Here is a 72,089-nt window from a genome sequence, read left to right as displayed (position 1 = left end):
CCGCTAAGTCAATGGGTGGCGGTAAGGTCTCAGGCCCAAAATGGCCGAGCACCAACTTTCATTTTGCCGCACGTCCATTTTAGGCAATAATGGCCTTTTATTGTGCTGAAAAATGGACCTGCTCGCCTACAATATATGCGTCTACAACATTGCAGGCAATTTTTTGGCACACTTTAGTAAAGGAATCCCTATGTTTCTATGTGTATCATGACATTACTGGTGCTGGGACATTTCCCAAATGGCTTCTGGAATTATAAGCCCAGTTTCGGTGCTGCTGAAACTTCCTGCTGGCCAGGCTTATTGTGCCAAGAATGAGGAAGTTTTTCATTCAGCCTGGCCACAGGAGAAAGTTTCTAAAAATGAGAAGAGCATGGGAGGACTCAGATAGCATATTAATTGGGAGGCATAGATCTCCAGAGATGTAACTGGTATCACAAGTCTACAGCTGGAAGGAAAGGTTACATAGAAAACAGTAGGGATAGTGCAGTGTGAATGTAAAATGGAAAGGTAGTGTTCTTGCAATTCATAAGAATGTATTGAATGTAATGATACATTGTATAAGGTTTTACTGCTGAAGTTATCCTATATTAATATTTGTATTATTTAATATCCTCCTAGCATATTAATCACATATTTGTCTCAATTAATGCACATATTTGTTTCTAATCAAAACTGTGGGTTGAATGCTATTATTTTAGGTGATTTTAATTTACATTTCAATCTTTGGATCTATTTTTTTAACCCAATAAGTTGAATGTCCTGTCACCATCACTTGTGCTTCAGTGTCCTAGACTGATTTTTTTCTAGTTTCCGTTTCTTTACAGGTCTCTAAGTTTTTGAATATTATAAATTCTACATCTATCAATATAACAGCACTTATGAGTTTAAAATGAATGAGCTGTGGTGCATTTGTCGTGCTGGGAATCGCTTGCATGGTTTAGTAAAAGAGGCCCTAAGGATTTAAAAGATAGCTTGATTTTTCAGTTTCTACATTTGGTCAAGTCAGATGTCAATGTCATATTTCATAATAATCTGGATGAGGTTGTTCCAGTTCAACAAGTTAGGATTTACTGACAACATCAAGCACCTCAACTTTAATTACAAAAAAAGACAATTATGTCAGACGGAAATAACTTGGTGTTCTGTGCTTCATTCATTTACACAAGCAGTATATTTAGGTGTTTTTAATTCATACCAGACATTAATTGTCAAAAAAAATTATAAAAAAACAAATCCGTAGTTCTATAGGTCAACCTACTAATCTTTGTTAATTTGGTAAAAACACTTAAAAGTGAGCTGTCTCCTAAATTTAAACCAAGTGACTGTTAACTGATTTGATAAAATACACTATATTAATTCTTGTTTTTTAAGCTGTTGATATAAAAGCCATGTCAAGTTTAAATGAATTGTTATGGGAAAGGCTTATTCTGGTATCATGTAACCCCATTTCTTACTCATTACCAATAGCTTCCAGCGTTTTTCTGCATCAGATATAAAATTATGCTGCTTCCTACACAGAGTTCCTATAGATAATCTCAGAGAACCTATTAGTGATAATACCTTGCCTCACCCTTTCCTGTGCACACTTAGGATTAGATACAGTAAATGGTGCCCAAATTAAGGCTTTGAAAAGATCCACACTAAACTTGTATTCTATAAAGTGCCATTTGTAGAAAAGCACGTACCTGGAGATTCTGTATAGTCCACCTAGAGATGATTTCCAAAATCCAAACAGTTTCTATAATAATGTGCGTAACTTAACAAGTTTAGGGGCCCTTTTTTAAAGGTGCGCTGAAAAATGGGCTGTACTAGTGTAGGCATGTGTTTTGAGGGTGCGCATATCGATTTTTCTGCGCACCTGTAAAAAAAGGCCTTTTTAAAATTTTTGTCGAAAATAGACCTTACCACCAGCCATTGACGTAGTGGTAAGGTCTCATGTGGTAACCGTGTGGTAATCATCTACATATGTAGAATGACAATTACCACCCATTTTTTGCCGCGCATCGGAACATAAAAATTATTTTCCGGTGCGCGTAGCGGATACACGTAAAAAATGAAATTACCGCAAGGGCAATGCGGTAACCGGGCAGTAACTCCAAACTAACGTGTGTTGGGTGTGTCTAGGTGCCTACACATGGCTTAGTAAAAGGGCCCCTTAACAACCTAATAAGCACTGATAATAGCACTTAACAATAATGAACACTAATTGGCACTCATTAGAATTTAAGTGTATTCTGTAATGAAGTATGCCTAACTTCTAACTCACGCAGGTAAAAAGGGGCGTGATTATGTGTGGGGAAATGGGCGCTTCACGAACATTCTGAAATTTACACATGGATTTACGCCACATTTTCATTGGTGTAAATTGATGCATGTTATTTTAGGCGCTGAAATATAAACTAAGTGTATTCTATAATTAGCACCTAAATCTTGGCACCAATTATAAAATACACTTAGTCTTTTTTAGGTGCCATATATAGAATCTCCCCCTTAGTGCAAGTCCTGTGCCCAATTTTGGATGTGAGGACTTCCAACAGCTGAAACCTGGTGTAAATTCTGGTACACAAGTTGGGCACACTACCCACCAATTCTACGTCCATGACTTGCCCATGCCCCTCTTATGGCCCTGCCCCCTTTAGGGTTGCATGCGAGACACTTTTGATGTGCAGTGTTATAGAATAGTGCATAGGCAGATGTGCATGTAAATTCAAATTAGTGCCAATTGAGGGGAGAAGTTGCTGTGTGGGGCTCATTTGGAGACTGAACAAGCTGTGTAACACCCATGGCTGAGAAGTGATGTGGATCTCCTGATGCCGCTTTCCATCAGGCACCAGGTTTGACACCCTGTGACATCATCCAGGGCCTGCTTCCCATGCTACTAGAAGGTGCTGCCTTGGAAGATCTTCAGGGGAGGAGCTGCTATATGGTGCCCATTTGGAGACCAGAGAAGCTGTATAACACCTGCAGCAGAGAAGTGGTGTGGATCTCTTGGTGCTGTTTTCCATCAGGCACTGGGTTGAATGCCCAGTGATGCCACCTGGGGCTTACTTCTCATGCTACTAGAAGCACTGCCTTGGAAGCTCTTCAGGTGAGTAGCTGCTGTGTGGTGTCCATTTGGAGACTGGAGAAGCCAGAAAAATGGTGTGGCTCTCCCAGTATTCATCAGGCACCAGGTTGGATACCCTGTGTGTCATCCGGGGCCTACTTCCTGAACTACTAGAAGCTGCTGCCTTACAGTGTGTGGCTGCAGGTGAGCGACTTCAGGGCATGCCTTGCCCCTTGGGATTCCCTTAGAGTACTGAGGAGCAGTGAGGGACCTAAGGTACTGTTTGCTGTTTCTTTGACTAGTATGGGGAAATGGAAAGCGAATGTGAAGGCTTTCACACCCACTGTTGTGGGGCTTCTGGATAAACATCTGGTAGCATCAAGATCCCCAGGTATGTCAGATGCCCAAGTGTTATCCCCCATAGGAATTTCTCTAAATTTTCCAGAATGAATTCCATCTCCTCCACATGTTCTTCTAAGGTCAGATGAATCCCAAATGGTTTCCATGTTGCCTCAGGGGCATTCTAGAAACTCTGCACATAGCAAACTTTCTTTAGAAACTTTACCTGGGATAATTAAACTTGCAGATTCTCCATCTACACCTAATGTCTCAGGTTCTGCCCAGGAAGTTACTGTAAAGGATCTATGGGACTTTAATTCTCACATGGAGGTGATGTTAAAGTCTGTTGTTTCTCAGTCAGCTTCCTTCTTTAAAGAAGTAGTGGACAAATTTGCTAATGTGGATGCTAATTTAAAGATATTGGATACATCCATCTCAGGTTTGAAATCTCAGGTCTCTGCTCTCAAGACCATCTCTATCTCTACAATAAATGGCTCTCATGCTATTCACTAAAAAAAATGAAATGACAGAGAATGCCAGGAGAGCCTGTAACCTGTGATTCTTAAATTTTCCCTCAATGTAATATTGTTACTATAAATTCTCTTGAGGAACTAAGTACCTTAAGGAAATTCTGAATTTATCAACATCTGAGACTATTTCATTGGTTAAATGTTACTATTTACCTGTTAAAAAGAAACTTCAGTTGGGTCAGCAAGCAGTTGACCAATTGGTAACACCTGAGATGCATCTAACTGCATTTTTGGAAGACACAAAAGAGATTATAAGTACTAGGTCTACACTGTTAGTTACATTTGCTAATGAATGAGATAAATCTATGGAACTCCTCTCACATGAGGAAAGGCTAAATAGGTTAGGGCTCTTCAGCCTGAGAAAGAGATGGATGAGGGGAGATATGATTGAGGTCTACAAAATCCTGAGTGGTGTAGAATGAGAAGGAGTAAATTGATTTTTTACTCATTTCAAACGTGCAAAGACTAGGGGACACTCAATGAAGTTACATGGAAATACTTTTAAAATAAATAGGAGGAAATATTTTTCACTCAAAGAATAGTTAAGCTCTGGAACTCTTTGCCAGAGGATGTGGCAACAGTGGTTAGTGTATCTGGATTTGAAAAAGGTTTAGATAAGTTCCAAGGGAAAAATAGTTCGCTATTGAGATAGACATGGGGAAGCAACCACTTGCCCTCAGATTTGTAGCATGGAATATTGCCATAATTTGGGTTTCTGCCAGGTGCTTGTGACCTGCCTTGGCCACTGTTGGAAACAGGATGGACCACTGGTCTGACCTAGTGTGGCTACTCTTATGTTCTTATTTTGGGGAAAAAAAGATGTAAATTTCTGTGATGAAAAGCTTAATGTTTTTCCTGATGTTTCCAGGGCTCCACAACTCAGAAGAAAGGCCTTTTTTGGCTTTGAAATATCAAGTTTTAACCCTAGGAGCTACTTTCTTAAATATCCATGTAATTGTGTTTTTGCATTTCAAGGAAAGGAATATATATTTTTGGAACTCCTTATAGCTTGAAACTTTCCTTAAAGGACATGAGAAGTGTATATGATTTGGATTTTGTGGCGTTAAATATTGATAGCACCAAATGTGGTTAATTTAGCATGTTTATGGTTAATATGTTTCTTTTTAATTTGCTTCTTCTTCTTTCTTAATGGGGGCTTTTTGGTGTTTTGTTACTGATTGACTTTTTTTGTACTTATTTTGATATGGATACCAAATCCTATATTTTCTTTTCATATAGAAAATGTGAATACATTTAAAAAATTAGTGCCAATTAATGCCAATAATGGTTAAGGGCTCATTACCTAATAAATTTGGCATGCATCTGACCACATTTTGGTGACCTATATAGAAACTGGGGTTAGATTTTACTCAAGTACAGCCTTCTTTAATCATGCACTTGTGATCTCTGTCCTGGACTGCTCATGCAATTTTATGGGCTAAGTGTAGAAATGTGCATCCAAGACTATAAAATTATGGAGTTAGTGTTGAGGAGTTACTGCTGCTGCTCCTGAATATCCTTCCCACCTGCACTTATTCAGTTAGCCGCACATGTTAAATGGATAAGGAGGGAAGTTATCAAGCTAAATTAGGGTCTTAAGTTGTGTTATTTACCTCTTAATGCAACTTAAAGGGTTCCAATACTGTTTGTCTTGCCCTATAGTGATGATATTTAAGTCACCACAGGTTACATTGTAAGCTGGGGTTATTTTTTTGTGCCTGTGACATTGGGCCTCAAAACTGTGGCCCCATGCTCCCAGAGCCAGAGATAATTTTGTGGAAACCAGGCCTTAATCAGCTTCCATTGCTATCTCATCCTCATAGCATATAATACATCTGCTTTATTTTAGTGAATGTCTCTTTGAAATGCTTTAAACCCCCCTCTATTAAGAAATTAAAATATTAGGATGTATTTTACTCAGATACTTGAATTTTCCTTTCTTACCCCTCTCCATCATTTGTATTTTTTTATTTTTTATTTTAGCATTTGGTTATGCAATATTTTTTCTCTTTATATATTTATATATTTCAAAATAATGGAACATATTTTTTGTTTCAAGTTTTATGCCTGTAATATTGTGAATGCAAATACAAAGCAATACCTTTTCACAGCTGGGATACTTGTCAATTGAATTTCAGGAAAGACAGACAGCATGACTCCAGCTCTTATCTGGATATTATAAAGCCCTCAGAGACAGAAAGATGCAGTAAAGTGTAAGCAAGCAAATTGCAGTAAATAATGTAAAATACACAATGTTAACTGTGATTGATAAAAGCATGTTGTGAATTATGTATCCTTTTTGAAATGATGCGCTGTTTTTAGATTTGTTAATAGTCTATAATTAAGCCTTGTTTAGCTAATATTTAGGCCTAGAGGGAAAGAGCACTGTAATCTTTGTGTCATGCTCAGGGCTTCTGCTGTTGACCCTTTGAGAAAGCAGTGGTGAAACAGGTGCCTGTCAGGGTTCAGTTGGTCACAGATAAGTGTCAATGTTACAGTTTTTTGTGACTGCCAGAATGTTCAATGATCACTCTTAGATAAATTCATAGAATAAAATTATATCACAGTTTAATCACCATTAGACTATTAGTGTACTTGTGTCCACCATTGTGTTGTAGTTCACATTGTTGTTGTATAGTGTGGGCACTTTTAGCCTAATTTGAGATTTAACCACCAAAAAGCCAGCATGGCCTCTTTTGCCCATTTAAATCGTTTTGAATATCAACCCCTTAAAAATTTTGTAGGATCATCATACTAGAAGCATAATTCAAACTTCAAAAATGCTTCATTAATATAATCATCAGTCCATTAGAAAAATGATTTGGTAAAACATGTATTTATTTATTATATACTGCCTGCAAGCCTGCAAGCTATCTAAGTAGTTTTCATATGCTTCTAAATTCCAAAATTGTTTCAGTGAAAAGTATTATTTTGCAAACACTCAAATTTTTTAAAGTTATATACTCAAAAATATCAAATATTTGACTGTAGATACGTTTTCTTTTGATAGAAATATGATATTTATCAAAACCAAAAATCCATTAAACAGATCCCAGATGAAATATTGCTTCAAACAACCACTCTGTATTAGGGTTTCAAACTTTATGAAACTCAAACAAATAGATTTATTCCTGGTCCCAAGACTTTCTTGCTTTACAGCTCCAAAAACGTTCTTTATATCACATTCTACTTCACATTCTCATACTGAAAAAGACTACTTCAAGAGAGCAGGGTGCCATTTTGGATAATAGAGCTGGGTGACTGACTGCTGTCACTGGGGTTCCCTTGAAATTCCAAGGAAGATCCCAAGATAGGTTCTGACAGGTTGAGGTGTGGAGGTGAGGATATATTCCTAGGGGCGTCTCTAGCATTTAGCACGTGCTAATCATTAGCACACACTAAAAACACTAACACACTTTTGTAAAAGACCCCCACACTATTCAAGGTTTCAATTGTCACCTAATGAACTCCAGTGTCATGACTTCAGGTTTTGAGACCCAGTCTGACCTGCTGATAATGCTGGTTGTTTACTAAGCTCTCCCACACAGGTCTAGATTCAGTAAATGGCACTGAAAAAGCAGTGCTGAAAAAAAATTCACATGGTGCGCTATTCTATAAATGGCACTCCGAGTTGCACACTGTTTATAGAATAGTACTTAGAGCCAGTTCCACCAAACTTTCTTAAACCTGGTGCAAATCCTGGCCCATAAGTTAGGTGCAGGTCCCCAGTATTCAGTAATACTGCACACATCTTTTGTAATCACCTCTGACCTACCCATGCCTTACCTAAGAACTAAGAGGGCTGCCGAGAGGGGGGGCAGGGGGGACAAAATTCCCTCGACCCAGGCCTGCAGGGGGGGCCCGGCGCCAGGGTCATGCTGCCAGTGCTGCACTCCCCGGTCTCTCCTGCCTGCTCTTGGCTCCGTCCTCCACTGGGCCCCCTGCATTAAGATTGGCAGCGGCTTAGCTCTGTTTGGAAGGGTAGATCGCCTCCCTTTGGGCCCTCCCTGTGTCCTGCCCTTTTGGAAAGTGGAAGTTACATCAGATGAGGGCGGGACACAGGGAGGACCCGAAGGGAGGTGATCTGCCTTTCCAAACGGAGCTGATGCGCTGCCGATCTTAATGCAGGGGGCCCGGTGGCGGCCTTGCCCCAGGCCCAGCTTAGTCTCTTGGTGGCCCTGAGAACTAATAACTGCCTCCTCGGATGAGACAGAGCAAACCCCACTTCCTTCCTCAAGGTAAAGAAAGTTCTTCTCTTGCACACAGGACTCTGGCATTCCATTGGGTGCAGTTGGTAACCCAGCTACCTCAACTCAGTCTGTGGAGAGGGGGCAGGCAATGTCATCCCTGGTGCTTTGCCCACAGGGGAGGTTCTTCTGCCCACAGCACCAGATTTCTAAGGATAGCAACACTGCTGGGCTGAATGGGAGCTTCAGCTTCCAATCGCCAATCATTCATGATGGCAAGCAGAGCAACTCTCAGTTCAGTGCCTTCAACTGTGAATTGTTCCCTAGCATCAGATGAAGGTATCAGGTAAGATTCAGAAAGAACAATCCTGACTTTCATTTTCCCCTTGACTAAAGTGTTGGGTTGCTCAAATCCTACTTGGAGCATTCATGTCTCCCTGCTTATATGTCTTTATAAAATAGCCTACTCCAAACCACCTGTACAGAGCTCTACCTCCTACAAGGCAGTAAGAACTTTAAGTGTAGATGCTAGGAGAAATAGCCATATGTGTGTATTTTATAAAATTGTGTTTTACACAATCAAGTCACTTATGCAACTAACGTCTAAGGAGCCAATTTATTGAACTGCACTAAGGTTTCTCAGTTACTTCATGGTAAATGACAAAATAAAGGCCTGGTTAATGAAAGCCTCTGTAAACTGTTGAATATATTCTCAACATCTTGTCATGCAGAGAACATTTCTTTACAATATGTTAACTGCACTGCACATATTGTAAGGACCTTTTTACAAAGGCGTGTAAGGGCCTATGCACGTCCAGCGCACGCCAAATTGGCATTACTGCCTGGCTACCGCATGCCCTGGGCACTAATTCTGAATTTGGCATGCGCCAAAAACACGCAGTAGAAAATATTTTCTATTGTCTACCACTTGGTGCTTACCCAGCGGTAAACAGCAGTGGGCGAATGTTGCACGCCTACCGCCCTGGTAGCATGTGAGACCTTACCGCTAAGTCAATGGGTGGCCGTAAGGTCTCAGGCTGAAGATGGACACACACTGGCCTTTATTTTGTTGCATGTCCATTTTCCAGTCCCTTAAAAATGGCCCCTTTTTTCCAGGATGTGGTAAAATTGGCCCAGCGCGCCCAAACGACGTGGTCGCAGTGCTGCAGACCACTTTTTGCTGCAGCCTAGTAAAAGGGCCCCATAGTTAGTTATATTTATTGAGATAGAATAAGCTATTTCATGTTGTCTATCAAGTCAACAGTTAACTTGCAGTTACTACCTCCATTTTTAGTGCAAGGCAAGTCCCTGCCCGTTCTCTGTTCTGTTCTATGTAAGAATTGCACCCATATAAACTGTTAGCACATATTAATTGCATCATTAACAGCTAACAAAACCTAGCAAATGGGGTCCCTGATGTTATTATAATTTGACAGTCAGTCAGTGGTCACTGTTAAATGAATTAGTGGTCTCAATCCTCTACTCAGTGAACAGATCCCTACATGCATAAACCAACCATCCCAGTTGGCACTAATTAGTACACTAGCTGGCAATTCCAACAAAGAAGCATGAATAGATATGGGAAATTAATTCTTCTCACAAATAAACTGGAGGTCCCTCTAGAATAGGATCAAAGCATGATGGATGGGGCAGTGCTGCCTGTGTGACAGTGTGGTAGAAAAATAAAGAAATTACAATTTAAATACATTATATCAAGCAAGTTACAGAAAAAAATGCATATTCATATTTGTAAAGTAGATCCTGGATCACAAAGCAAATGATCATTCATCTCAGTTCAATTTAAAGTGAAAGGTTGAATTAGCCAACTGGAATGGTCAGTTCTGGCAGATGAAGGTGAAATTCAAACATGCAAATTTTTAAGTCATTACTTGCATGGCTGACTGAGGGGCCCTTTTACTAAAAAGTGTTATGAAAAGGGCATTGCATTTTAATGTGGGACTTTCCTATGCGCTAATCCCATTTCTAATGCAACCCCAAAATAGGGCTTTTTCATTTTTATTTTTGCAAGTATTGAACTAATTTGACCATTAGTGCGTGAGACTTGCAAAAATATTAATGCAGGAACCTTTACTACCTCCTATTTAGCAGGCGTTAAATGCATTCACATTAAATCTGCACTATCCAATTATGGGCAAATTCTATATGTGGCACCTTAAAATCAGTACCACAAGACCACGTGCTTAGTGTGATTCTATAAACTATGCCTAAAGTTAGACATAGTTTATAGAACATGCTCACGCACTGTTCTTGTGACTAAAATTTAGGCACACCCATTTAGACCACCTAAAACCAGACTTAAATACCTACGCCTAACTTAGGCACAGATTGGATGTATTCTATAATAGTGTGCATAGTTTTTTGAAATACAAATGATCCGCCCATGGGCATGCCCCTTTTGGGCTGTGCGCATTAGAATTTACGTGCACCACACTATAGAATACGCCTAGAAAGTTGTGCGCATAAATTCTAACTAAAGCTAATTAATGCCACTAATTGGTGGTTAAGTACCAATTATCAGTACTGGTTGGCTTGTTAAACATTTAAGTTGTGTGCGCAATTTCGCCATGTGGTGCCATTTATAGAATGTGCTAGCTGAATAGCATTGTTCAGCAAGCCTTTTTTTCACATTAAGGATTAGATTCAGTAAATGGTGCCCAGATTTGAGTACTGAAAAAAAAAACTGCATGAAGCGCTATTTATTGAATGGTACTTAGAGCCAATTTCCAGGCCAAACTTCAGGTGCAAAGATTTACACCAATTGAAACCTGGTGTAAATCTTGGAGTGTAAGTTAGGTGCAAATTCCCAGTATTCAGTAATACTGTGCACATTTTTAATGAATGCCCTTTGTATGGCCAAACCCTCTTTTGAGTTGTGTGCTGTAAGATATGCAGGTGGATGTTTATCGACTGGCACTTAGCAAGATGTGCACGCAAATCTAAATTGTTGCCAATTAATGTCAATAATTGATTTTTAGCATCCAATTGTTGGTGCTAATTGGCCCTCTTAGGGGAAAGGAAATGGGACTTGATATACCGCCTTTCTGTGGGTTTTCCAACTACATTCAAAGCGGTTTACATATTATATATAGGTACTTATATTTGTACCTGGGACAATGGAGGGTTAAGTGACTTGCCCAGAGTCACAAGGAGGTGCAGTGGGAATCGAACTCTGTTCCCTAGGATCAAGGTCTGCTGCACTAACCACTAGGCTACTCCTCCACTCCATAGAAGCTACTCCTTCACTCTTAGCATCTCAAAATAACGCACCATTTTGCATGCCATTTATAGAATCTGGGGGTAGGTGCATGTTAGCGCTGAATGCACTTTTTTAAAAAGTTCCCTAAGTCTTGAAATGTAGATCTAACTCCCTTCAGGCAATTGAAAATAAATCTGTTATATAAATCGGTTATCCATCTCAGAACCCAAGATGTGCTAAGTCATGTCTTCCTGTGCTGTTTTGCCTTAAGGAAATTTCCACAGGATTTCTTACACTGCAATTCCTGAGGACCTTGTTCTAGCAAAGCTTACAGGAATTCTTTCTGTGTTGAAAACAAGTCATTTCAGCTAAAGCAGTGTGTGATGGTGGCCCCTCTCCATCCTAGGTTCACCATCATTTAAAGGTGTTTCTGTTGGATTATTTGTAGTAAATAATTAGCAGATCTTAGTACACACAGCTTCAGCTTTAGAAATGTTAATTTCTTTCTTCATCTCTCTCTCATTCACCCCTGAATAATTCACTGCTGAGTCACTTTAAAGTTGAAGTAACAAAACATCTGTTTACTCACAGTTTGTAGTTAGGTTATAATCAGACAGGCTTATATATACATATTATTATACATTTGTCTTATCAGCTCCTTCCATGTGCTTAGATGGTAATGGATGCTCACACCACCATAGATCCTCTCAGGTTAGGAGAGATCATGAGCTCCATGTGCTCCATGTGCTGCATCTTCTTCATCTGCTGCATCTAAACCCCCACAGGAAGTTGCATAGCTGTGTGACCTCTCTAAGTAATTCACATCAGAGGTCACAGAGTAATCACAGAGAAATAATAGGTGACAGGCAATGCATGCAAAATACAATTACATTCCAACAAACCCCTTCTCATGCATAACTGTCATGCAATTATTTATTCATACAAAGTCCAAGCTTTATACGCAGATTCACAAAATGTTCTCTGGGTAACGGTTTGGTCATGATGTCAGCTGTCATCTCACTGGTGTGACAATAGTGTAGACTGATGACCCCTTCTTTTGCCAACTCTCGCACGTTGTGGTATTTCGTTGAGATGTGCTTGGTGCGTGACTGAACCTTGTCATTCTGTGACAGTCGGATGCAGCTCTGATTATCTTCCATTATCTGGATTGGTCTCTGTTCAGCTATTCCAAAATCCAGCAAAAGTTTTTCAATCCACATCAGTTCTCTGCACGCTTCCGATACAGCCACATATTCAGCTTCTGTAGAAGACAAACTCACAATACTTTGTTTATGACTGGCCCATGAAATTTGTACATTTCCATACATAAACACATATCCACTTGTGGATTTATAATCAGAATGATCCCCTGCCCAATCTGAATCACAGTAACATATTAGTTTTGGATTACTATTGGCTGAAATCTTTAATTTACAATCAATGGTACCCTTTAAATACCTTACCATCCTTTTAACTGCAGTCCAATCTGATTTGGTAGGTGAGCTGACCCTTCTGCTCAAAATTCCTACTGCATTTGCTATATCAGCCCTGTATGTGGTAGTTAGATATAAAAGCTTACCTATGGCTGATCTATATTGGATGTTATCTGGTAAAGGTTCTCTTACTGTTTCATCCTTCAGAAAATCAGTGATCATGGGAGTGCTTACAACTTGGGCATCTTGCATACCTAAACTTTCAATAAGCTCATTTATTTTCTGCTTCTGGCTTAGAAGATAAGAACCATCATTTTGTTTCTCAATTTCTATACCAAGATAGTATGACACATTACCAAGTTCTTTTATCTCAACATTGTGGTTTAAACACTTTACAATGTCCTTGTACTCTTGCTCACTTTTGCTTGCAATGAGCAGATCATCAACAAAAGCTAAAATGTATGCATATTGTCCATTTGTGCACCTAGTGTACAAGCATTTATCTGCTTCACCTTGCTTAAATCCTAAATTTGTCAATATTTCATGCAATTTTTCATTCCAACATTCTGCACTTTGCTTTAATCCACAAAGACCTTTGTTTAATTTACACACTAGCTGTCTTTGTTTTGTATTTATGAAACCTGTTGGTTGTTCCATGTACAAGTCTTCAGTTATATCTCCATGAAGAAACGCTGTTTTCACATCAATGTGGTTGACTTGCATGCCTTTTGAGACTGCAATGCTCAAAAGTGTTCTAATTGTCGTGTGTTTCACTACAGGTGCAAACACTTCATCAAAATCTTCTCCATATTTTTGAAGATATCCCTTTGCCACTAATCTGGCTTTATACCTTTCCACTTTTCCTTGTGCATTCCTTTTTAACTTGAATACCCATTTGCATCCTATAGCTTTCTTGCCAGGAGGTAATTTTGTAAGAATCCAAGTATTATTTTTATCCAATGCATCAATTTCTTCTTGTGCAGCTTTATGCCATTCAGCAGCTTCTTCTGCTGGCATTTTCTCAATCTCATCCCATGTTAAGGGCTCTTGAGCTTCTGCTGACTTTGTTAGGTAAGACAGTCTTGGGGGTGGAACACCTTTGTTTTCCCTGGATGAGCGTCTGACAACAGGTTGGTCTGACCTTTCTGCATCCTCTAAATCTGAGAGTCCTTCTCCAATTGATTCCCCTTCTCCAACTGTACTGTCTTCTTCAATGATTCTTTCTGTGTCTGCTTCCTCTGCCTGTTCCTCGTTAGATACAGATGAGTTGCTTTCAGACATCTGCCTTGGTATGGCATTTATATACACTGGCATGTCTATTATGGTTCTAGTTTCATATTCTGGATGATAAGGCTCATCTGGGATAATCCAGCCTTTATCAACCCTTTTGTTTTCATCAAAATATGTAACATGTCTTATGCCAACAATGCCAGTTTTCAGATTCAAAATTCTATATCCTTTGTGTCCTGGAGTATAGCCAACTAAAATGCCCCTTTCTGTTGTGGAATCCAGCTTATGCCTTCTTTGCTTTGGTACATGAGCATATGCTGTACTTCCAAATGTTCTTATGTGTGACAGGTTTGGCTTCCTACCATGCCATGTCTCATGTGGTGTGCGCTCAGCGCCTTTAGTTGGCATTCTGTTTTGTAGGTACACTGCTGTGAGAATTGCTTCCCCCCATAGTCTTTTAGGGAGATTGCTATCTGACAGCATACATCTGGTCATTTCCACAATTGACCTAAATTTTCTCTCTGCAACAGAATTTTGCTCTGGTGTATAAGCTACTGTTGTGATATGCTGAATGCCTTCCTGTTCTAGAAATGTGCGCATGCTTTGTGAAGTGAACTCACCACCATTGTCGGTCTGAAGAACCTTTGGTTTTCTTTCAAATTTATTGCTCACCATGGCTACGTATTTCTTCAGCATGTCTGTGACTTGACTTTTTTCTTTCAGCAAATAGGCCACACAATATCTAGAGAAATCATCCAAGAATATTAGCACAAATCTGTTATTTCCCAATGATGGGATATTAAACGGTCCACATAAGTCACTGTGTATTAAGTCCAGCACTTTATTACTCCTATTTCCTGTGTATGCAGGAAATGAGGGTCTCACACCTTTTTGAGTAACACAGTCTATGCATTTCTCCATTTTACCAGCATCTGCACTTATCTGAATGCCGGTGGCTAGTTGCTTACTGTAAAGATCCTGGATCACCTTAGAATCACGATGTCCCAGGCGGCGGTGCCAGATTTCCAGACTACATTTACCATCATTCTTCCTTACTTGCGCCATATGTGAGGCTTCACCTGAAATGTTCAGCTTATAAACATCATTATGCATAAAAGCTTCAGCATACACTTCATCATTTTTAGAGATTGTGCACTTACTGTTTTCAAAATGAATCACAAATCCCTTCTTATCTAATGTAGATACACTAAGCATATTGCAAACTGCTTGGGGAATATACAAGACATCACTTACAGGAATTTCTTTAACTTCATTAGACACTTTGCATTTTAAGAATCCAATACCTTTTGCTTGGATCTTAGCAGTCCCTGCGTTTGCAGTTTTAAGAATACCTTCCTCTGGACACATTTCCTGAAAGAAATTCTTACAATTGGTTAAATGGCATGTGCTCCCCGAATCCAAAATCCAAGTACTTTCATTTGAATTATTATTTACCATAGTCAAAGATTTTTCTGCCATTAGAAAGCCCTTGTGTTTATCTTTGTCCTTCATACATTTCCTGGTTTGAGAATTCTTTAGTTCCATTGGCTTAGGTGAGCTAGAGGGAGTGTTTTGTGTTTCCTTACACCATTTAGATACATGTCCCTCCTTTCCACATGAGTAGCAAATCAGCTTGCCCTTGGGTGGAGTTTTCCCATAGCTCCGCCTTTCTCTGTTCTTTGCCAAGAAATTTGTTTCATTTCTCTCTGACTGACTTTGAGAACAGATCTCCTCAGAATCATTTATTATGCATTCCTGCCTTAGTTTTGATGTTGCCTGTTCAAAAGATTGCCCTTCAATGGCCTCATTTACAGACCTAAAAACATCAAACTTCTTTGATAGTGAGGTAAAAAGAAATGCTCTTTTCAATGCATCACACATGGGAATTCCAGAAAGTTCTAGCTTTTGAAATGAAGACATAAGATGCATAATGTGATCATTACATTTACTTTTATCCCTTAATTTGGTTTCATTCAACTCTGCCAACCAAATTGGTTGCTGCTTTGCATATGTAGTTGCATACATAGTTCTCAGTTTATATAAAATGTCCTTTGGTGTATCTTTTCCCTCCACTAATATGGCTTGTTTCTCTGAGAGAGCTTCCAAAAGCATGCACTTCACATAATAGTTTGCATTGTCCCATTCAGCCATATTTTCATCTGTTCTGTCTTGGTCTAAGCATATATTTAATCCTTTTGCTCGAAGGAGACATATGAATCTTAGTTCCCACTGCTGATAATTAAACTCATTTAATTTAGGCACCTTGAGAGAATAGAACAATGGTGAATTTCTTCCCTCAGCCATTTTCCTAGCCTTCTGTCTGCTGTGTGGGGGGAGAGAGAGACAGACTGAATCTTTCCTTTAAAACTTAAGAGAAAAATGTGGCCTTTTTTTCTGCCTGGTAATATTTCTCTTCTTTTTCAATTCCTGGCCCTGGGCCCATAACCCTTTTGTTGGATTATTTGTAGTAAATAATTAGCAGATCTTAGTACACACAGCTTCAGCTTTAGAAATGTTAATTTCTTTCTTCATCTCTCTCTCATTCACCCCTGAATAATTCACTGCTGAGTCACTTTAAAGTTGAAGTAACAAAACATCTGTTTACTCACAGTTTGTAGTTAGGTTATAATCAGACAGGCTTATATATACATATTATTATACATTTGTCTTATCAGCTCCTTCCATGTGCTTAGATGGTAATGGATGCTCACACCACCATAGATCCTCTCAGGTTAGGAGAGATCATGAGCTCCATGTGCTCCATGTGCTGCATCTTCTTCATCTGCTGCATCTAAACCCCCACAGGAAGTTGCATAGCTGTGTGACCTCTCTAAGTATTTCACATCAGAGGTCACAGAGTAATCACAGAGAAATAATAGGTGACAGGCAATGCATGCAAAATACAATTACATTCCAACAGTTTCAAGGTCCTATAAGAGCCAACCTAACCCTTCCTGTTAACACTCCATGGTGATCAATAGGTCAACTTTCCAAACTCCAACTTGTTGCTAAGTGAAAAATCACTTCTGCTTAAGCCACGTCCTTTCACATCTCAGACTCTTCCCATGCTTATCCCTAAATCCCAAATGGTTTGAAAGGTCTCTTGCATGATTAAACCAGCAGGCCCCTTGTGTTCACTCCCATCTAACTATAGGGTATGTTTACTAAGGTGCGTTAGCATTTTTAACACGCCTGTAAATTTAAGGCGCATTAAATAGTAACACACATTTACATTTCTATGGGCACATTAGCATTTAACAAGCGTACGCTATTTACGCGCGTTAAAAATGCTAACACACCCATAGTGCCACTTAGTAAACATAGCCCTATAAATAAATACATTGGACAGCAAGATAAGTTGAAAAATATAGACTAATATGATGATCTCACCACACCTCCTTCATATTTTTATGAAAGGAAAATCTAAGGAATGCTCATAAAATACTGTCATATAGGGAGCTGAAGCTTTAAAAATCTAATGAAGAGATAGATAGATAGATAGATAGATAGATAGATAGATAGATAGATAGATAGATAGATAGATAGATAGATAGATAGATAGATAGATAAAGATGAAAGGAATGGAAACCTATAATATGAAAAGAATTATGAGGTTGTTATTATTATTGCTATTTGGTAATGCCTACAGTAGTACTCAGAAGGGAACATCACATGCTAGGATGCACTCTAAGAAAAAGCAAAATGAAAATCAGGAAACTATGGGAACAGTTATATAACTTGGCACTTTGATATCAGCACCACAATGGGGCATGCTTCTTGCCAAACCTATGACGGCCAGGACACCAACCGGGCACCCTAGGGGGCACTGCAGTGGTCTTCAGAAATTGATCCTAGGTGCATAGCTCCCTTACCTTGGGTGCTGAGCCCCCAAACCCCCCAAGCCCCACTCCCCACAACTGTACACCACTACCATAGCCCTAAGGGTGAAGGGGGCACCTACATGTGGGTACAGTGGGTTTTGGGTGGGTTTTGAAGGGCTCACATTTACCACCACAAGTCTAATAGGTAGGGGGGATGGGCCTGGGTCCGCCTGCCTGAAGTGCACTGCACCCACTAAAACTGCTCCAGGGACCTGCATACTGCTGGCTATGACATTTGAGGCTGGCATAGAGGCTGGCAAAAAATATTTTTAAAGTTTTTTTTAGGGTGGGAGGGGGTTAGTGACCATTGGGGGAATAAGGGGAGGTCATCTCCTATTCTCTCTGGTGGTCATCTGATCAGTTCGGGCACCTTTTTGAGGCTTGGTCACAAGGAAAAATGGACCAAATAAAGTCAGCCAAGTGCTCATCAGGGTCGCCCTTCTTTTTTTTCCATTATCGTCCGAGGACACCCATGTGTTAAGCACGCCCCAGTCCCGCCCACAATATGCACTTTGCATGCACTAAACATTTTTCAGCAAAGTTATCCATTGAATCCATGTTATTTTCTTTTTTTTTTTTTTTTTAGGCATGAGGGAAATCTACTCTTCTCATTCATCACAATTTCTCTGAGCTGTCGGGGGTCAGATCTAAAATTTCAGCTAAAAATGATAATATAAATGTGCTATTTTGTGATGGCTTGCTAGATCTCTGAAAAACATGCATTCCAATCACAGTAAAGATATACAGAGATAATAAAGCAATACATGGATACATTTTTTTAGAGGCAAGATAAAACAACATTCATTTCTTGGGAGAATTAATAACTAATGATTGTTAGACAGTTTGAACACTGGTGAAAATATTGTTCTCTATATTAGAAAAGAATTTTATAGCACAAATCCATTGTGATTTCAAATAAGAAATTAAACCAGCAGCAGGGGAACTATAAAAAAAAAGAATGCAAACAGCAAGCTACCTTGCACTGATAGTTTTCTATATGAGCTATGGGATCTATGAAAAAGGAAATATGAGCAAACCTTTAAAATCTTTTCTAGGCTAGAAGAGGAGGCAAACTAGACACATTTTCAGGAAAATAATAGACTGAAACCAGATGAAATACTTGGAATGGGTGAGGAACACAACAGTGTGCATGGATTGGCCTTTTTTTTGTCAGAAACATGCATGTTGTTTTGCAAGGCAAGAATATCTACAAAGTAAGTGGAAAAATGAACAAGTGTTCCTCCCCCCACCCCCTTAGCAATTGGTGCAAAGTCCACAGATAGAACTGCAAACAAACTTTTCATCAGTAAAACTAGTTTAAAATGTCTCCCTGTAACAGATATTATTACTGTAAAGTCACTATTTTGAGATATTATCTTTCTCCATTTTCTCTCAGACGTTTGAGGAACGTATAGTAAAGTGTGTTAGACTGTATGCATAAATTAACTCAGCTTTTGCACACACATTTCTCCAGTATCATGAGCTGTGTGCAAAGCCTTGAGTAGACATGAGTGCACAGATCTTGCAAATCTCATGGTAATGAAGGCATTAGTTATTAAAGGCAGATGCAGAGAGGTGCACATAAGAACAGGAGGTTGAGTGCAGGATTATCTAGGGCTTTAACACAAGTTCTGAGGAGGGGTAGATTAGCCTATTCTTCTGTAGTACTGTTAGTGAGGATTTCATGTTTGTTTCTTCTTTTTATTGCAAACGTACAGGACCTGCAACTTTTTCTCTGGCTTTTTTTTAAGAGGATGGGTTTAAAAAATGACGAGAAAGGGAGGGGAGGTGTGCTAAAGTTCTGGGCTGTTTAGCATACAGCAAAAATTGTATTGGCACTCAGACCTGCATTCAAATATATATGTGCACATGCTAGAGTGTTATTTTGTGCATAAATTGTATATACTGCAAAAATTGTATGCATAGAATAGCATTTCAGCACATATGTCACTGTATGTGCATGCAGCTATAAGTACCAATATATATATATTTTTTGTGAGCAAAACACTGTTGCTGCTACCAAGTAACTGAACAGTATCACAGTGTCTTTCTTACTTCCTAATAGGAAGACCTTTTGCAAATATTCTCTGTAAAGGTTACTTTCTCTAGCAAATAATTTTAAATAGATTTAAACATTTTTCTATACCTTGCCTTCTATTTTTTGTTAATAGAGATTTATTTCCTTTATAATGGCTATGCTGTGCTCTAGACTGATTTTAAACTCTAAAACGAGGCTTCATTTTACTACTAGTTCTTCTCTAAACTGATGTTAACCTTTCATTTCACTACTAGCTGTTCTCTATACTGATATTATGGAAAATTCTAAAATAACAACTATTGTAGACAGTTTTTATATGAAACTCTAACAAAGAATATTTTAAGTTATTCTGCTAATTTAGCAAAGGCTAATCCTCTACAGAAGTTTTAAGAGTTCTAATCCACATAAAAGGTAATTCAATAATAGAGTACCCACTATAGTCACCGGTTACAAATAATAGTTCTATAGCAGGACACTCAAATTTACACACCACTTAAGTGTATAAGTGTATAGTCACCTTCACTGGTAAGTGTGTACAACAAAACACTTAAGCGCTATTCTGTATTGAAATTTTGTCAGCGCTTTGCATTTGACTTGACGCTCCTTATGTTGTTTCTTATTATTTTCAGTCGGTTCCTTCTTCCATTTTCTGAAGGATTTTCTTTTAGCTCTAATAGGTTCCTTCACCTCACTTTTTAACCATGCCGGCTTTCGTTTGGTCTTCCGTCCTCCTTTTTTAATACGCGGAATATATTTGGCCTGGGCTTCCAATATGGTATTTTTGAACAGCATCGACACCAGATGTAAATTTTTGATCCTCAAAGCCGCTCCTCTAAGGTTTTTTTTTTTTTACCGTTCTTCTCATTTTATCATAGTCTCCTTTTTTAAAGTTAAACGCTAATGTATTGGATTTCCTGTGTATACTTTCTTCCAAGCTAATATCAAATTTGATCATATTATGATTATTGTTATCAAGCGGCCCAGCACCATTACCTCCCACACCAGACCATGAGACTAGGTCTAGAATTGTTCCTTCTCATGTCGGCTCCTGTAACAGCTGTTCCATAAAGCAGTCCTTGATTTCATCAAGGAATTTTACCTCCCTAGCATGCCCCAAGGATATATTTACCCAGTCAATATCGAGGTAATTGAAATAATCCATTATTGTTGTGTTGCCCAGTTAGTTTGCTTCCCCAATTTCCTTTAACATTTCTACATCCATCTGTTCATCCTGGCCAGGCGGACAATAGTACACTCCTATCACTATCCTTTCCCCTTTACACATGGAATTTCAATCCATAGCTTAATAAAAGACCCCCTAAGGCAATGGAAGGTTTTGACTGTCTAAGGTCACAAGAAACTATAGTGAGATTTAAACTGAGGTTCACTGGTTCCCAGGCTGATGTTCTAATTAGGGATACCATACATCCTCTTTTAAGAGGACATGTCTTCCTTTTTGACTTCTCCAGGTTTTTTAATTTTTAGAAAAATATTCTCTTTTTCTTCTTTGTGCCTATGACCAACACACCTACCCACATAGTGAGAGAAATCATCTCTGTCCAATTAGTCAGTCTGGACATATGGGGGTATTAAAGAGAGAGAAAGGCCTTGCTGATCTCCTCTCTGTGTCCTTGCTGGTTGAATCTGTCAAAGGAATTTTGCTTGTGCAGCATATATAATGCAAAGGTTTTCACTTGTATCTCAGAATCCAGCCAATGTTATTGAGGGATATCAGCTGGTCTGATAAGTTCGCTTGGGTTCAAAGTCAGTCACTCTCAAATCTGGAAGTTTTTGAAAAGTAAATTATTGTCTACTGCTGTATTGTAAGTCAGTCACTGTTTGATATGTGTTCATTAGCTAAAAATCAAAATCAAAATAGAACAACAATTATCCACAGTCAAACACAAAAATAAATATAAATAGTGAATGAGAGAGTACTGCAATGCCATAACTAAACAAAGTAGAGGAAAAAGAGAGACCTCGGCCTAATATGGGGTGAAAACAACCACACGTCAAAAACAGTCATTATAGGACTCTCTAAAAAAAAAAACTCCATTCATGCCAATATACAAAAATTATACAAAAAAATTTGTGTGAAAATACAAACAATGGTTTATCACAATGCTCTCAACATCCCATATTATAAAAGCAGTTCCATAGCTGTGCCACTCACAAAAAACTTGAACTTATCCAAAATGAAGACTCTATCCATTTTCTAAACCAGCAATCTGTCTTCAGTTCCAAACAGTGACACTTGGAGACAACCAAGCATACGCCCAACAGGGGCTCCCTGTTTCACAAGTCACTGCTTCTGGGGAGAATGATCCTAACTGAGACTCAAAGACTCAAAGATGGCACTGAGTCACTGAGCAATGCCAACATTTTAAACTAATATCACTTGAAACCTCCACCCCCTAGAAGTTGCTCACCAACAGATATATGCTGATTATTCTATTTTAGCATTCAAACCCACTGGCTCCACTGTATTAACAAAGTATATCCTTTTTTTATTTTACTGAATTAACATTCTCTTGAAATTGCCCTGGCAGTCCAATCACTGGACTTATTCTAACACCACACATCTTAAATCAGAAAGAAAACATGACCGTTGGATGTGCAACGAGGTGCTAAAAGTGCCGACATCTTCCAAGTGGACAAATAAGATCTGTATTCCATCAGCCAAACAGATAACGAATGTGAAATCGGACCTATATAAAGTAACTTGGAGGGGCATCTGATGACATAAATAACACCTGCAGATTGACTCATATTCTGCTGCACAAGACTGCACTGTTTACCAGAACATGGATCTTCAAATGTAGCTATTTCCGTCATAATGGAACCAATCATATGATAGCCCCCATTGTTAATGCTAGGGGGGCAAAAAATTCTTACTGTGTCACAATTCAATTTGGCTCAATTGATGACCATGTTTCCTTATTCCGAGTAAAGGAAAACAAAATAATCTGTTGTAGCAAAATAAGGGACTTAAATATGGCCAAATGTGAATGTATAGCTCTAGCAAACTGCTCAGATAGAGAATATTTAGTTACAAAGCACAAAATATCAGATCAATTTTCTACATGCAGAAGTGGTCCTGTGCTGAAAAAATGTCTGCCAACATCAGGATGTCCCCTTCATGTATACCACATCTATATATGTTGCTGCACATGGAAGGGTGTTTTCATTCTGTATCTTTATGTCTTTAAAGAGAGAGCCAAACTTTTCTGCGAAGGCATTTCAGCTTCTTGTCCTCTTCTTCCTCAGGTACAGAAGGGAAATTATAAAGAGACACCACCAACCTGCCACCACACAATGTCACCATGAGGGCCTGGAGGTTCATTCGCAGATCCCTGGCATGGTGAGTTTTCTTCAGTGCTGCTAGGAACCTAGCATCAGCCACCAGGTCTTTTGACAGGTCTGAAAGAAAAGCCCGGACCTGTCAAACCTCTTCTGTGGGAAGACTGTGCCTGGGCATACTCTTGGGCACATGCCCAGGCAAAATCCTCCCCTTACCACTCAAAAAATAATCTCCTTGATCAACGCCATGACCATGCTTAAATTTGTATGTCATTAGCCTTGATCATTAAGGAGTTCACTCCCCGTGCTGTTCAGAACAGCGCAGAAATTGTGATCCTTGGGATCTCAGTTTGAGATTGCCTCCGTGAAGGTGGCAACAATGTGCATTCATTAGTTCAAGTGTACAGCGCTGCATAGTCTAGTAGCGCTATCGAAATGATAAGTATTAATAGTAGTAAGATAGTTAGTGATGCTTCTTATGGCTTTGGGCAGGGCCGTGCCAAGGGTCTCTGGTGCCCCCCTGCAGACTATCAGTTGGCGCCCCCCCCCCCCCCCCCATGTGGCACAAGATGCAAAGGAAATAGGAGCTGAAAGATGGAGTGCATCTTTGTGGGATTGCTGAACAAATAAAGGGTTTACAACCACTTAGCTTTTCGTGCTTTCGTGTTCTTGAAATTGGTAATTAAATCTTTGATATCTAACTGGGCACATATATCATTCTCAGTAGCAATCATGGCAAGGCTTACAAGCCTTTCTTGCAAAATACTTGATCGCAAATAATTTTTTATGATTTTTAACCGTGAAAATGATCTCTAGCACTGACTCTAAAGTTTAGCAATTTCATTAAAGCAAAATGTATTTTCACATGTCACAAACTCTTTACTCTTCCTATCCAAGGAGAATGTTTTATATAAAAACAAACACACAAAAAAAGCAATCAGATTTTCACTTACCAGCTCTTCAAACACTAAACAGTCAGCTAAACTTCTTTGAAACTACTGTTGGATCCATCAGCCAATGAAATGGCTTTTAGCTCTAGCTATCTCAGGTTACCTGATAATGATGCACACATTATTGCAGTCATCAGTGGCGTACCAAGGGGGGGGCGGTGGGGGTAATCCGCCCCGGGTGCATGCCGCTGGGGGGTGCCGCTGCACGCGCCTGCTCCTCCAAGTTCGCTAAACTTCATTCGTTCGCTGCAGTTCCCTCTGCCCTGGAACAGGTTACTTCCTGTTCCGGGGCTGAGGGAGCTGCAGCAAACGAACGAAGTTCACCAGAGGGGAGGAGGTGTCATCTAGCGGGGGGGGGGGGGGGGGCACGCTGCACCTGGGGGGGCGCATCAGCGCTCCACCCCAGGTGCCATCCAGGCCAGGAATGCCACTGGCAGTCATCATGCCCTCCTCTCGGTGTACATGCTCAGAAAAACTTGAACCACTTACAGATTTTAACAATTACACTATTTATTTTTTTATTTCTCCCCAGTCTCACTTGCACACCTCCTTCCAAACCTGTTCTCTTTAATTTGAATGTTGTTCAAGCTCACCCTGACTAAGGAGTTCTTCCCACACCAAAGACATATATAGCACTAGTTGTATTCTTTTAAACAACTTCAGCAGAGCCTGCCTGCCTCAGTGAGCACTGCTATATGAAGAGGAGAGGGGAGGGCAGGGCAGGGGAGAGAGAGGAGAATCACAACTTCAGGTAAAAGATTTTGCAACTGAGCAGACCTCAGGCGCCCTCCAGAGGTTGGCGCCCCCCTGCAGTGCTTACCTCGCTTACTGTGTTGGCACGGCCCTGGCTTTGGGTATTGAGTTCCACCATTTGGAGCCCAGGTAGCTAAATCCATCCGTGTAAATGGTTTTGTAGATTATGTTTCTGCAGTTGGGTAGGTGGAGAAGTAGGTAGCCTCTGGTTTCCAGATTTGCATTTCTCGGGGATAGTTCTATCAACTCTAGCATGTATTCAGGAGACATTCCAAATAGTATTTTGTAAATGAGGGTGCTGATTTTGAAGAATAATCTTGTCTTTGTAAACGTAAGAACAGTAACATTTAAACAATCAGGAAAATAAAGTCTGAGAAAATGAAGCAACTAATAAAGGGTTCCAATTTTTGTATTAACAGTTTATTAGACAGCTCACTTGTGACTTCTTATACTAAGTATGCCCATCGTAATAATATAGGTTTCTGATTACATGCTAACGCTGAATTCAAGTGCAGCAAATTCAGTGGCCTTAAAATGCTAACAAACTCACTTTTGTTTTATCCTATAAAATATTTTTAAAAAGTGCAAATATTATTATTATTATTATGCTCACTGAAACAGCAAAATATCTGACATGCTATTGCTTTTGAAAACATGTCACTAGTGTCTAGTGCCGGAAATTTCATTATCTGAGATATCATATGTAGACAGTAATATCACAGAAATATAGAGACATTTTCATTGCTTTTAACATGAAAAAGTGCAATTCACTATTAAGCACTTGTTAAAGTGGGTTAAATTACTTTCAAGTGATTAGCTGTTCCAGTAATGTTCTATGATGTAATGCTTTTTTAAAAATCTGTGACAGAGATTTTCAAGCAAGGGCAATGATACAGTTAAGAGACACGACAACTGAATTATGGGTTCAAACTGTATTTCCTTTTGTGCTACGGCAAGAAAATAAAATAGGCTTTGATTTATAGTCATTGTAGTCAAAATATATATTTCTTCTTTACATTTCATCTAAAATTAGGTGAGCCAGGTATATAGACTCTACATTATTTCTTGAGTCATCCACTAAATTACCCATTTCATATGAAGTAGTGCTGGCACATAGAAAATAATCAGATGCATGCAGTGCCAGTGAATAAGTTGAAAACAGCACCACAACCAATATGAAATATTTCAAGTTGTGTCCACAAACCCATTAGCAATTCAATGAATCTTTTTCTCTAAATTGTTAGGTGCCATGGTGCTTGTTTTAAATTCATGTTGGTTGGCATTACAGTTTGTTTTTAAATTGCTATTTACTGCCAATGCATAAAGTTTATAGACTTTTAGCAAGAGTATATATATACCATATTTTGTACAAAACTGAAAGGAGGTTGGCCTACTGTGATATAAATAAATCCTACACAGAAATTAAATGTCAGATTTGGGACGGGGAAATTTTAGATCATAAAAGGCACAACTCACCCAAATTAGTTTTCATCTGAAATGGATTAGTGGAAGATGTTCAAGTTTTTCCTGAAAAACAATGCTTACATAAAATATATTGTGGACCTATTTCAAATATTTAAGGATACCGGAGATGTTCTGTATAGAAAACACTGGTGAGGCTTCTTCTGATTATATTGTCTGAATTTGCATGCATCTTTTCTGCAACTGATGTAAGAATATATTTAATTCCATTTAGAGTAGGATTCTTTGTAGCTCTGATAGATGATGCTGCTTAGTTGCAGCTCCAATCATTTCTATTAGAGACTTTTGGGAGGAATGTCTTTTTCCACTATTTTCCTATTACAGTGCCCTTTCTCTAATTTCCCCTTATTCTTTTTCTTTAGTTAATGGGGGAGTATTGTCAAAACATTTTTAATAAAGATGGAAGTATTTTATTGACTTACCTGGAGCTTGTCTTTAACTTCTATATTTTCAATCTGCTAATGTCTTGTGTCATAAAAGGGTTATTATAAAAAAGGAATTTTGCACATATAGAATATATGACATATCCCCCAAATTCTATATATGGCACTAAAAACTGATCTTGGAAATTTGGGCGTGTGATCAAATTCCGCAAGCAATTTAATTGATAACAACACAATCGGTGCCAATAACATAGGCAGGCTGCATTCCCTCTCGCTCCCGCCCTCGCTTTTCCCCTAGCGTACTCACAGACCAAACATGAGACAGGTTATGGGAATAAATGGCCACAGCTTTTATTGAAAAGACATTAAACAATCTCTAGGAAGCATCCGAGCCTTGGGTTTGCCGTTGCGGATGCTTGCGCTCTCCGCCATAGCTTATGCAGCTAGAGAGCAAGCATCCCAGCCCATGCTGCGGCCAGCCTTACTTCGCCCCCAGCGTGGCCCAGCCTCCATCTGCCTGGGGCAGCCCCCCATAGACCAGAGCCCCACCTGCCATGCCTGAACCAGCGAGGTGATTGGTCTGTGAGCAGTGTGAGGCCGCTCTTTGCCTGAATCGGGCGATCTTCCTTTTGGCTGTTGTTCCAACAGATACCAGAGTTCCCAGGCTCAGGTGCCTCCGCCACAACCCGGGGAGCCTGAGAATTAGGGCCCCCCCCCCCGCGCTGCTCACTGCCAACAAGAGGCTCCCTAGCCCTCGTTGGCAGCTTTTATGCTTTCCCCTGTAGCCCTGCCCCTTCCGGCTTCCCAATCAACGGCAAGGGGGTCTCCTGACGCGTCATCTCAATCGCCGATGGGGAAGCCAGAAAGGAAGGGTCACTCTGACGCAGGAGCTGCCGGACAGCAGCCGCCATGTTATGTGTGCCTGCTCAGCATGCCCCTCGCCGGCCTACCTTAATTGGGCGATAACAATTATTAATGCCAATTGGCAACAAATGGAAATTACACGTGCAACCTTCTATGCATTATTCTAGAAAGATGTGTGCATAAAATATTTAGTGTGCAACAAAAAAGGTGGCATGGCTATGGGAGGACAATGGGGCATTCACAAAAGATATGTGCAGGGGTCCTTTTACTAAGCGGTGGTAAAAGGGGGCCTGTGCTAGCATCAGTGACTGATGGCCCCCTTTTACCACAGCAGGTAAAAGGCTGTCTTTTTTCACAAAAGAAATGGCAGTGCGGTAAGTGAACCACTTGCCACATGGCCATTTGGGGGGGGGGGGGGGGGAGCACTTACTGCCACCCATTGAGGTGGCAGTAAGGACTCCCGCACTAACCCAGCGGTAACTGGGCAGCATGCAGCACTTTCTGATTACTGCCAGGTAAGCACCAGTGCTAAAAAATAGAAAATATGTTTGTAGCATCAAAATGGCACATGCTGGGGGTGGGAACTACCGCTGGACTCCTGGTGGTAGTTTGGATTGGCGTGCAGCAAGCCTGTTCAAGATGAAGATTTGCACCAGGTTTGAGCTGGTGTAAATCCTCACACCTAAAAGTTCAGCATGGATCCTGGATTTATGAGATAATCTATAAACTCGAATTTTTGCAGCTGCTATAAACATCACTCAGGTTTGCCTACATATATCGTTTGGGACTTAGAGAGTGTGTGTTGCCATGCTATACAGTGGAATCCTGCTCCAGAACACAGTACGTCTTTGGTGCTTCACAAAGATGTTGTCTACCTAACTCTGCATTGCTCTTGTGTTCTTTCAATGAAAAGCTTGCAGTTCAGCCTACTGCTGAAGGCTAGTAGTTAACACAGCAGTATCAGAAGCTACAGAACTGGGTTTGAATTCCATTACAACAGCTGTACCAACTTCTATCAGTACATATTTTCTTTGTATGTTCAATATTTGATAAACCGCATAATTTTCAAAGAAAGAAATCTAAGTGGTTTACAATATAATAAAAATAATTTGGGAAGGAAAACCTCAGTATCTACTGTCACTGTCACATATTTGGGGGGTGAGAGGGGGGGTCAGTGACCATTGGGAGATTAAGAGAGGCCATGCTTTAATCTCTCCAGTGACCAGCTGGACTTAATCGTGACTGAAACAGTCTAAACATATTTCCTTTTTGCTTGGACTCTTTTTTTTGTTGCTGTTTTAAGCACGCCCAAGTTCTACCCAAGATAGTCCGACAACATGCCTCCTTGTGATTTAGATGAACTGCAGAGTAAAACATCTCATTTCTGAATTTTAAAAATCGTGACTTAGACGTTATTATGAGAAAAACGTCCACCAGCCACTTTTGAGACGTTTTTCTCTTTTGAAAATGAGCACAAAGTTATTCAAAGTCGTTAAATCATGGGAAGATTGTGAAAAATTACAAGAGGAACTTACGAGACTGTGAGCCTGGGCGTCAAAATGGCAGATGACGTTTAATGTGAGCAAGTGCAAAGTGATGCATGTGGGAAAGAGGAACCCGAATTATAGCTACGTTATGCAAGGTTCCACGTTAGGAGTCACCGACCAAGAAAGGGATCTAAGTGTCGTTGTCGATGATACGTTGAAACCTTCTGCTCAGTGTGCTGCAGCAGCTATGAAAGCAAATAGAATGTTAGGTACTATTAGGAAAGGAATGGAAAACAAAAATAAGGATGTTATAATGCCTTTGTATTGCTCCATGGTGCGACCGCACCTCGAATATTGTGTTCAATTCTGGACACCGCATGTCAAAAAAGATATAGTGGAATTAGAAAAAATGCAGAGAAGGGCAACGAAAATGATATCGGGGATGGGACGGCTTCCCTATGAGGGAAGGCTAAAGCGGCAGGGGCTCTTCAGCTTGGAGAAAAGATGGCTGAGGGGAGATATGATTGAGGTCTATAAAATAATGAGTGGAGTTGAACGGGTAGACGTGAAGCGTCTGTTTACTCTTTCCAAAAATACTAGGACTAGGGGGTGTTATGATTCTGTTTTACTCTGCTAGTCAGATAGGGGAATGCCTGGAACCGTTCCTGATTGGCTCATCTGGGCTGAGCTGACGTCAGTCTGATCTACTTAAGCTTACCCTTCCCTACAACCCTTGCTTTGGCGTTGCCCTTTGTTTTTTTTGCTGAAGCCTTACCTAGTGCTGTTTGAGCTTTTGCTCTGTGTGTTGTGGAGTTTGTTTTCTCCTTCCTTACTGTAGCCCTCTGTTGCTCTGTCTCAGTGTGCTTGATGCTTCCAGCATGTGTCTGATTACCCCTCTTCCCTCACCTGTGATTTCCTCTGACTGTGGTGCTTTGTGGTAAGCTCGTTTATAATTCTGTTCCAGGTTGTTTGTTTTGTTTCCCTTGGTGTTACCATTTGTGCTATGTTTGTATTCTGTTGTGCTTCTTGTCTTTGTGGCAGACTCTGGACCTTTATTTCTTTCCATGGAGGTTGTTTGTTTGTTCTTCCCTGTGTTTACATTAACCCTTGTCTGCAGTATTCCTACCTCTGGCAGCTGTGTGTTCAGAGCCTGGTTAACCCTTTGACTACAGTATTTTGCCTGCTTGTGGCAGTTGTGTGTTTGGAGCAGTTTTCCCCTTGTGACTGTTTTAATTCTTTTTGCTGTCACTACCCTCTCTATTACTGGGTACTGCTCTTTCTGAGCGGGGTGCATCTCAGGCCCAGCTCTCTATTTTTTGCTGGCTTTTCCCTCTCCTGTCTGCTGGGGGTCTCTGCTCTCTGTATCCATATTTCTCAGTCCCTCATTTCCTTTGTGTGCTGTGGAGTACAGCCTGATGTGTTTCCTATAGTTTCCTCTCTTAGTTCATTTTCCCCTTGTGTTCTTAGCAAGCACTTAGTGTGTTGGTGCTCTAGTCCCTGTGGCCCCTCGTTTTTTCTTTCTCCCTTCCCTGGGTTTGAGTCGGTTCCGGTTAGGCTGTGAGGCCCATATGATTGTATTCTGAGCAAGTGGGTTCCCGATAGGCTGTGAGGCCCGCCTGAATGCCCTATCTTTCCCTTTCTGGTAGTGAAAGCTGGTCGCGTGTGTATGTGCAGGGCTTGGTAGCTGGGGTAGCGTATAGTACCTGTTCAGTCCATCCTAGGCCATGGCCTAAAAGCTATACTAGGCCTTGGCCTAGGCTCAAGGGCTCACAACCAGCCTGTCAGGTGGCATTTGATGAAGCTACAAAGTAGTAAATTTAAAATTAATTGGAGAAATTTTTTCTTCACTCAACATGTAATTAAACTCGGGAATTCATTGCAGGCAGTTAGTTTAGCAGAGTTTTAAAAAGGTTTGGACGGCTTCCTAAAGGAAAAGTCCATAGACCATTGTTAAATTGGACTTGGGGAAAATCCGCTATTTCTGGGATAAGCAGTGTAAAATGTTTTGTACTTTTTGGGGGATCTTGCCAGGTATTTGTGACCTGGATTGGCCACTGTTGGAAACAGGATGCTGGGCTTGATGGGCCTTTGGTCTGTCCCAATATGACAATACTTATGAACTTATGCACCATGGCCATTTTCAACCGAACCTGAAAATATGGTCAAAATTAAAATAACCTTTTGGTCAAAACCAAAACTGGGCAGAAAGTGGATTTTGGGCTGGTTTGAGCGCTGAACTGAAACTGAAATTCGGTCAGCTTCATCTACAAATCAATACATTTTTGCTCTCTCAGCCTAAGCAACCTGTTTTAAAATTATCCTCAAAGTGCTTTTGAGGTCATTTCTTTGTTAATTACCTCTTTTTAAACTTTACTTTTATTGACATTTTTCAATTTTACATATTTTAACTTTCTTAGAAAGAGTCCCCTTGTTACAGATTGTTATTGCTATGTGTTATAGTATAATAACCGTTTAACTTAGTTTAGCAGTCAGTTCAGACAGTAGAACATAATAATACTGATGAAATTGATTTTTTGTTTCACAATCGAGTTGTTATAACAGATATTATATCAAAGGGTTATGTTAAAGTTTTACATAATCAGTTTAAAACAGAATCAAGTATTGTTACTAGTCTTTAGTTAGGCAGTTATAGTAACATGCCCTTATTGCTGAGGACCTATATAGTTACAGTGTTGCTGTTTTATTCTTAAACAATACATTTCTTAGTTATTGAATGTTCCATGGAGTCTTGGTCCTTGATTGGTCTTCCTTTGTTCTTTTGGGCTGCATTCGAGGGGGATCCTTGGGCTGGTTGCTGTTTTATTATGGGGAGTGGGGGGGGGGGTCTGAGAGGATGTTTAGTGGTCTTTTGTTTGAGTGGCATTTGTCTTTTCTGCTATATGTTAGGTGTTCGTGCTGTGTGTGTGTTATTTCAGTTGTGACTTTGTTCTCCGCAAGGTTTTATAAGATGCATCCCATTCCAATTCTAGGATTTGCCAGACTATTGATTTCTGTTTCTCTCTGGGTGGGGGGTGTTTTCTTTCCATGTGATAGCAGTCAACATTCTTGCAGCTAGGAGCATGAAGCTGATTATGTAATTTATTTCTAGTAAGGTAGGGGTTGTCTCGGCTTTTGCATCTAGGAGCATCAGGGTGTAGTCCATTGAGATGTAAAACAGCAGAAGCGGGACACATCCTCCATGAGATGTCAAAGGGAAACAGAGGGCTACAAAATGACTTCCAGCCTGGGTGGAGATATTTGGAAGATCTTTATTTAAAGCACCAGTAGAATTACTTGACACGGGTCTGTGTTTCAGCGGACACAGCCGCCTGCCTCAAGGGTCACACTGTGTATAAAAATTAAATAATTGTGTAAACAATAACACAACATGTATATATACATATTTAAAACATAATACATTAAGGGGTCCTTTTACAAAGCTGCGTCAAAAGGATACCTGTGCTGGCATTGGTGTGTGTTTTTAGAAACACACCGAGGCCCCCTTTTATTGCAGTGGGTAAAGGCAGGCCTTTGTTTTTTTCAAGAAATGGCCATGCATCAAGCACTTGCCACACAGCCATTTGGGGGGGGGGGGAGCACTTACTGCCACTCATTGAGGTGACAGTAATGGCTCCTGTGCTAACCTGGCAGTTACCATGCAGTGATTACCGCTGGGTACACACATTCAAATATTTTTGCAGCATTGGAAATGGCATGCTCCGGGGGAGGGAACTACCACCAGGCTGGTACGGTAGCTCAGTGGTACTTCCCTTTTAGCTAACGGTAAACCCACGTTGGGCTTACCACCACTTTGTAAAAGGACCTTAAAAGCACAAAATTGGATAAAAGTCCATACGTAGAAGAGTAAAATAGTGGACTGCAATAAACAAATATAGGACACGGTAGGATTGTAAAACAAAGAAAGTTACATGCATAGAATAAATTAAATAAAATACTAAGCAGATGACCAGTATCCCAAAACTGGACACACAGAAAAAAAGGTATTATTAATCACAGCTGTGTTCTCTATGGAATCTGAGTGTCTTAGGATTTGATTAAAAGGAGATGTGGTATGAAAGCCTTCACTTTTAAAGGGATTATAAGTAAAATATGATGTACACACTTATAAAAGGATGTACTACAAGAGGATATACTAAAAAACAGGGGGCTCTTAACTCTATGTTCATATGGTGATGTTTGAACCTGGTGCATCAGATGAATAAACACTTCAAGGTAACAAACTGCTCTCGATGTACTGTAAAGTAGGGATATGGTTCATAAAAAGACTAAAAAAAAGGTGCAAAACATTACAACCCCACAGAAAAATGCTAGTAATAAATAAATAGTTAAATAAATAAATGATAAAATAAAAACATCCAAGAGATAGGCTGTAAACTGGTTAAGATAGCCGGTTATGAAAAACCAGTTAAAATAAACTGGTGAAATAAAAGGCCAGTCTTTAAAGATAAAAGTTTTGTGTTTTAGCCGGTAGTCAAAAAAGGCACCAAAAATAATGGGCCAACACTGCTGAAAGACATAAAAGAAGGTAAAAGAAACAAAAGTGCTAGGAAGTTTACAAGTATACAAACATACCTCCCGCTTTTTACAAAGTCACGCAGTAATGCTGACACAGCCCATTCACTTTGAATGGGCTGTGTTGGCATTACCGCACTGGCAGCCGCTAGCGTGGCTTTGTAAAAAGAGGGTATAGTTATCAAAAAAACTTGAAGTAAGTGTACTAACCAATGCTCAGCCACAATGAAGGGCAAACAAGAAAGAAACGTTTGCAATTAAAATTCAATGCGAAGAAATGCAAAGTGATGCACTTAGGGAGTAGAAATCCAAGGGAGGCTTATGTGTTAGGTGGGGAGAGCCTGATAGACATGGACGGGGAGAGGGATCTTGGGGTGATAGTATCTGAGGACCTGAAGGCGATGAAACAGTGCGACAAGGTGGTGGCCGTAGCGAGAAGGTTGCTAGGCTGTATAGAGAGAGGTGTGACCAGCAGAAGAAAGGAGGTTTTAATGCCCCTGTATAAGACGTTGGTGAGGCCCCACCTGGAGTATTGTGTTCAGTTTTGGAGGCCGTACCTTGCGAAGGATGTTAAAAAAATGGAAGCAGTGCAAAGAAAAGCTACGAGGATGGTATGGGAGTTGCGTTCCAAGACGTATGAGGAGAGACTTGCTGACCTGAACATGCATACTCTGGAGGAAAGGAGGAACAGGGGTGATATGATACAGACGTTCAAATATTTGAAAGGTATTAATCCGCAAACTAATCTTTTCCAGAGATGGGAAGGCGGTAGAACGAGAGGTCATCAAATGAGATTGAAGGGGGGCAGACTCAGGAAAGATGTCAGGAAGTATTTCTTCACAGAGAGGGTGGTGAACGCTTGGAATGCCCTCCCGCGGGAGGTGGTGGAGATGAAAACGGTAACGGAATTCAAACATGCGTGGGACAGGCATAAAGGAATCCTGTGCAGAAGGAATGGATCCACAGAAGCTTAGTTGAAATTGGGTGGCGGGGGGAAGAGGGGTTGGTGGTTGAGAGGCTAGGATGGGGGAGGGCAGACTTATACGGGGTCTGTACCGGAGACAGTGATGGGAGGCGGGACTGGTGGTTGGGAGGCGGGAAATACTGCTGGACAGACTTATACGGTCTGTGCCCTGAAAAAGACAGGTACAAATCAAGGTAAGGTATACACATATGAGTTTATCGTGGGCAGACTAGATGGACCGCGCAGGTCTTTTTCTGCCGTCATCTACTATGTTACTATGTTACTATCCAGCTTATAATCGAACGAGAAAAACGCCCAAGTTCCGACCTAAATCGGGAGATGGGCGTTTATCTCACAAAAACGAATAAAGCGGTATAATCGAAAGCCGATTTTGGACGTTTTCAACTGCACTCCGTCGCGGATGCGGACAAAGTTGATGGGGGCGTGTCAGAGGTGTGGCGAAGGTGGAACTGGGGCGTGGTTATCTGCCGAACAGAGATGGGCGCATTTCACAGATAATGGGACAAAAGTATGCGTTTTTAGCTAGAATTTAGGGCACTTTTCCTGGACCCTGTTTTTTCACGAATAAGGCCCCAAAAAGTGCCCTAAATGACCAGATGACCACTGGAGGGAATCGGGGATGACCTCCCCTGACTCCCCCAGTGGTCATAAACCCCCTCCCACCTCAAAAAATGATGTTTCACAACTTTTTATTTTGACCCTCAAATGTCATACCCACCTCCCTGGCAGCAGTATGCAGGTCCCTGGAGCAGTTGTTAGGGGGTGCAGTGGACTTCAGGCAGGTGGACCCAGGCCCATCCCCCCCCTACCTGTTACAATTGTGCTGCTTAATGCTTAGTCGTCCAACCCCCCCGAACCCACTGTACCCACATGTAGGTGCCCCCCTTCACTCCTTAGGGCTATAGTAATGGTGTAGACTTGTGGGCAGTGGGTTTTGATGGGGATTTGGGGGGCTCTACACACAAGGGAAGGGTGCTATGCACCTGGGAGCTCTTTTACCTTTTGTTCTGTTTTTGTAAAAGTGCCCCCTAGGGTGCCTGGTTGGTGTCCTGGCATGTTAGGGGGACCAGTGCACTACGACTCCTGGCCCCTCCCACGAACAAATGCCTTGGATTTATTCGTTTTTGAGCTGGGCGATTTCATTGTCCATTATCGCTGAAAAGCAAAAACGCCCAGCTCACAACTTGGCGAATAAAACATGGACGTCTAATTTTTTCGAAAATACGCTTGGGTCCGCCCCTTCACGGACCCGTTCTCGGAGATAAACGCCCATGGAGATAGGCGTTTCTGTTCGATTATGCCCCTCTATGTAAACAGATGACATCATGAATATAAATAAGTCTAAAATGAATAACGCATAAAGTCCTGAATAACAATTAGATCATAAATAATAATGATATCTCAACAAAAGGGATGATAGTGCTTCTGTTGCTACTTAGAATGATCAGTTAAAAACATACTTGGTTAAATAATAAACAGTTGTAAAAAAGATGGTTATAAAAAGTCCAGTTAAGAGGAAAAATGATTTAAAAAAGGGGCCATATAAAAATATATAAAAAAGAACATATATAAAAAAGGTCTATAAAAATAAAATTGAAAATTAAAGATAAACAAATAGAACATTACTGTTCTATACACAGAAAGTAGACAAATTGGAGAAAGGGTCTATAATCAATTTCTGAATTAAAACCCTGCAGTGCTAGTGTTCTCATGAAGAAAACAAAATGGTTCTTTGTTCTTCTTGCAGGAGGCACTTGTCATTGTCACTGTCTATTTAGGATGTTTGAAGAACTTTGAACACAAACAACCTTAGACCTTGAATTATGTGATTCTATACATACCAATGTTCTAGTAACGGTTCCGTGGTGATGTGGCAGCTAATACGGCTTCTGTGTTTTATTATGCATGTTTTAATAGCTCTTTTAGTTTTTTCTACATACAGTAGATCACATGGGCACATGATGACATAAATAACTTGCGATGTCTAGCAATTACAAGAGTGTTTGAGTGTAAACTTTGCCTGATTGCAGATGAGTGAAAGTGGAGATTACAAGTGAATGTGTACAGACACTGCATCTTCCACACCATTTCTGTCCTAAGTATAAATCAGCAAGGGGATCAATCAGAGACTTGCATCTGGTAAAGCTGAAGGTACCATCTTCTTTTTTAAAATTTCTGACTCTTGAGTAGGCTACTATCAAGATTTATTTTTGAAGTGTTCATGATCTTCTAGGATATGCCAATTCTTTCTTATGATTTTCTGGACCTGTGATGCTATATTTATTTATTTTATTTATTTGGTACATTTATACCCCACATTTTCCCACTATAGCGAGCATAATGTGGCTTACAAAATTATAACAGATTACAATGCATAGAGGGTAGTGACACAAAAGTGAGAAGGTCTGGAAAGAACAAGAGGATAATACAAGGATACTTTACTAGGTGGAAGTAGTCGGTGGCTAAACAGGTATAGTAGCGCTATAGAAATGCTAAATAGTAGTAGTAGTAGTAGTAGTAGTAGTATAGTCAACATGAGGAAGGTGCAGGCTTAGCATTAAGTGGGGGATAAGCTTTCTCAAATAAAAATGCTTTTAAGGATAAGGATTGTATATGTGAGTACTGGAGTGTACAGATGACATCTGGCAGCTTCTTGTCCTGTTTGCTAAGAAAGTCACTTCTAGATTTTTCAAAGGAGTTTTCAAATCCATTTTGAATGTAGTTCTATGGATAGCCTCTCTGGGTAAACTTCTTTTCCATGATGGTTGATTGATGGTTGAGAAAAAATTATTTGAGACTGGTGCTCTGTCCTCTCCACAATAAAAAAAAATGTAATCAGTGTAAAATTTATAGAAAACAGCATTGGACTTGTAGGGATGAAAGATCTCTTCAAAGTGTTCAACATAAAGATTGGCTATGTCAGGCACCATTGCTGCCTGAGGCGCAGTGCCATGGATCTGCAAATAAAATTTGTTGAAAAAGCAAAAATAATTTTGGGTAAGAGCTATCATAGCAAGAGTCAGAATGAATGAACCACTTAGGAACCCTGCAGTAAGTAGTGTGATCTTGAAAAGCTGAATCAATAACCTGTAACTTTTCCAATTGGGGAATGTTAGTGTACAAAACATCTATGTCGAGTGTCACCAGGAGCACATCAGATAAATCAGTATCCAATTCATCTAATAAATTAATTAAATGTCCAGAGTATTTGAGGTAAGAATCAATATTGGGAACTAGGGATTGCAAAAAAGTCTCCACAAACATAGACAAGGATTTTAATATGGAGCCTTTCCCCCGAGAAAGTGGGTCTTCCTGGGGGATTGATGCTGGATTTGTGGATCGTGGGTAAAGTATATAGAGTGGGTATGACAAGATGTTCAACTACTTTCTCTTTGGCTATCAGAAAACCTCTTGAAGATGTGAAAGTGATACATTCTTTTATGTCTTTTTGTAGAGCGGCAGTGGGGTCTGAGTTCAAAACTGTATATTATTGTTTATCCCTCAGCTGTATTTCAATTTCTGCAATGTCATCACTTCTATTTTGAATTACAATCCCCCCCCCCCCCCCCCATCATTATCTGCTGGCTTGATGACTATTGAGCAGTTAGTGGCTAGGGGATGAACTGCTGCATCTTCTTCCTTGGAAAGGTTGTAGAAGCATTGTTTATTCTTCTCTATGATGTGTATAAACATTTGGTGTTATTGTTTACACAGTAATTATAGTGTCTCTTGTGACCCTTAAGGCAGGTGGCTGCATCCACCAAAACACGGACCCATGTTGGGTCATTCTATTTGTGCTTTATAAATAAAGGTCTTCTGAATATCTCCACCCAGGTTTGAATGGCTGGTATACTTTAGGGAAGTTTTCAACCACTTGAAGCCAATTAGCTTTTTACTTGAACTCTATCTAAAGGTAGCTGACTTTAAAATATTAAGCTAATTGGCTGGTCAGTGGCTTACTAAAATCTAATCCTAAATCTTCCACACAAGATTATCTGACTAAAAGTCTTATGTGGACTCTGAAAAGCAATGAATGAGGCCCTCAAACATCTTTATAAGTTTCCCTGACACAATACTTCTTATATTATCATTCATTATGGACCCTGATTAAGACGCAATACTTTTTATATCATTGTTTATTATGAACCCTGATTAAGGGTCCATAATTAAAGCATAAAAATGGCTTTGTGGATGGAGCCAGGCAGCCAAGACAAATCTTCAGATAAACAGTATTACACCCGTGGGAATTGTTTTTTTTATTGTTTATTTATTTTAATTGTCTATCATATATACATAACTTGATATTCAAAAGCACTCATCTGGGTAGCAGGATAGTGCTGCAGAAAATCATTACAGTCTACATTGGGGTGGAATGAAACAGTCCCAGAGGAGTTTTCTGGTCAGTGAAGATATTCAGTCCAAAACAACATAACCATTCTGATAAAGATAGAACAGCAAAATAAGACTGTCCTAAATTTTGGGGTTCTTTTAATAAGGTGCACTAGCGTTTTTTGTGCTACAAATGTTAGCGCACCTTATTAAAAGACTCCCTTTATCTAGTTAGCTAGCTTGATAGTGGGGAAGACACTAGGGAGTCACTGTATTCTGATGATCATGGGACTATCCTATTCAACATATAGAAAACTGGTGTTTAAGAGAGAGCCAACCATTAGCACATGTCATATTAATGGCTACCATACGCTAATGACAGCAATGCACTAAAAGATCACTCTAACTGCTTAGCGTGGGATCAGGCAGTGACTGGGTAGGGCATGGGTGAAGTGCACAGTCTTCAAATTACAGTTAGTGTATGGTAGCTAGTATGCACTATCAAATATGCAGCTACTGAGGGTATACTTCATGCTATTTCAAGAAGTGGTGTTAGGTGCATCTGCTCTAATCACGTTTGATATTTACACCAGTTGGGAACTTGTCTGTGTAGTAAGTGAAGGGGAATGCTGGGTAAACCCCCAATGGTTACCGCACAACGTTTGCACTTACAGCATGTTAGGTTTTGCTTCAAATGCGTGGTAAATACAAAACCTTTCCACACTTTAGTAAACAGGTCCCTTACTCCAATTTTGATTCCAACATTATTGATTAGAATTTTTTTTTAAGTATGTAAGTCCCCATCTGCCATATTTTTCTGTGAAAGGACATAAAATAATTTTTCTATTATTGGAATCAATGGAAGGTATTAAGACTGAAGGGATGTCAACTGGATTTATTTCTGCCTTGAGCAGTGGTACATTTATTAAAAGCAGAAGGTTATTGAGGATAATAAAAGGTGCATATGTAAGGAAATGAATCATGCAAAAAACTTATTTCACCAAAGCTGAAGCTTATATATATTATATGCACTGCCCTATCATATTTCATTAGTGTCTGTTGGCCAAATCAATGTTTTCATTTCTCAGCTTTTTATCTTTTCTGACATATGCTGTGTGCAGTGGGGGGTAGGAAGGACAAGCTGTGAGTTAAACAGGCAGTTAAGTAGGGGCAGTGGTGATCATAATGTTTTAAAAGCTTGTGTTTATACAGTTTAAATTTTATATCACAGAGTGATTTAAAAGATTGTTATGTTAGTACTAGGGCTGCATTTCTGATGTAGGCTGTGAAAACTGTAAGGCTGTTTACAGCTATTCTGCATGCTGTTTAGACTCTTTAATTTGCAATTCTGTCAATTTGTATTTTGTATTTTTTCATTACTTTGTATTCTTTAATTTATTTAGGGCTGCTTTTTAATTAAAATTTGTAATCACTCAATTAAAGATATGTGATGTATTTATTTATTTTCCTGCTGTAGCGCCTTGTGACTCTGGGCAATAGAGGGTTAAGGGGGGTCATTTGCTAAGGCACGCTCATGTTTTTAGCGCATGCCAAAAATAGGTGTGTGCTAAACATTAGAGATGCTGATGCACTCCTATGGGTGTCTCTAACGTTTAGCATGCGCCCAATTTTAGTATGTGCTAAAAACGCACACACACCTTGGTAAAATACCCCCTCAATGACTTGCCCAGACTCACAAGGAGCTGCAGTGGTTAAAAAAAAAACATACCTTTAATCGTGCAATTAACCGTGATTGAAATTTTAAGTGAAATGCAGCCCTAGTTTGTACTTTTGTACATCACTTTGACTATAACTTGAAAAAAAATGGTTTATAAAGGAGAAATCCTACAAGGAGCTGCTTAGCTATAGGTGACAGGAATGCACACAAATGGCAATATTCCAGGCATTTACAAGGGTAAGTGGCCCTTCATGTATATAACTTATCTCTAATAGATTACCAATCAGGGGAAAACTACATACAAGATTTCTTGGCATGTATTTTGCTGGTGGGTATGTACATGGGCGGAGTTTGAGTGGAGCATGGGCAGAGCACACAGATATGCAGATAAATTATAGAATTCTGTCATTTGCATGCGTATGTGCTAACATTAAGGCACAAGTATTTACACTAGCTATAGGGCTGATGTGAGTGCTTGTGACTTAATGAACATGTTTTCGGTCATTTGTGCTAGTATTCCATAAAGGAAAGTAGGTCCCTACTTGTCTTTACAGTATAGGCTTAAAATAAGTTAGGTGCTATATTCATCACTTAAACAACTATGGGTTACTGCATAAAGATAGGACTGACTTTTAGGTGGTCCTATTTATATGGTTAACCTGGCTTGTTAAGGTGGTCTTTTACAAAAGTGTAGTAGTGTTTTTAGTGTGCGCTAAATGTTAGAGACACCCATAGGAATATATGAACATCTCTAGTGTTTTGCACATGCATATTTAACACACACGCTAAAAATGCTAGCACACCTTTGTATAAGGACCCCTAAGGGCTGAATATTGGCATGTGACCAGCAAAGTGCCAACTCCAAACCCAGAACACTCTCAGAGTAGCTGGTTTTCAGTTCAGCACTAACCAGTTATTTTCAGAGGCAATAACTGATTAAGTGCCGCTGAAATTTAGCAGCTAGCCCCACACAGACAATTTAGCTGACCAGGAGCCATTTCTGGTAGGTTAAATTTTATTTATTTGTTACATTTGTACCCCACATTTTCCCACCTATTTGTAGGCTCAATGTGGCTTACATAGTACTGGAGTGACGTTTGCCGCCTCCGGTGTAAACAAATACAAAGTGATAGTGTGGTAAGATAGAGTTCATGTGGCACAGCCATATTTGGGAATCATACATCAGGAGAGTTGTGTTATGTCCATTACGTATTTTGGTTATATTGTTTTGCAGAGATCAGGCATTTATGTTGGATCGGTAGATTAAGCTTTTTTAAACATGTTAGTTTTTAGTTTTTTCCAGAAGTTTAGGTGGTCGTAAGTAGTTTTCAAGTAGTTTTCGTACGTAGTTTTTATGTATTGATTATGTGGTTAGATTATAGTGAGTGAGTTGAGTGTGCATAGAATTTTTGGGTGTTTGGGAATGGTATTCTATTGCAGGATATGTATATTTCCTCCTAAAGAAGTGCATGTGAAACTCAGACCTGAGTAGAAGAAATGGAGGACTTTGGGAGAATGATGAGTAAAAAACTTTTGGGGGACTGGACTGACAAATCATTATAAAGTTGTCAAGCTCAGCGTTTCTGCTGATTCAAAAACAGCCTGGACCCTTTATCCAAATTAATCAAGAACATTGAGATAAGTACAGTTTTCTTCATGATTTCATTCTACTTTATGTGGTATATAGGCAGCATATGCAGAATTGCAGAGGTTGTTAGTCGTTTTATGCCATTTAGATGTTATTTTAATAGCTCCATTTGAGGGCGTATGTGAGAACTTGATTAGTGTGATGATGGCTCTCCTTCAGTCAGTCTCATGTGAAGTATTGAATTATCAAGCCTGTAAAGCTCGGCAACTTCTCTCATGGGAAGGACTACAGCTTTTTTTTTTTTTTATTTCAGCCAGCACTTTTTTTTCCATACAAAATGCAATAAAACTTGAAGTACAGAACTCATGACAGCAGCAGGAGTAACAACAGCGCAAAATGCTAGCATTTAGCTACACTCCTTCACCAGGTCACAGCAAGCAGCACTTCTAAATTCACCTTTAATGCATGGGGGTAACAGGAAATTAAATGAAAAGAAGTACTGCAAGCTGCTGTCATATAGTGCAGGAGAGAATCTTAAATCCAATTAGGTGTGTTTGGGCTTTGCACCTCTGTTCCTCGTGCCACAATGTAGAGGTGAGGTACTGCACCCTTAGGATCTGGATTTTTTTTTTTTGTAACATTTGTACCCCGCACTTTCCCTACTCATGGCAGGCTCAATGTGGCTTACATGGGGCAATGGAGGGTTAAGTGACTTGCCCAGAGTCACAAGGAGCTGCCTGTGCCTGAAGTGGGAATTGAACTGAGTTCCTCAGTTCCCCAGGATCAAAGTCCACCACCCTAACCACTAGGCCACTCTTAGGGGAGGGCAAATGCTTGAAAAGTATTAATCTGCAAACAAACCTATTCTGGAGACAGGAAGGTGGTAGACAGGACATGGATTGAGGTTGAAGGGGGGGCAGACTCAGGAGTAATGTCAGGAAGTATTTTATCAGGGAAAGGTTGGTGGATGCATGAAATGCCCTCCCGCGGGAGGTGGTGGAGATATAAACAGTAATGGAATTCAAACATGCGTAGGATAACCACAAATGAATCCTGTTTAGAAGGAATGGATCCATGGAATCTTAGCGGAGATTGGGTGGCAACACCGGTAATTGGGAAGCAAAACCAGCGATGGGCAGATTTTTACAGTCTACGCCCTGATCATGACTGAATAGATATGGATGGGCTGGGGTGTAAATTTTAAGGGGCTTTGACGTTAGCTTCAGAACAGGGGTGTAGCCAGACTTCGGCGGGAGGGGGGTCCAGAGCCCGAGGTGAGGGGGCACATTTTACCCCCCCCCCCCCAAGTGCACGCTATTTTTTTGGGGAAAAAGAAAACTCCCAGAAATGGTAATCGGGCATTGCCATGTGTTGCCTGGTTACCACCAAGTTAGCGTGGGAGCCCTTATTGCAACCTCAGTGGGTGGCAGTAAGGGCTTCCCATCGCATAGCTATGCGGTAAGAGTTCTCTTATCTCATGGCCATGTGTGCCTGGGGTCTTTTTACCTACTGCGGTAAAAAGGGTTCTGGCACACAGGAAAAAATAGCCCCCGCCACCAGCACAGGGCCCTTTTTCCCACAGTTTGGTAAAAGAACCCCATAGTTAGGCAAACCCTTTTTTTGGTCCTAACTTTAGTTGCTTACTTAACTGGTTAGCACTAAGGAGCCCTTTTATGAAGGTGAGGTAGGGCTAGTGCACAGGTAGCAAGCACCAAACAGCACTGGCAGTAGTTCTGATTTTGGCATGTACCATTTCCCGTGGTAAAAAAATAATTTTCTATTTTCTACCTTTGGAGCATTCTTGGCGGTAATCGGCAATGCAGCCACAGTGGCATGTGCTGCCCAATTACTGCTGGGTTAGCGTATGAGCTCTTACCATCTCCTAATTAGGAGGTGGTAAGGGCTCATGCACTAACCCAGCAGTAATTGGCCAGATGCTAATTTTGAATTTAGTGCCTGGCCATTATTGTTGTAAATAGAAAATTAGCTTTTTTGCCGGAACACACAGGAAAACCACATGCTAGAGCTTCCACCAGCCACCTTTTAGCACCTTCGTAAAAAGGCCTCTAAATATGGCTGCTAACTGGTTTAATCTTGGATTCTCACAGGTTTTGCCCAAGCTTCACCCAAGTTAACCGGATGGTGCAGGGGCGGTCTGTGGTGTTATTCAGCAGCCCTGTCCAGTTAAGTGCCAATGAATATCAGCACTTAGGGGGACAAAGGGGTCCTTTTAATAAAAAAATGACCTGCGGTACTGTAGACGCGTGTTTTGGGCATGTGCAGAATTATTTTTCAGCACACCTACAAAAAATGCTTTTTTAAAAATTTTGACAAAAATGGACGTGCAGCAAAATGAAAATTGCCGTGCATTCATTTTGGGTCTGAGACCTTACTGCCAGCCATTGACCTAGTGGTAAAGTCTCATGCGGTACCTGGACGGTAATGACATACGCACATCTGATAACTGGACACGCATTAAAAATCTCCTGGACCAGATGGTATTCACACTAGGGTACTGATAGAACTAAAAAATGAGCTCGCAGAGCTACTGTTATTGATTTGTAATGTATCCTTAAAATCGAGCGTGGTACTGGAAGATTGGAGGGTACTGGAAGATTTGAGGGTGGCCAATTCAACGCCGATATTTAAAAAAGGTTCCAGAGGAGACCCAGGAAATTATAGACTGGTGAGTCTGACGTCGGTGCTGGGCAAAATGGTAGAGACTATAATCAAGAACAAAATTACAGAGCACATTCAAAAGCATGGACTAATGGGACAAAGTCAACATGGATTTAATGAAGGGAAGTCTTGCCTCGCCAATCTGCTGCATTTCTTTGAAGGGGTAAACAAACATGTGGACAAAGGTGAGCCAGTTGATATTGTGTATCTAGATTTTCAGAAGGCGTTTGATAAGGTCCCTCATGAAAGACTACAGAAGAAATTAGAGGGACATGGGATTGGAGGTAGTATCTTACTGTGGATTAAAAACTGGTTGAAAGATAGAAAACAGAGAGTCAATATTCGCAATGGAGAAGGGTAGTTAGCGGGGTCCCTCAGGGATAGGTGCTGGGACCTCTGCTTTTTAACATATTCATAAATGACATAGAGATGGGGGTAACTAGTGAGGTAATCAAATTTACTAGTGAGGACACAAATTTATTCAAAGTAGTCAAATCACGGGAAGATTGTGAAAACTACAAGAGGACCTTATGAGACTGGGTGTCTATTTTTTTTTTTTAATTTTTGTTACATTTATACCCTGTGCTTTCCCACTCATGGCAGGCTCAATGCGGCTTACATGGGGCAATGGAGGGTTAAGTGACTTGCCCAGAGTCACAAGGAACTACCTGTGCCTGAAGTAGGAGTTGAACTCAGTTCCTCAGGACCAAAGTCCATCACCCTAACCACTAGGCCACTCCACTCCTCTACTGTCTAAATGGCAGATGATGTTTAATGTGAACAAGTGCAAAGTGATGCATGTGGGAAAGAGAAATCCAAACAATAACTATGTCATGCAAGGTTCAGCATTGGGAGTCACGGACCAAAAAAGAGATCTAGGTGTCATCGTTGATGATACGTTGAAATCTTCTGCTCAATGTGCTGCTATGGCTGGGAAAGCAAATAGAATGTTGGGTATCATTAAGAAAGGGATTGAAAACAAAAATAAGGATATTATTCTGCCATTGTATCGCTCCATGGTGCGACCGCACCTCGAGTATTGTGATCAATTCTGGTCGCCATACCTCAAAAAAGACATAGTGGCAATGGAAAAGGTGCAGAGAAGAGCGACAAAGATGATACAGGGGATGGGATGACTTCCCTATCAGGATAGGCTGAAGAGGCTGGGGCTCTTCAGCTTGGAGAAAAGGCGGCTGAGGGGATATATGATAGCGGTCTATAGGATAATGAGTGGAATGAAATGGGTGAATACTAGGACAAGGGGGCATGCGATGAAGCTGCAGTGTGGTAAATTTAAAACGAATCAGAAGAAATTTTTCTTCACTCAATGCATAGTTAAACTCTGGAATTTGCTGCCAAAAAAGGTGGTTAAGGCAGTTAACTTAGCGGACTTCAAAAAAGGGTTGGACGGCTTCCTGGAGGAAAAAGCCATAGAATGATATTGAATGGACGAGGGAATAATACAGTATTTCTAGGATGGGCGGGACAAATTGCTTGTTCTTTTGGCCGCTGTCGGTGACAGGGTGCTGGGCTCAATGGACCCTTGGTCTGTCCCAGCATGGCGATGCTTATGTACTTATGTACTTTTATTACCACAAGAACCACGCAGTAACCGGGCAGTAACTCCATTTTGGCAAGCGTTGGTAGACGCTTACACAACTTAGTAAAAGGGCCCCAAAGAGGAGTATAATCAAACGGGGATGCCCATCTCTAAGGACGTCCCGGCGAAGGGGCGGGGAAACTCATATTATTGAAACAAGATGGGCATCCATCTTTCGTTTCAATAATACGGTCGGTGACGCCCAAATCTCAACATTTAGGTCAAACTTAGAGATGGTCGACCTAAATGTTGAGATGGTCGACCTTAGAGATGGTCATCCCCAGTTTTCGGCGATAATGGAAACCGAGGACACCCATTTCAAAAATTACCAAATGCAAGCCCTTTGGTCATCGGAGGAGCCAGAATCCATAGTGCACTGGTCCCCCTGACATACCAGGACTCCAACCGGGCACCCTAGGGGGCACTGCAGTGGACTTCAGAAATTGCTCCCAGGTACATAGCTCCCTTACCTTGTGTGCCGAGCCCCCTAAAACCCACTCCCCACAACTGTACACTACTACCATAATCCTAAGGGGTGAAGGGGGGCACCTACATGTGGGTACAGTGGGTTTCGGGTGGGTTTTGAAGGGCTCACATTTACCACCACAAGTGTAACAGGTAGGGGCAGGATGGACCTGGGTCCACCTGCCTGAAGTGCATTGCACCCAGTAAAAACTGCTCCAGGGACCTGCATACTGCTGTGATAGAGCTGGGTATGACATTTGAGGCTGGCATAGAGACTGGCAAAAAATGTTTTTAAAATTTGGGGGGGGGGGGGGCTGGGATGGGGGTTAGTGACCACTGGGGGAGTATGGGGAGGTCATCCCCGATTCCCTCCGGTGGTCATCTGGTCAGTTTGTGCACCTTTTCGAGGCTTGGTCATGAAAAAATATGGACCAAGTAAAGTCGGCCAAATGCTCGTCAGGGACGCCCTTCTTTTTTCCATTATCGGCCGAGGACGCCCATCTCTTAATCAAGCCCCAGTCCCACCTTCGTTACGGTGCTGACATGCCCCCAGGAACTTTGGTTGTCCCCGCGACGGAAAGCAGTTGAGGACGCCCAAAATTGGCTTTCCATTATGCCGATTTGGGCGACCCTGAGAGAAGGACGCCCATCTCCCGATTTGTGTTGGAAGATGGGCGCCCTTCTCGTTTGAAAATTCCCCTGAAAGTGATTTAAGCAGGCAGGAGCCTCTCCTGCCCCTTTTAAATCACTTTGAAAATCAGGCCCCACATTTATAGAATACCAACAGTGCAGTTATGTATATAACTGCAAATTAGTGTCAGTTAGCAGTGATTAACTCCATTATCACTGATTATTCATTGTTAGTGCCAGTTGGAGCCTAATTTGCCAATTAAGTTGCACACATAACTGCCAGTGTTCTATAACTTACACACACAATTTTCATGCTAATCATTGAAATGTATGTGCAATATTACAGAATTAGAGGGTATTAATGTAAATGTTTAGAATACTAGCATATACACGCATTTGTTTGCACGTACATGCTTATATGACAGCTTACTGTCAATACCCACTTAACTTGCATCGGAGGAGGGGGATATGTGGGAAGGCTCCCATTGACATGTGTAACTTACAATACTGCATGTTATGCCCTGCATTCTATATAGTGTGACTTAAGTTGCATGCGCAAATCCAGTCATATTCTGGATTTGTGTGCACAACTTAATTAGTTAACAAGCCAATCAGTGCAGGTAATTGCCACTTAAACAATTGACACTAATTGGCATTAATTAGAATTTACACACACAACTGTCTAAGCATATTCTGTAACCTAATGTGCGTAAATTCTAAGCCACATAGTTGAAACAAGAGCGTGGCCATCGGCGTGGAATGGGCAGGTCATGGGTGTTTCTAAAATCTATGTGCATTGTTATAGAATACACCCGTCCACACCTAATTTAGCGCTGGCATTTACACCAAGTTTTATTAGGCATAACTGCCTGTGAACACATTTTGTTGTGTGAATGAGCACATGGAAATTTAGATCTGTTCTATAAAAGTACACTTAAATTTAGGTGTTCTTTATAGAATACATCTAGGCATATTTTTTCGGCTCTGGTTTTTTTTAGGCATGATATATAGAATCTAGCTCAATATAAATATCTGATACACTTACGTGCTCACATTTTACATCAGCTCTATGGCTGGCATAAGTGCTCCTTCCAAAATACACATGTATACTTGGCTTTTGTTTGTCCTGTTTGTCTGTCCTAATTAGATTGTAAACTCTGTCGAGCAGGGACTGTCTCTTCATGTTCAAGTGTACAGCGCTGCGTACGTCTAGTAGCTCTTTAGAAATGATAAGTAGCAGTAGTAGTAGTAGTAGTACTTGAGGTAGTATGAGCCATCATGATCACTGCAATCAGAGCAGCAGCAATTGTTAGTGGTTCCTGCATTACAACATCTACATCTAGGAGTCACAAAGATAAGGTATTTTTCCATTTGTGGACCCATTGAGTGGAACAATTTACCATTGCAGCTTAAATGTGAGACCAGGGAGATGGTGTTTAGGAAGCTGCTCAAAGACTTTTTATGGTTCAACGATTTTCATTGTCCTTCATGATTGACGTATTTGTAATTTGTTAAATTTTTCTATTATGTTTGTTGTTTATTTTTATGGGTGCTTTTTATTATAATCTGCCCTGGATAAGGGTGGACTAGAAAAAAATAATAAATCTAATCTAATCTATGCACTTTATAGAACAGGCTCCTACTGTGCTCCCACCAGATGACTATTTCTTAGTGCTCTGTTATAAAATTGTCCCCATGACTACTCTTTCTACCTTCTGGACATTAATGTAAATTATTCTGACTTCTGAAGAAAGCCACAGTTGGTACTCCTAACCTCCTGAACCCTGTGCACGCCTCACAGGGCCTTCTTCCCAAATATGTGGAAACAAAGTATAGCTGAATCTGGCCCTACTAACAAAACATGAAAAGTAACTGAGGGGGACTAGTTTTTGAGGGAGGCACAATTTGTGGGATGGTGAATCAATTCCAGAAGCTTAGTGTTTGGGGGTGTAGCAGTTTGCAGGTTGGTGAGGAACTTGCAGGGGCTAGATTTTCAGATGGGGTGTTGTTACTGTTGGGGTGGGATAATTTGGGGACTGTAGAGGCACTTTGGGGTGGGGCAACTTCAAGAGGATAGTTTTGGGGGACAGCAGAAATGTGGGTTTTTGGAAGAGAAGGGAATTTCACCTTTTCGACTGCCTTGCCCTGTTCTCTAGCTACTATATTCAGTGGCGTTCCTAGGGGGGCTGACACCCGGGGTAGATTGCCGATGCGCCCCGCCCCCCGGGTGCAGTCCCCCCCCAGAACAGCGCGATACCCCCCGGCGAAAGAACCCCTCCCCGGGTGCACGCTGCTGGGGGGGGGGGTGCGCCGCGCGCCTGCCGGCTCTTTGTTTTCATGCTCCCTCTGCCCCGGAACAGGAAGTAACCTGTTCCGGGGCAAAGGGAGTATGACAACGAAGAGTTGACAGGCATACGGCACCCCCCAGCGGCGTGCACCGAGGGCGGACCGCCCCCACCGCCCACCCTTGGTACGCCACTGACTATATTTCATTCTATCTAAGTTTCTCTGCTACTGAAGCTGGAACTCCTTTTCCCAAGAAATATATTGGGACATTTTTGGGGGGAGAGGAAGGAACCTTCAGTTTGATTTAGCCCATTTCAAACATTTTATTTCTTTTACTTTTTTTTTTTTTTAACTCATGTCAGGTTTAATGCATTCTGTTAAATTTTCCAAGAGTCATTTTGCCTTCAGACATACAGACAGGCAGACAGACCAACAGACGGGAATTTTCAACCCATTTTGTATAATTCTTTTCAACTTCTGTTGGGTTGGAAAGAGTACAAAACCACTGCAAAAGACAATATTCAAATTGATTTACACAGCTAAAAAGCATTCAACCCTCAGTTTCACCAACAGTTTTCATATTGTATAACAGCACATGTATTGATAGCATTCCTGGTGGCACATTCTGGTTTTGGAAGGAAAAACATACATTAGACAGCATTTTGAAATCTTCATAGAAAGATGAATACAGATAAAGACCTGTCCAGTCTGCTCATTCATGCAATCTATTCTCCCTATGTACTTGTTCCAAGCTCTCTTGTATTCAGATACTATTTTCATCTCAACCACTTCCACTATGAGGCCGTTCGACTAATTCACCACTCTTTCCATAAAGATGTATTTTTTCAGGTTACTTCTGAGCCTATCCCCTTTCATTTTCATCCTATCCTCCTCATTCCAGAGCTTCCTTCATATGTTTTCAGCAAAAATCTACCATGGAGAAAGCAGGTGTAAATAACCACATGTACCTTGCACACACACACAGCCAGTTTCAAACTGAAAACATGCAATGTACATATGTTTTCACTTTGGGAATTAGTGCAAAGCTCTAAGTTACAAAGTACATTTTTCCTTTTTCTCTAATGTGAGGTTTTGAATATAGTCTCGTTAATACTTTCTTAAAGGGGACACTAAACATAAAAGACAAATTTCTCTAAAAGGCTACTCGAGAACTGCAGCACACATCAAGAGAATGACAAACATATTGAATAATAAGTGGAATAGGATTCAATTACTCTATTCTTATAAAACCAAAACACCTATTCCCAATCTCTTCAAAGAGAACAAAAGCAATCACTTCTTTCTCCTGCTTCTACATCTGTGAGAAACTGAGAAATAATATCTATTAAATTACCATTGCATGTTTCATATTTTTCTCTCCCCCAGGTTTTTAACTAGATTCCAAGGTACGTTAAAGATTTTTTTTATCTATTCTGTATATTTTTATGCTAAATTAATACAGCACAGACTATGATTACCAAGAGAGTTTAGCCTCATGTTTTCAATTTGACAGGGTAAAATACCAATATACAAACTTCAGCAAATTCAGCTTTTGGGATATGTAACAAAACTCATTTTGAATGTGATACAATGATGTAGAAAAAGTCTTGGACTCGGGGGAGCTGATTTTAAGAGGATGTGTGATAACGCTGAAGAGCACATGTTGGGATTCTGAGAGGCTAGCTGAAGGATATGGAGGAATTCTTTTTCAGCAATAAAGACAGCATTCAGAAAGCAACAAATCTCTGTGGTAATTAAAATAACAAAGGGAAAAAGAAAAAGGCCAGTATGGTTCTATAAGGAGATTACTGAAATAGTAGCACTAAAGAGGCCCACCTTCAAAATATATTTAAAAAATATATCATAGAGAGAGGCGGACAAGCTAAATTATCAAGAACAGCAAGGGAAGGCGTGTGATTAAGAACAAAGACTGAAATGGATAAGAGAATTGCATAATCAATACAAAGAGCAGACAAATCATTCTTTGGACATGAGGAAAAAGGGAAAAATGTGCAAGAGATATGTTAAAAGAAGAAAAGTGGGATTTATGAAGGATGTGAAAAAGACAAAAGTATTTCAATAAGATTGTTCGGTAGTAACTTAAGGAGTGGAAGATGGAAGCTGATGCATCTTAGGTTGATAACGCTGGAGGAAGTGTTTAACTGAAGTGAGAACACATAACTTAGATACGTTTTCTGTTTTATACAGATTTTCAGGAAAGATCTCTTGTTCAATTTTGCACACTGAAAATGCTGACATTATTTTAATGGGGCGATTTAATGGGGTGCTTAGGTTAATGGGCAGGGATGGCTTATTTTTACCTTTAAATTTAAAGGAGAAAAGAGAGAGTTAAAATGGGAAATGTACTTGGGTCTCCTGGTTTTCAGCCCACTGCATTGGCCTTTAGGCTACTGCTCAGACCTGCTGTGTTCAGTATGGCTGTAATTAAAGATGCTCTCATAGAGCCTGGTATTCCTTTTCAGTTTCACTTTCAGGGGAGAGGGAGGAGGACAGCAACCACTGGGGGTTTATGAGAGTTTATGCCTTAATCCCTCTATGGTCAGCTGTTCAATCAGAGCAACTTTTTGTATCCTGTACATGATTGAAACAGGTCAAAATAATGATGCCCTTCTTATTAGACTTGAATGATTCTTCCCATTTGATTATTACTGTTGGACATTCTAATTTTGGGCCTGCCCTAGTCCCACCCAGAACACACTCACAACATGCCCCCTTGCTGTTTGGACAAACAGAAATGTAGGACATCCAAATTCTTCTGTTCCAAAATCACAATTTGGACATTTTTTGGCAGATCGATTGGGGGGGGGGGGGGGGGAGGAGGGTTGGTCATTTTGAAACATCCATGTGCTCTGAAAATGAGTCCCATATGCATTTATTAATTATTAGTATGAATCGTGCAGAAATTGCACCTAGATTGATGGTACAGACAATATGACTGCTTGAGAGCAGATGTAAATGTATTTACATACAATATATGCAATCAAGTGTCTTTCATGAAGCGAGTGTACAAATCGTGAGTCCACTCATTGTCCACCCAAACTCCATTCCTGGGCCAGTTACTGTATGGCTTATACTGCATGTATTTTTAGATGTGACCTAATTGTATAAGAGATTATCATATATTTTTTGATTTATCTCAAGCAACACAAAAGCATAGGAAACAGTTCTTGGCCATTCGGCCGAGGGTCCTGGCTTTGGGTGCTACATTTATTTTGAAATTTCCTGTGAAATGTATTTTTATCAAGGGGAAACGTCCTGTTTTTTGAACCCAAACAACTGATTGACTTTATTGTGGCCAGGGAAGAAATTGGTGTTATTTCTAGTTCCATAGAGTGGCGTACCAAGGGGGGGGGGGGCGGTGGGGGTGGTCCGCCCCGGGTGTCAGTGGGTGGGGGGGTGATCCGCTTCGCTCCCGCTGCTCCCACTTTACCTTTAAAAAAAATTTTTTGAAGCGTCGTTGCAGGCAGCGCCTTGCGTCTGCCCTGCTTGTTGTAAAAAGTAAATCTCTTTGCTTCGTCGTCGGCCCTCACTATGTCCCGCCCTCCTCTGAGGTAATTTCCGCTAGGGCGGGACATAGTGAGGCCCGACGACGATGAAGCGAAGAGATTTACTTCTTTTACAAGCAGGGCAGACGCGAGGCGCTGCCTGCAACGACGCTTCAAAAATTTTTTTTTTAAAGTAGGGTGGGAGCAGGAGAGTCGGGTCAGGGTGGGGTCCTCAGATGGGAGAGGGGTATTGTGGGGGTTCTCACATGCTGGGAGAGGAGGGGGTTTTCATATGGGAGAAGGGGACTGAGTGGGGAGGGGGTTTTCATATGGGAGAAGGAGACTGGAGTGGGGAGGGGGCTCTCAGATGGGAGAGGGGTGTTCTGGGGGTTCTCACATGGGGGAAGGGGTTTTTATATGGGAAAAGGGGACTGGGGTGGGGAGGGGGTTCTCAGATGGGAGAGGGGTGTTCTCACATGGGGAGGGGAGGGGGTTTTTATATGGGAAAAGGGGACTGGGTGGGGAGGGGGTTCTCAGATGGGAGGGGGTGTTCTCACATGGGGAGGGGAGGGGGTTTTTATATGGGAGAAGGGGACTGGGGTGGGGAGGGGGTTCTCAGATGGGAGAGGGGTGTTGTGGGTGTTCTCACATGGGGGAAGGGGTTCTCAGATGGGAGAGGGGTGTTCTCACATGGGGAGGGGAGGGGGTTTTTATATGGGAGAAGGGGACTGGGGTAGGGAGGGGGTTCTCAGATAGGAGAGGGGTGTTGTGGGGGTTCTTAAATGGGGAGGGGGTTTTCAGATGGGAGAAGGGGACTGGAGTGGGGAGGGGTTTCCAGATGGGAGAAGGGGACTGGGGTGGGGAGGGGGGGTTCTCAGATGGGAGAGGAGAGGGGTGTTCTGGGGATTCTCAAATGGGAGAAGGACTGGGGTGGGGAGGGGGTTCTCAGATGGTAGGAGGGGGCTCTCAAATGGGAGAAGGGGGCTGGAACTGGGGTCTGAGAAGGGGTCATGACGGAAAATGGGGCATGCCTGGGTCAGGTGGGAGAATGGGTCGGGCTGAAAAGGGGGGCAAGGCATGTAGATGAAGGGGGCTGAAACTGGGGGCTGAAGGAGGGTAGGTGGGATAAGGGGGCTAGTACTGGGACTGGGGGCTGAAAGGCGGCAGGGGCTGAAATTGTGGGGACTGGGGCTGAAAAGGAGACGGAGAAGTGGCTGAGGCTGAAGCTCAGGACTGGTGACAGAAAAGGGCTGGGGTTGAAACTAAAAAGGGGACAGGGAGAAGTGGCTGGGGGCTAAAGCTCGGGACTGGTGGGAGAAAAGGACTGGGGCTGAAACTGGGGACTGGTGGGATAGTGGGGCTGGAACTGGGAGCTGAAAAAAGGGCTGGGGTTGAAACTAAAAAGGGGACAGGGAGAAGTGGCTGGGGGATAAAGCTCGGGACTGGTGGGAGAAAAGGACTGGGGCTGAAACTGGGGACTGGTGGGATAGTGGGGCTGGAACTGGGGGCTGAAAAAAGGGGAAGAAAGAGGGGACAGATCCTGGATGGAAGGGGGAGGAGAGGAAGGGCAGACCCTGGATGGATGGGAGAGGGAGGGCAAATGATGGATTGAAGGGGCAGAGAGAAAGGGCAGACAGTGGATGGAAGGGGTAGAAAGGGCAGACAGTGAATGGAAGGGGGAGAGAGAGAGGGCAGACAGGGGCAGATGGTGGATGGAAGGGGCAGAGATAGAGGGCAGATGTAGATGGAAGGGACAGGGAGAGAGGGCAGACATTGGATGGAGGCGACAGCAGAGAGGGCAGACACTGGATGGCAGAGAGAGAACAAAGACAGATGCTGGATGGAAGGAAGACAGTGAAAAGAAGATGAGGAAAGCAGAAACCAGAGACGACAAACTGTAAATAAAATATATATTTTTATTTTTTTTTGCTTTAGGATAAAGTAGTATTGTAGCTGTGTTAATGTTTATAATAGAACATGTAAACAAGGTAATCTTTTTATTGGACTAATTTTAATACATTTTGGCTAACTTTCGGAGAACAAAACCCCCTTCCTCAGGTCCGGATAGGATATTGTAACAGCACTATACTGTATTGACCTGAGGAAGGATGTTTTGGCCTCTGAAAGCTAAATGTATTAGTCCAATAAAATGGTATTATTTTATTTTCTATATTTGTATTATTTCTATTTGTTAATTTGTAAAGTGGTGATTGGTACTTGTTAGTTTTTTTCAAATTTACATCTGCTGTCTTTGTTTTGCACAGTACTAGGGGACATTTTCTGTTTCTGTGGTGTTGCATTGTATGCAGAGTCTGGCATCTTGGGGGTTCAGTTTAATTTTTGTCTAAATAGAAAGGTTATTGCTTATTCTATAGTGGATTAGGGTGTATCTGTGTTTGTGAAAAAGACATGGCTTTCGGTTGGCATTGACTGTGCAAGATGGACGATCTGTGTTATTCTGCCTGGTTTCGTTTTACAGTAGGTGAATTGATGTTCTAGTGCTCACTGTAGTGTTTAAGATGCTTTCCTTTTCCTTGTGTGACTTGTAGAAATTACTGCTTATGGTATGCTAGAATTGCTTTATAGGTCCTGAGTGTTTTGTATTCTCGGCATGCCTAGTACTAGATTTTGGAGGGGGGGGTGTTAAAAAATGACCGGCCCCGGGTGTCAACTACCCTAGGTACGCCACTGGTTCCATACTTTAGCCTGGAAAATGACATGTTCCAGTTATAGATCATTATAGCTCCTTGCTGCTCCTTTGACATTTTTCCTAATTTTGTTGTTGCTGTTTCCTTTCTCTTATCCCTGATATATTGTGGACTAAATAATGAGATTACTTCTTTAGTTTTGGTTTATATTCCTTTATTGTACTATTCCAATCTATTCAAGTGTATAGATTATTGCATACTTGATCGTACTGAAAAAAACATAAATATGTTTTAAAAAAGAACCTATTTATGCACATGAATCAACAAATTACTCTCTAAGCCCCTGATATTCAAAACTATTTAACGGGTCAGGAACAGCTCCTGGCCGGTTAAATAGGGTTTAAGTACCTTGCCATGGATATTCAGCAGGAGATAATCAGTTATCATCTGCTGAATATTCCGGTTAGTGTCTAGCCGCTAATCGGCTATATCATGTAACATAGCTGGTTAGGCGTGGATATTCAATTGACCTATGTTGAGCATTCAAAATAAATAGCAGGCCTATCTTTCACTGCTAAAATGTTCACTGGTTAGCGCTGAATATCAGCACAGCCAGTTAATTTTTAGCAGCCAAAATAAAGCCAGATATTCAATGCCAGCTCTACCCAGACTTCTCACACAGACCGCCCCAGCAGCACTAACTGGACAGTACAAGGGCAGTTGTGCTAATATTCAGAAGTACAGGAGTAACTTAGTGGTTAGAGCACCAGTCTTGACATCGTGAGGTGCCAAGTTTAAATGTCACTGCTCCGTGTGATCCTGGGCAAGTCACTTAACTATACATTGCCCCAGTTAGATTGTGGACTCTTAGGGACAGGGGAAATACCCAGTGTACCTGAATGTAATTCATCTTGAGCTACTTCTGAAAAAGGTGTGAGCAAAATCCCAATAAATAAATTTAGTGGCACTGTTAAGTGTTGCTGAATAAGGCACAAGTGATTTGATCCTGCTCAGTTGAATCTCTTGAATATCAGGCCTTCTGTTTCTTACAAGATATTAGAGAAATGTTTATTCTACAACACATTCATCATGGTTAATCTTAATAATATACAAATTAAGACAATGTGAATTTTGTATGTGTGACTAGATCTCGTAGACTACTAAAAGAGTTTCTATTATCTTTCCAAAATAATCTGTTTGATGAGCTGCTTTGATTGATTGCTGGCAAACAAATCAAACTTCTTATACATAGAAAAGAATATAGTGTCATTGTAGTGTTATGGGTAAATGCCAACTGTTCTGCAAAATACATGTCATCTACAGTTTTGCATCCAAATGATAGCAACCAACTTTAGCATGTATCTGATGCTAACCTGAGGTGGGGGATGGCTACATATTTGTAACTGTAATGTACACATATTATTACAGTTATATTGCTGTCACTGAGGAAGCTTAATTTCAGCAACACACAAATGTAATTACCAATGAAATAACAATCACCAAACAAACCAAACATCTGATATTTGTTTTTCCAGATCTTACATTGATGGCCACTGGCAAGTTGTCTGGTTATCAGGACATCCATTGTGAATATTCATAAAATATACTTTCCTTCATGTGGTGTAAGTAATAAGCTAATTTGCCATGTTTTTTATACCAAGATGCAGGCCTAGTTGTGATCATGTAAAATTCAAGTCTGAGAAGACATGAATTACTATCATAATACATCTGTAATTAGCTTTTGAAAGCCATATTCTTCTGTGAAGTCAGAGCAAAGCTAAGAATGATAGGGTCGATATTCAAAGTGATTTAAACAGTCAGCAGAGCCTCCTGCGTGTTTAAATTGCTTTTGTCCTCCCAGCTACTGATATTCAGCTGGGCAGACAAACCAGAGCCTGTTGCTGAATATTAGTACTCACCTGCTATGTCCCAAGTGGGCAGGTCAGGGGGAGGTACAACTGGAGGAGTCAGGAAGGAGCTAGTTTTGCCTAGTCCTAATTTTTCCCAGTTAGCTAGCAGGTGCCAGCACTGAAGTGGACTGGGACCTGCATAACTTCTGGGACAGGCCAGCACAGGGTGCAATGTCCTCCCCTCCCTCCACACCTGGTAAGATCCTACCTCCCTTCCATCCCTATGACAAGTAATCAACCCACTCCCAATCCCTTCTCAACAAGTTACCCCTTCCTCCCACCCCTCAAAAAGCAAGCACCCTACTCCCATCTCACCCCAGTCAGAATAGGTCTCCCTATGCCTAGCTGAATGCCATGGCAGCAGGAAGAAACTGCACTCACTTCTGCACCTAGCAGCTCCATGCTAAAAATGGCCACTGCAACCTTTAGTGGTAATCTCTAGAGGTCTTGGTGACCATTTTTAGCATGTAGCCACTAGGGGCAGGAGCGAATGGGGTTACTCCTGCACCTATCTCCTATCATCTAGGGCAGCGTTTCCCAAACTGTGCACTGTGGCAAACTCACAGGAGTGCCGCGCTGCACAGTTGCATACTGAGGGTGGGGCGATGGAGGCGAATTCCACTGTGTAAATCTTTCAGACGCCGCTCACTGCGTCTCCTCACAGCACCGTGGCTCCTCTCTCTTGCCGTCTGTAGCTCCCCTCCCTCAACACCTCTGCCCCTGCGGTACCCTGCGTCAGTGTGCATGCGCCTTCCTGCCACTGCGCCTGCGTGAGTGACGGCTCCGCTTCTTCTCTCTCTGTCCTGGCTCATGCAATGTCTTCAGGGTGCATCCGCGCTGCCATCCTGCCTGCATCTTTCACTTCCAGGCCACATCATCAACATGTCTCTGCTCCAAGGTTGATGCCAATCCCCTCCCCTTTGAGCCTTCTTGTTCAATTTCCGTTCCAGGACTAGTAGAGCCAGCTAATTGGGCCCCGTGGCACAATCTCAATATTTATTAATTTATATTGTCACTATGCTGCCTTGCTTGGTGCTTTTTTTTTTACATTTTATTCTATTTGTTTGCTGCTGCTACTAGTTTGGTAGGAACAGAATGGGGTTCATAAAATGTGAAGACTGAAGTGGGGGGCAAGAACACTGGATGGGAGAGGAGGGCACATTTGGTGGATGGAAGGGACATGCTAGCTAAGGGCCTGATGGCGCTGATGGAAGGGAGAGAAAGGGCAGACCAGACGCTGGATGGAAAGATGCAGAGCGAGAGGAGGCAGAAGCTGGATGGAAAAGGGACAGAGAGAGGGTGCTGCAGATGCTGGATAGAAAGGGGTAGAGAAAGGGGGCAGATGGAAAGGGGCAGACGCTGGATGGATGGAAAGGGCCGGGCAGAGAGAGGGTACAGACGCTGGATGAAAATGTATTTTATTTAGGAATTTAGTTAGTGCAGACTGCAGTGCTCAACAGGCGCACATCTCATTAGTAAGTAATTATGGTAATTTAATAATAAAATATAATTTTTCTTCCAATTTGTTTGGACCTAAACTGAGAGGCGGCTGGGCAGATGCTGATAGAAAGGGGATTAGATGGGATATGGTCAGGGAGGGATGTGGTGGGGGCTCACAGGTAAGTATGCAACATGTGGCAAGGTTTGTGGGGGAAGGCAAGGCAACAGAGTGTTAGTTGCGCAGCAGATAGCAGGTGTGGAAACAGGAGGGTTTGGAGATGATAGACCTAAGTGGACAGAGATGGAAATCAGACTTACAGACTCTCTCTCAGGTTCGCTCTCTCAGCTTTCCCACACTCAGCAGCCATGCAAGCAATGCTAGGGACATGCTGCAGGTGGCACTTATTCATCCTTTATAGGTGATCTAAGTCTCATCATTCATCTTGCATTGCCTGTACATCAACATGCTATCTAAAATCAGCGATAGCGGTTGAGGACCCTGCACAGCCCATGACACACCCCTGTACTACCCCTGACATGTCTTTAGCCATCCTAGCCTTTTTTTCTGGCTTAATCATTTTGCTCAAACTTTTCTAAAATGCTTCTTTAGACATATTGGGGGCTTAAATGTTGATGTCTCCCAATTCAGACTTTGTAGAAATTTGACAGAAATAAAGAATAATGAAGGAATAATTAGAAGGAGTTAAGTTTGGGGCAGGACAATGAAAAGCTAAAAAAATCCATAGGTAGCAATATTCAGCTTCTAGATGGATACTTTATGTGTTTAATTTGAGCCTACTAAAGGCCTATACTAAATGGATAGCACAGCAACCTAAATAGATAGAGGTGCAGAATATAGAAATTAAGGCAAAGCCATACCCAGCACAGACATTCAACTTAATCTATATATTGAGTACCACTATCCAAATACTATTAGATAGGACTTTGTATTTATACTTCAAGATATCAATAATCACAAACGTACTCTTACTTTCTTCAGTTGCCAGCTGCTCTCATAGGAGCTGCATCACTGTTGGCAGAGTCCGCAGCATCCTGTATTTAGTCTTAAGACCCTCTCATGTTCAGGCAGAATTGCAACCATCTGCTAGAAAGAGATGTTTTGTGAGTCAATAGGGCCTTAGAATCAGCTCACATTACAAAGTCCCTAGACTTCTATCCAAAAATCCATAGTAGTAAGCCTCTTCCGCATAGCTAATCATTTCTATATATCATATCACTGTTAGGTCATGCTTCTTATGAGCTCCCAGCTTTATAATGCCTCTGTCACACTTGAGGCAGGTGAGCCCTTAGGCCATGGTTGAGTTACCACTACCCACCTGGCCCGAAGGCTTAGGGGGCTACAACCAGTGACCCCAATGGACCCAGGAACAGGTGTATCCCTTGAAAGAGCTCAGGACTGGGGAATGGCCTGAACAATCAGGACCAGGGGAAGCAGGAACAAGACTGGTGATACTGAAATAAGATGGAGAACAATGAAACCGGACTGAAGACACTGGAACAAACTGGAGAACACTGGAACCGGACCGAATACACTAGAACAAATTGGAATCAGACTGAAGATCACAAGGACAGGACTGAAGATACTGGAACAAGCTGGGAATCATAGGAAAAGGAGTTAAGACACTGGAATGAACTGGAGACCACTGGAACAGAACTGCATTAGGCACAGCAGGAAGACCTGTTGCAAAGGCATCATAGGGAGGGCCAAGGATCCCTTAAATGGACTTGTGACAGTGACATCATCAGTGAACACCCTAATACCTCTCCTGCTGCCGGCCCTTTTACTACTGGCCCATTGTGCATGTGCGCCTAAGGGAACCGGCTGGCACCAGCATCATGCAGGAGAAACTTGCGTGGGTAGGATGCCCCAGCACAGCGGGACCGCAGCACCACATCAGACCCTGACATTCCCAGAGGCCATGAGGTATGTCTGGGCTCAGTTTCTATTTTGTCAATTACCAACCATGTGAGCAGTAGTTGTGAGGGAATGATCAAGGGCACTTTGAAAAACCACACGTGTCATAGTTGTATCTATGTGTACAATTTTTATCTCCTTTCTTGAGTGGCCTTGACTCAGGGCCATTCCTCAGAAGGCCAGAACTGAGAATAGACCAGCTGTAAAACAGTCCATTTTGTAGTACTTTTAAGATTCAAGCATGCCTGATTACGTATATCCTATAGTAATTCCTGGTTTCTCCTGACCCTGACCTTGCTTCAAACTATCCTATTTGGTGCCTCTTGTTTGTTCCTATTAGATTTCATTCCAGGTCCATTCAATTAGTAGCTGAAAAGGCTACCTTGTCTCCTCTGAAAAAAATGATTTGCTTTTTTTCAGGGATTAAGCTTTCAGTTATCGGATCACTATTTCATTTGATAAAGGGATGAACAGGGATGCTTAAAGGTCTTAAAGGTACAAAGGGGGAGTCTCCTGTTCAAGTATCCTGGCCATTTTGTTTTCTATGGGCTTTGAATTTTAGAGAGAAGTACTTAAATGTGGCCTGTAGAGCACTGGTAACCAAAGACGTTTTTGCAGGATTGATGCAATGTGATCATATTACTTGTAGCCTTGTAATAAATTTGCTGAAGCATTCTGAATTAGAAGAACCTGGAACAGATCTTTCATTGTGATGCCACTGTACAGCACATTACAGTAAGCCAGCTATAATGCTATCATGGAATGAATTACTGCAATCAGGCTCCCCCATCTCATGGTTTAGACAGAATTTGCATAGTCATCACAGAATACAGAAGCAGCTTTCACAGTTACCTGATTTTGAGTGATTTGGTTGATCTTAGAGGGAGTTCAATGATTCCAAAAGGAATTTTGAATTAGCTTCTTAAATTTCACAGAAGAATCAAGCTAAGTTGGTTGCTTCTTGCTCACTCCTAAATAGCTGTGAGATTTAAGTTACATTTGTAGCTTAGAGGTCAATCTGGTTTAAAAATGGTGTTGTCACTTAAGAATGAGCAAAAACAAAGTTGTGTTTGTATTTCATATGGAGCTGACAGGCACTATTGTTAAAAACGGTGTGGATATCAGCAGGGTTCACTGCCCACCCTCGGTCTGGAAAAGTTGATAAGAAAATTGCATCAAATGTTCCACCATTCATAAGTAATAATAGGTTAGTTAAATACTAGAAGCCATATGGGCAAGTTGTGTGTGCTGTTCATCCTGTAAAAGCAAGCTTTAAGAAGAGAGGACAGAGCCATGTTCTGTCTTTCAGAGACAAGTACAGATGATTTTAAACAACAATAACACTGGAACTTAAAGTACATTCACTGTGAAGCTTGATTATATCAATTATAGGATCATTTCCTCTACTCCAAAAATGAGATGTTTCTCTTGTGGTGATTGAAGGCATAGGAAAAATGACTTTCCATTTTCACCGAGGAAGAAACAAACTGTTGATAAGCCCCCTGTAGCAGTGACTGCACCCCGTTTGGAGAGGAAGAGGCTGATACAAAAACACCTGAGCCCATAAATTTAGGTACATACAGTAAGTTAGGTTAATATATGTTCCCCTATTTTTAGCCAGACATTGGGGCCCTTTTAACAAGCTGCTGGAGGGCTACCATGGACTTGGTGCGCGGCAGTTGGAGACTATTGCCAAGCTACTGCGGAAGCCTGGCAGTAGCGCCTACTCCCACTCTGTGGCATTTCTGGTGCCTAAAAAATTATTCATAATTTTTTTTACCACCGGGTTAGCACAGGAGCCCTTAATGCCTCCTAAATAGGAGGCAGTAAGGACTCACCTCAGAAATGGTCGTACGGCAAATGTTACACTTACTACACCGCCATTTCCATTTTTTTAAAGTCCTTTTACTGGTAAAGGTAAAAGGAAGCCCCTGCACATGGCAAACTTGCACGCTGACCCCACCACAGGAGTCCTTTTATCGCTGCCCGCTGTCTGGTAAAAGAACCCCTTAGGAACCTACGGGGTCCTTTTAAGAAGCTGTGGCAAAAGGGGACCTACACTGATGTCGGCACGTGTTTTTGATATGTGCCAAGGCCCCCTTTTACTGCAGCGGGTAAAAGGCATGGGTTTTTATTTTAAGAAATGGATGTGTGACAAGTGAAACACTTGTCGCACACCCATTTCAGGTGGATGCACTATAAATATTTCTGTAGTGCCGGAAATCGCTCGCACTGGGGGATGGAACTACCGCCTTTTAGCAAGCGGTATGCCCGTGTTGGGATTACCGCGTCTTTGTAAATGGGGCCCTAAGTATTTAGCTGAAAATTCTCCTAAATTTAGTTTAAAAGTTATATTCCAAGATTTCGGCCTAACTTTAGTTTACCTATGTTTAGGAGCCTAATCTAAAGGGATATTTACTAAGCTATGGCCAAGCTGCTAGCACAGATGGTAGTATACATTTTATTTTTGTTACATTTGTACCCCATGCTTTCCCACTCATGGTAGGCTCAATGCGACTTACATGGGGCAATGAAGGGTTAAGTGACTTGCCCAGAGTCACAAGGAGCTGCCTGTGCCTGAAGTAGGAATTGAACTCAGTTCCTCAGGACCAAAGTCCACCACCCTAACCACTAGGCCACTCCTCTAGTGGCTACCATACATGCTAAAATAAGCCAGCATGTAATCCTAAGCTAGCTGTTTAGATAGATGACCCTACTGTTAGTCCTGTGAGAATAATGCTAGGGGGTCATAGGCACCATTTTGAACCTTGTGCAGCTCAAGGGCCTGAGTGAAGGGGTACTGTAAAATGTACATTTAAAAGAGGCAGTTAACAGAGAAAAAAATTTGGAATAAGAAAATAATAATCATCATCATATAAATTGAAGTCAGGTCCTAGACATGTAAGTGTTGGTTAAAACAGTTTTTCCCAAGTGCAGCCCAGGATATCCACAAAGAATATGCATGAACTTGATTTGCATGCACTGCCTCCATTATATGCAAATCTCTTTCATGCATATTCATTGTGGATATCCTGAAAACCTGATTAGCAAGGGGTACTCCAGAACTGAACTTGGGAAACACTAGGTTAAAACATTGTGTTGATGAGTAATCCATTTCAGGATTATTCTGAAACCATTTTGGGGAGGAACCAAGACGGCTATATGAGCAGAGATGTTCCTGATGTGCTCCACAAACTCTTAGCTTGCCTTCCAGATTGGGAACGCACAAGGACTGTGTAAAAACATATATTCTGCTGACCTTAAATGGAAATGCTGCTAGTTCACTAGATTTAGCATTTGCATCAAAAGACAGGGGGCCTTAGATGGTATTGGTAGCCAGAGCTGAGGAACTGGTCAATTAAATTCTGATCCATAGTGAAAGTAAGGTTTAGCTGTGAGCAGAGAAGTGCACCTACCCACCCCCACCCCCCTTCAGGTCTGACAGCCAGCAGCTATAGCCTGTCGCAGCATGTGAGTGATAGAAATGCCTCAGTGGTAACTTGAATGTGGTTTAGAAGTTCAGAGTAGTTGCTTGGTTCAGTGTTTCCTGAAGAGTCTATATATACCCTGGGTCAGCTTGCTACCTCCTTTGAAAAGGAAGCTATGGAGAGGTGGGATTGGGAGAATCCTGTATTTGTTGACCCCAGAACTCAAACCAGGGAAATCTTATGTAAGCTGGTTACAGACCCTGTTTATACTAATTTTGTTTTCTGTTAGTTTGCAAAAGTGATTTTGGACAGTTTGGGTTGGGGATAGAGAAATCCATTATACAACTTACTGATGGTGTTTTCAGCTGCATTAGTAAAACTGGAAGACTATGTGGATGGAATTGGCCCAGAAAATGTTAAATTAGGACCAAAGTTGCTGAGATAGGGAACCAAATTGAGGATTTGGTATGATAGTGCACAGAATAAAGATCTTGGAGTTATACAGTATGAACTGGAAATATTTGAAAACTATACTAACAGAATTAATTTATGGATTTTGAACTTCCCCCATCAGGGCTGATATCTCCAATGGATATGCTTGGGAGATTTTATAGAGTGGTGCTCCAGGTTGCATTAGAATCTATTCCACCTATTACTATAAGTACATATTTACCCCAGAGTTCAATGGAGGAAAAGGGATAAGTGGAGATAAGATTATACCGATTTGGGCGACCCTGAGAGAAGGACGCCCATCTCCCGATTTGTGTCGAAAGATGGGCAACCTTCTCTTTCGAAAATAAGCCTGCAAGTGATCAGTGCAATCTATAGAATGCTATCAGTTGTGCGTGTTGCACCACAGACTTAGACACGCATATCTACTCCAGCTATTGACTTGTTGTAAGTAGGTGCACCTAACGTTTGCCATACCAATGCAGCTTTGTGCTAGTATTCAATAATGGCTTAGGTATGCTCTTAATCTGTTATGAGGCATGGTGAGTTGCAAAGCATTAAACTGGACATGTGCCCAATTTACACGCACACCTTAATTGAGTAATGAGCCAATCAGTGCTGATAATTGGCAGAGCCTTAAGGTTTTTCTAGCTAACAGGCAATGTTATTTCTTTAGAGACAAACATTGTGTTTATATAACAATGTTTATTAAGTTGCAGGTTGTGAAGTATGTTTGCTATGATCTCAAACAGCTGCATAATTTTATTCAACACAGAATTCCTTTTTGATTTGTTGATTTTTGTTGTCACTTGATTTTTTGGCATTTGGTGAATCAGGATTAAGCCTGTGCCTGCTCTAATTCTTTCAGTTTTATTTCTTATCTATGGCAGATAGCTTCATTTCTTTTTATGTCGTGCCTCCTTTCCCCTATGTGGTGTCTTATAAATGAGTCTTTTGTCTGTCATTATCATGGCACATGATTTTTCTCTGGAGTTTTTCTTGTTTATTTATTATTATGTTTCTTGCTCTGAAGCTCATTGCATTTCTTTATGCAAGAGTTTATCTTATTTATATAACTGAAAGCTTTCATTAAATATACATTTTTTAAGTAGAAACTGTTTCAACTGAGAATGATCACAAGGGATTAAAATGCATTTCAGTACATTTCAGATAAACTGTTAAAATACCAGTGAAAGAAAATCTGATAGGAAAGAACCTGTAATTGACAGTTTGCCTTTGGTCACACAAACTTCTGCTCATAAACAATCCAGTCCAGAGACTGAATATTAGAAAGTAACTAAAGAAAACAATCCTTAAAACTCAGATAAAGACCTAACAGTTATAATAAATATTACACTTGAGCCCTTCTATGTCATTTTCCCCACACAGTGTTTTGTTTTCAGGTTTATATTGGGTTCTCTGGTTTCAGGTTTATTGGGTTTTTGCTTTGTGTGAACTTAGAATATCAACACAATATGCAATAAAATATATATAGTGAAAGAAACAGGAATTTTCTTTGCCTTTCCTTACTGGAGGGAATCCGCAAACATGCCTTTTCCGGAGATGCGAAGGCGGTAGAACGAGAGGACATGAAATGAGATTGAAGGGGGGCAGACTCAAGAAAAATGTCAGGAAGTATTTTTTCACAGAGAGTAGTGGATGCTTGGAATGCCCTCCCGCGAGTCTCCCACTTTCAAATTATCCCCAGTGATTTCTAGGTTACTGGGACTACATTTCCAGTGGTCCCACAGTTCCCAGAAAGCACTCGCAGACCCAATACACAAACCACCAGGATTCTTTATCAGTCCAGATAGGCAGAACAAACAAACAAATGTGTTTGTTCTCAGAACTTGGAACAGTGGACCAAAAAAAAATATGCAAAACAGTAACAAGTAACTGAAAAAAATGGAGATCTCTCTCTCTCTCTCTCTCTCTCTCTCTCTCTCTCTCGCTCTCTCAAGCAACAGCCAATCACAGACCAGAAGAGTCAAGTTTCATGCACTTCCTATTATCTGTGTGCCAACTAAAAGAAAGAGAAGTTAGTACTCTAACAGTTTTAAGCAAAAACATGCACCAGCAGGAGAAATACACTTCAAGCATAATTAAGACAGGAAAATATTTAATACAATCTTAAAAGACAATGTTTCTTCACAATTGGCATTTGCACTGTTAATTCACAAACATTTTTTCCACTAAAAGAAATGAATCATCACACCAACTTCAATGTGACACAATATTGGCCACAGCTTTAAAAGTGTTCAGTTCAAAACAAAACAAATTAACAGTCAGCATTAATTATTCTTTAATACCCTCCCAGAATAGTTTTCCCTATCTGCCTTCCCTCAAACACTAGCTAGTCCTAGCTCTCATCAGCCCAAACATTTTCAAAGATATTATCTATACACTCACCACAAAGTCCTGCGGTGATGCCAAGCCTTGACCATGAGCTGGGAGAAAAAACAATTACCTCTACACCTTCATTGTGCCCAATACCCAACCAAAACCTGCATCTGGTCCAAAATTACCCTCTCTTTTCCACCAGCTGTAACTGCCCTCTACACCCATCCATTCCGTACAACCCATAAAAGCTTGAACACACCTTCATTAAGCATTCAAAATCCTCAATAGGAGGACAGGGTGGGACAAAATTCTCACATAGTCCCATCCACCGAACTTCATCCTCTCAATACCTGGAAATCTTAAAAATACTTTTCCCACCCACTAAATTAGCGCAATAACCATAAGCCCTCACTTGTCTGCCCTTTCCCTTGCCTTCCTATCCAACCATAATCACCATCCCTACTTCTTATCACTAACACATTCCTACTAATACCTCCCTCCCCCAACACCCCTTACTGTCCCTTTCCTTGACTTCCTGCTGTGCCTTAGGAGTCAAGCTCAGCCACATTAAATGCCCTCAGTCAAGTTTTCTGAGGGCATTCGGTATCTGTTATTTAAATACTTTTACTTCTGTACTTGTCTATTGTCTATGTTCAATTTATTCTTGCTGTATAACAATTTGAGTTAAATTATTTTTTAATATGACTGTGCAGCAGATACCCTGCTCCTGTTCTGAAACAAGCTGTATCTGTAACCAAGTCCTTGGACCTCTCATTGGCTATGGTCTAATGTTTATAATTATATATCTATTGCAACCCATGGCATCTCCCTCTCTCTCTTAGTACTACTACTCCTAGATTCCTTGGATAGGTTTCTGGATGGTCTGGTGAGAGTAAAGGAGACATCTTTTAGGTAAGGTTTTACTATACTTTCTTTTTCATCCATGCCAGTTCAGAATGGTGGGATGTACAAAAGCCCTTTGCATCTGTGGCGGGAATAATCCATCAGACTCATCAAGACTGATATTCTAAAGGCAGCTTGCATTTTGGCCACCAGGTCCAGTCTATGGTGTTGGTTGGGGCTCTAATCAAGTGTACATTCAAGGCCTTTAGAACGTTGTATCTATGTGAATCATATACCACCGTGATGGTCTTTCTTATCCATTCAACCAAAGTGGCTTTCAAAGCCACTACACCTCTTTAGGGACAACCAAAAAGAGCAGAAAGCTGTTAGTATTTCAGAAAGTTTCAGTTATCTTCATATATCTACAAAGTGTTCTCCTAACATCCAGGAGATGCAGCATAATGTTAGGTTGCTTGTGGTAAAGGTGGTTAGCTTAGTGGGGTTTAAAAAAGGTTTGGATGACTTCCGAAAGGAAAAGCCCATAAACCATTATTAAATTGACTTAGGGAAAATCCACTGCTTATTTCTGGGATAACTAGCATAAACCTTTTTCAGGATCTTGCCAGGTATTTGTGACTTGGATTGGCCACTGTTGGAAACAGGATACTGGGCTTGATGGACTTTTGATCTGTTTGCAGTGTGGCAATACTTATGTACTTCATACATCAAAAGATTAGGGAATCAATTGTCTGATTGAAATGGAAGAGCTAAACTACCTTCACCAAGAAGGATGGTGCAATATAAAAAAAATCACTTTATCCTTAACTATTATCAGATATGATTCTCAAGAGTTGAAGATGTAGAGCTGGTGTAATAGCTATCAAGATAATGACCTTCATTGAGATATCCTCAAAACTTGCTGCACTGAGAGCAAACGTAGGCTCTCCTAGAGCATTTAGGATTAAATCAGGTCCCATAGTGGCAACACCTGTCTTAGAAGAGACCTAATATGCTTGGCCCATCACAAGAAACACACAATCTTCCTTTGTGCTAGCAGGGAAACTAACTGCGAGCCCTTTATAAAATGCAATGGCTGAACAATGTATCCCAAAGGAGTTACATGCCAGGACCCTGTTAAGCCCACAGAATGCCAAGTGAGGAATACTTGCCACATAGCATGAGCCCAAGACAAACAGTATGACATCAAAAATGATTTATTGAGCTAAATATGTTTCAGCTCCTGCCTGCATCAAGTAATTAATGATCTGCTTAAAGCACTAGTTGTGTGAAAAGAAGATGGTCAGTAATCAATTATCATCATAGATCCTATTCCACTAATTATGGAGCATACGTTGTATTAAAAGAAACTGAAAAAGCCTTTTTTGCCAGTTAAATCATTTTGAGTATTGGGCCAACTGTATTTATTATTTTAATTTGTCTTTGGTGACTTTATTGGTTGAATTTATGGTATAGCACCTGCAGTATAGGAACTAGTCTTGCCTTATTTGAACCCCAGGAATCAGATATTATTGGGAGAGGGGAGAAAACCTAGGAAAAAGGGTGGGGGCTTTTATGAAGGTCTGTGGTATGGAATTATGCTGCTATGGGTAAGGGTTGCCTGTAAACAAAATAAACGAAAAACAAATAAAATGTTTTCTTTTATTTCATATCATTTGGAAAATGAAAAAAAATGTCACAGGAAATGAAACTGGCATTTCATTTATCATTTTAATTCAAGGTATATCCCTAGAGAATATTATCAATAAATGGCATTGAAAAACCACCAATTGGTGTCCACTTTATCTAAAGAGAAAAAAGAGCTTTCCTTTTGTTCCTTTTCTACACTGGACTGAAATCTTTCTTTGACTTCCTTCTCTTAAAAGTATCATAACAATATTACAATTATATGTTTCTGTTCCTTGCTGATAAGAGAAAATAAAATGTCATGGTGCTATCCAACTTTCTCAGCAGGCAAACAAAATTATCTGTCTTAAGGAAATGGAATCTCAAACTGAAACATAGGGATTTACCCAATTTGCAATGTTGAAAGTTCTTGGAAGTGCTTGAATACAAAGTCATTTCTATTTCAATAGATATAGGAACAATCTGGGATTATTTTGTATAAAATGTGTAAATTATGTAGACATAATGGTAATGTTACATAAATCTTATATGTTAATAGCATATTTTTGTAAAAATCAGATTTTTCAGTAGCAGATTTCTGTTCATCTTTTATTTCTGGTGTAACTAGACAAAAGTTCAGCGAAATAAGGTATAAATACTAGTACTGAGCTGAAATGAGCTTAACTAACTAAAAAACCTTAAGAAACCATTGGTATGTGATATCGAGTTAGTGAAAGTGGAGAAAAAGACCTCAGTAGTCAACGCGTGGCAGCAGAACAATAAATGCACTCAATGCCCAGATTTCTCTGACTCCGTTCTTATCATTGGTCAAAAAAACTCCACTGTGTGTCAATAAAGGTATGTTATGACCAGTTGTAAATGAAAAACTTGAATGGTCTAAGTCATATTACTTGGCATATGATTAATCCTGAGATATTACTTAGCATTTACATTTGCCCGTGATGTTACTTAGCTTTTAAGTTTGCCCAACGGGGCTCTCCGTTTCACTCTGTATTTGAGCTTCTTCAGGGGGCCAAGTAACTTGTGGCAAGTCACGATGCCTGAAACCAGAACAATATCACAGAGTTATTACCTTGTTGTTTGTGGTGAAAACACGTTCTTGTGAATAACCACAACCACTAACCTTACAAAATGGCGTCCACTATTCTTGTGACACCGGCAGTGAAAGCACAGACCGGAAGGAGTAATGGGATATTTAAATCATAAGTCAGATAGACCTGCTCATAATTGCCTTAATGTGATAAGTGTATGGTGAGATATTACAAAAAACTTGTAAATCAAAGAACATGTAAATTAGAAAAATGCAGACCATTCTATTTGCATATTCAGTCCACGTGGTTCTATGGGCTGTAGTATGTATATCCATTTTTGTTCTTTTTTAATCAAAATCTTGTCTCTGTCTCTCCTTCTGATATTGTGTGGGACGTAATCAATTGCGAAGCACCTTAGAGACTCAAAATCGTGTTTCAAGAGTAATAGTGCATGTTTTACAATGGTGGCACTTTTTGTGTCCACCAATGACTGAATGATTTGTCAAAGGAGGTAAATTAGCTGGGCTAATGATTTCTTTCAGATTACGCGTTCTAGAGAAAGCTATTCTTATATGCTGATCATGTAAAATGGCATGGGACTGCATAATCCAATTGTGTTTTATGATTCTTCTCATGCCATCCCCTCCTTTGGGGAATTGGACTATAAATGTGTTAACATCATTTAAATCTGCTTGAAATAGACTTCCTGAGCCAGTACATCAATTTCTATCTCTGGCCCACTTCAAACTAGGCTAAAAGCCCACCTTTTTGATGCTGCATTTAACTCCTAACCCCTATTCACTTGCACAGTACCCATGTATTTTTTATCATTCCCGCATCCCTTACTTGACCTGTTTGTCTGTCTTGATTAGATTGTAAGCTCTTTCGATCAGGGACTGTCTCCTCAGGTTCAAGTGTACAGTGCTGCATACATCTAGTAGCACTATAGAAATAAGTAGTAGTAGTAGCAAAGCAACTAAGTGCTAATCTGTAAGGATGTATGCAAGTAGGGTGGGGGAC

This window comes from Microcaecilia unicolor, chromosome 2, assembly GCF_901765095.1.
Source record: "Microcaecilia unicolor chromosome 2, aMicUni1.1, whole genome shotgun sequence".
Classification (NCBI taxonomy): domain Eukaryota; kingdom Metazoa; phylum Chordata; class Amphibia; order Gymnophiona; family Siphonopidae; genus Microcaecilia; species Microcaecilia unicolor.
The sequence above is the reverse complement of the archived record's forward strand: the minus strand, read 5'-3'. Positions refer to the sequence as shown.